The following is a 72,089-nucleotide window of genomic DNA, read 5'->3' on the forward strand; positions in this document are numbered from 1 at the left end:
TAGCCATCTAGTTGTCTTCTTTGAAAAATATCCATTCATGTCTTCTGCTCATTTCTTAACTGGATTATTTGTTCTATGAATGTTGCATTGTATCAGTTCTTTATATATTTTGGATACTAACCCTTTATCAGATAGCTTATTTTCAGATATCTTTTTCCATTTCATAGGTTACCTTTTAACTCTGCTAGTGGTTTTCTTTTCTTTGCAGACGCTTTTCCTCTTGGTGCAGTTCCAATAATTCATGTTTGCTTCTATTTCCACTGACTCTGTAGACGTGTTTAGTAAGAAGTTTCTATGGCCAATGTCAAAGTGATTGTTGCCTGTGTTCTCCTCCAGGATTTTGATGGTTTATACTCTCACATTTAAGTCTTTCATCCATTTTGAATTTGTTTTGTGTATGGTGTAAGGAGTGGCCCAGTTTTCCCATTGGATATTCTTTCCTGCTTTGTTGAAGATCAGTTGACCATAGAGTTGGTTGTGGGCCCATTTACAGGTTTTCCATTCTGGTCCACTGGTCTATGTATCTGTTTTTGTGCCAGTACCATACTCTCTTGATGACTACAGTTTTGTTATATAGATTCAGGTCTGGAATTGTAATGCCTCCAGCTTTTGCTTTCCTTTTCCTTTTCAAGATTGCTTTGGCTATTCAGAGTCTTTTGTGGTTCCATACACATTTTAGGATTGTTATTTCTAGCTCTGTAAAAATGGTGTTGGTATATTGATAGAGGTTGCATTAAATGTGTAGATTGCTTTGGGTAGTACACACATTTTAACAATATTTGTTCTTTCAATCCATGAGTATTGAACATCTTTCCATTTCTTTGTATCATCTTCAATTTCTTTCATAAGTGTTCTATAGTTTTCATAGTACAGATCTTTTACCTCATTGGTGAGTTTTATTCCTAGGTATCTTATGGTTTTTGGTGCATATTTAGATGGCATTGATTCCTTGATTTTTCTTTGTGCTGCTTCATTACTGATGTATAGAAATGCAACAAAATTCTGTACATTTTATATCCTACAACATTGCTGAATTTGTGTATCAGATCTAGCCATTCTTTTTTTGGTGGAATCTTTTGAGTTTTCTATAAAGAGTAGCCTATCATCTACAGATAGAAATTTTGACTTCTTCCTTCCCAGTTTTAGTGCCTTTCATTTCTTTTTGTTGTCTTTCATTTCATTGTTAAATAGCAATGGAGAAAGTGGACATCCTGGTCTTATTCCTGACCATAGAGGAAAAGATCTAATTTTCCCCCATTGAGGATGATATCAGCTGTGGGTCTTTCATATATGACATTTATGATGTTGAGGTATGTTCCATCTATCCCTACTTTTTGAGGAATTTTATCAAGAATGGATGCTATATTTTATCAAATGCTTTTTCTGCATCTGTTGAGATCATATGGATTCTTTCATTTATATAGAGTATCACTTTGATTTAGAAATATTGAACCATCCTTGCAGCCCAGCAATAAATTTCACTTAATTACGGTTAATAATCCTTTTAACATACTGTTGGATTCAACTTGATAGTATCTTGTTGAAAATTTTTGCATCCATGTTCATTAGTGATATTGGCCTGTAATTCTCTTTTCTAGTGGGGTCTTGTCTGGTTCTGGAATCAAAGTAATGCTTGCTTCATAGAATGAGTTTGGAAGTTTTTCCTCCATTTCTATTTTTTGGGAACCAGTTTGACAATAGGTGGTAACTCTTCTTTAAATGTTTGGTAGAATTTCCCTGGGAAGCCATCGATTTCTGGACTTTCATTTTTGTCTGTGAGGTTTTTGATTACCAATTCATTTTTTTTTTTTTTTGCTGGTTATGGGTCTGTTCAAATTTTCTGTTTATTCCTTTTTTAGTTTTTGTAGTTTATATATTTTTAAGTATTTCTTCCAGTTTTTTTCATATAATTTTCATTAATATTCTAATTGTATTTCTACAGTGTTGGTTGTGATCTCTCCTTTCTCAGTAATGATTTTATTTATTTGGATCTTTTTTCTTTTTGATAGCTCTGGCTAGACGTTTATTGATTTTATTAATTCTATTGAAGAACCAGCTCCTAGTTTCATTGATCTGTTCTTTTTTGTATGTTTCTATATCATTTATGTCTGCTCTAATATTTATTATTCCCCTTCTTCAGCAAGCTTTAGGCTTCATTTGCTGTTCTTTTTCTAGCTCCTTTAGGTGTAAGGTTAGGTTATGTATTTGATGCTTCTTGATATAGTCCTGTATTCCTCTATAATTCCCTCTTTTGACCACTTCCACTGCATTCCAAAGGTTTTTGTACTATCGTGTTTTCATTTGGATTTGTTTCCATGTATTTTTAAAATGTCTTCTTTAATTTCCTGGTTAATCCATTCATTCTTTAACTTCCATATATTTGTGAATTTTCCAAATTTTTTCTTGTGGTTGACTTCAAGTTTCATAGCATTGTGGTCTGAAAATATGCATGGTAGGATATCAGTCTTTTTGTATTTGTTAAGCCCTGATACGTGACATTATATTATCTATTCTGAAGAATGTCCCACGTACACTTAAAAAGAAGTATATTCTGCCTTAAGATGAAATGTTCTGAAATTGTTAAGTTCATCTGGTCCAGTGTGTCATTCAAAGCCATTGCTTCTTGTTGACTTTCTGTTTAGAGGATTTGTCCGTTGCTATAATTGGGGTGTTGAAGTCCCTGCTATTGTTGTATTATTATCAATGAGTTTCTTTAAGTTTGTTAATTTTTTTATGTATTGGGATGCTTCCAAGTTGGAGCATAAATGTTTACACTTGTTAAATCGTCATGTTGGATAGACCCCTTTTATAGTGCTCTTCTTCATCTCTTATTACAGTCTTTGGTTGAAAATCTTGTTTGTCTAATAGAAGTATGGCTTCTCTGGCTCTCTTTCAATGTCTATTAGCATGATAAATTGTTCTCCATTTCCTCACTTTCAATGTGCAGGTGTCTTTAGGTCTAAAATTAGTCTCTTGTAGGCAAAATATAGATGGATTTTTTTAATCCATTCTGATACCCTGTATATTTTGATTAGGGCATTTAGTCTATTTACATTAAGAGTGATATTAATAGATAGGAATTTAATCCCTTTGTGCTACCTACAAAGTTGGTGTTTCTGCTAACATTCTCTGTTCCTTTCTAGTTGTTGATTTTGGTTCTTTTTTCCCCAAAGAGTCCCCTTTAATATTTCTTGTGGGGCTTGTTTAGTGGTTACAAACTCCTTTAGTTTTTGTCTGAGAAACTTTCTGTCTATTCTGAATGACATCCTTGCTGGATTAAGTATTGTTGGCCACATAGTTTTCCCACTCAGGACATTGAATATATCATGCCACTCCCTTCTGGCCTGCCAAGTTTCTGTTGACTTATCTCCTGCTAATGTTATTTGCCTACTGCTGTAGGTTAGGGATTTCTTTTCCCTTGCTACTTTCAGGATTCTTTATCTCTGTATTTTGCAAATGTCGCTATAGTAGGTCTTGGTGTTAGTTTGCTTTTGTTGATTTTGATGGTAGTTCTCAGTGCCTCCTGGATTTGGATTCCTTCCTCATCTTAGGGAAGTTTTCAGCTATAACTCAAATAAAACTTCTGCTCCATTTTCCCTCTTCTTCTTCTTCTGGGAGTCCTTTGCTACAAATGCTGTTATACTTTATAGTGTCACTGAGTTCCCTACATCTGCATTCATGAACAAATGATTTTCTTTCCCCCTTCTTATCTTCATTATTTTCCATAATTTTATCTTCTATATCACTTACCTGTTCGTATGTGTCTTCCATCCCTGTTGTCATTACATCCAGTCAGGTTTGCAACTCAGTTATAGCATTTTTAATTTCAACCTGACTAGTTTTTAGGTCTTTTAAGCTCTGTGGTAAGGAACTGCCTGGTATCTCCTATGCTTTTCTCAATAGTATATTCTCATAGTATTCTTATGGTTGTTGTTTTAAATTCTGGATGACACAGTTTACCTTCATCTGTTCCAATTAGATCCCTGGCTGTGACCTTTTATTTTTCTTCCTTTTGGGATGAATTCCTCCATCTTGGCATTTTGTCTAGGTCTCTGTCTTCTCTTCTATGTTAGGAGCAGGAAATATAGATGGCTTTCCTAAGAGTAATGGCTTTCCTAAGAGTAATGGCTTTATTAAGAAGAAATCATATACTGTCAAGGGCCTGGCACTTCAAGAAGTGCTTCTGGTGTATGCTGTGCACACTCTGCTGCTGTGTTTAGTTGCTCTTTCCCTCAGGTCAGTTCTCTTGGGAGTTTCTCCTTGCCTATAGTGGGGAGTGTTTGGATCTTGTCCAGAGTGTGGGAGTTTTAACTAGGTATGCTCTGAGCTGCTTGTTAAAAGAGAACTGATCACAGCTCCCCTAGAACAGAAGCTTTGCAGTGTTCTATGGTCAGTAGACTTCATAGTGTGCAGGGGTTTGTGCTGGTCTTCTGAGAGAGAAGCCTACTCCCCAGGTTCTCAGGCATACTTGTTCAAGTAAGGAAGCAGCTGCAGAGCATAGTGGTTGGTGTGAGCAGCTTAGGTCTTCACTGTGGGTACTGTTCCGTAAAATGAAGTCTGTCTGTGCTGATGGGCAGAGGAGAAAAATGGTGCCAGCCCTCTCCCTTTTCCCTGGAGAGGGGAGTTCTCATGTGCCATTGTTTAGGAAGCCTTCCTGCAATAGCACACAATCTCCCCTCATGTGTCCTAGGGATACCTCATATTCCTGTTTTCACCCTATACCTGGGCCATCTGCCCTCTGCACACTGCAATGGCACCTATGGACTGTTTTGTCCCCCAAGTGGCAATATCATCTCTCTTAGATGCACTCCAAGAAGGGGGAACCTTCTCTCCTAGTGCATCCTAGGGGGTCCTCAGATCATTATGTCTGCTCTTAGGCCTCTGCCCTCCTTCTCACAGGAGGACCACAGTGCCTGCCAGGCTCCATACCCACCATGGCACAGACTGCTAAAACTCCAATCTCTGAGCTCTACATGTTGTCAAATCTCAGGATAATCAGCTCCTCTCTCTTTGCTCAGTTAATGGCTTTGGAGAAGTGTTTTTCTTCTGTAATTCCATGTGTGCTGTTACTTCTTTTTCTCTTTCACACCTCTATCCCTCTCCCCTCGCCCCCCAACAAACTCTCCCTCTCCCCACCCCACACCCCAGGCCTCCTTTCTCTTCCCTTAATTATATTATAAAAAAGAGGGTGAGGACTTAATATATTTTATATTTAAAGATCTGACAGAGTCAATGTCTAAATAAAACTAATTGAAAACTATAATTTAGCACCATGTTTCTTAGTTATCTCTGTAGTTAACTACAAAGAAAATATCAAGAAATTCTGTTAAAGCCATCAAGCAACTTTCAAATAACAACTTTGTCCATACAAATTAAATACATATTTAAGCAATCTAATTAGAGTGTTGCCTGTGCCTCTATTGATTTGAACAATTTTAGTTGTATGTTTTTGTCAGTTATTGCTGTTTAAAGATATTGCAATAATCTTTAGAAAAATCTTAGCATATCATAAATGCCTAGAATAACATTTAAATAGATAAATACATACATCCTAAAAATATATAAATCATTCCAGGTTGAACTAGGAACTGCATATATTTTTTCAGAATATTTACATTAATTAATTTTTCACCCAACAATTGTCAATAAGACATTAGAATGATGGGTGAGGTCATTATAGTAATTTTATACCACATTTGTACTAAAAAGCCAATATTTCCTGCTCATTTGAACTGGTTAAAAATGACAATCATGATCCCCAAAGATAAAAAGACCGTGCTGATTTAGCACACAAATGGTAAGTAAGGCAAAAATATTTTCAACATCTGTTTTTAAATATGGTTTTATAGGGGCACCTGGGGGGGTCCGTTGGCTAGGCGACCGACTTCAACTCAGGTCATGATCACGGGTGGTGGGATGGAGCCCAGAGTCGAGCTCTGTGCTGATGGCTCAGAGCCTGGAGCCTGCTTTAAATCCTGTGTCTCCCTCTCTCTCTGTCCCTCCCCCTCTCATGCTCTCTCTCTCTCTCTCTCTCTCACTCTCTCTCTCTCTCACTCTCTCTCTCTCTCACTCTCTCTCTCACTCACTCTCTCTCTCACTCTCTCTCTCTCTCACACACACACACACACAAATAAATAATTTTTAATAAATATGGTTTTATATAGAACAAAGTTGAGACCACATAAAGTCATTCATAGAACACATTCAATACCATATGTAAGTTAATGCCATGGTTAACAATAAAGATGATAGCAAAGAAATATACAAATAAATGATTTGAAGAGTACACCTGAAATTAAAATAATTAGTTCCATAAAGTTAATGGCAAGATGTTTGTTGATTTTTTGTAGACTTTTGAAATGGTTTATATATTTTACCAAAATGCTTAAAGTTTTTATGTGGGGCATCAGGGTGGCTTAGTTGGTTAAGCAACCTACCCTTGGTTTCGGCTCAGGTCATGATCCCTTGGTTTCTTGAAATCAAACTCCCTGCCAGGCTGTACACTGACATCATGGAGCCTATGTAAGATTCTCTCACCCTCCCTCTTGGTCCCTCCCCTACTCCTGTGCTCTCTCTGTCTCTCAAAATAAGCATTTGAAAAAATTTAAAGTTTATGTGATGTAAATGTTTCCCCTATTATAATTATTGCTGTTAGAAGATAACAGAATTTATATTGTTCAGTTTCTTCTAACTCAGTTCATTGCCTTTGTTATCAAGAGACTGTCATTCTTCCTGTTACATACAGTTGCTTTCCAATCTATAAAGTCATTTAAACAACCTATTTACTGACTTGATGCATTAATATTTTAATAACAGTATTTTAGATGTATGTCATATTATTTTAGGTTGCCAAAGTTTCAGTAAAGGAAAAAGTATATACAATCAGGAAAAAAAATTGTGTCATTTTGAAAGGAAAATTAAGTTGATTGACAAAGAGAAAAGTATCTAAACCATTTTATAATACGTTTCATATTATACAGTTTATATACTTTCCTATTTTCCAGAAACAAAAATATGATTTTGGCCAAAATGTTTTTTTTTTTGTATCACAAGATCCTGCACTCTGGCTTAAAATGTTCTATATTGAGGAGTGCCTGGGTGACTCAGTTGGTTAGGCATCAGACTCTTGGTTTGACTCAGGTCATGACCTCAGTAGTCATGCTCTGCACTGACAGCCTAGAGGCAGCTTGGGATTCTCCTTCTCACTCTCCTCCCCTCCCCTGCTCATGCTCTTGCTCTCAAAAAAAAAAAAAAAATTAAATAAGTAAATAAATAAATAAAGTTTTCTATATGGAGCTTGGAAAACTATAATCTCTCACAATCTGTATTAAGTCTATAGATTATAATAGTTGTTAAAGAAATCCAGGAACTTCAATTTTAGTGACAATGTTAATGTCTCATTCTCAATTCCTTTGAATTCCTAAGTTATCTGTAGCTATTTAAAACAAAACAAAAAGAATCCATGAATCTTAAATATTTTTTTTTATTTATTTCTAGGAGAGAGAGAGAGACAACATGAGCAGGGGAGGGTCAGAGAGAGAGGGAGATACAGACTCTGAAATAGGCTCCAGGCTCTGAGCTGGCAGTCAGCACAGAGCCCGACGCGGGGCTCGAACCCATGAACCACGAGATCATGACCTAAGCGAAAGTTGGACGCTTAACTGACTAAGCCACCCAGGCGCTGCTTGAATCTTTAAATCCAGTATGAAGTAAAAGGAACATATTTCAGTTCTTGTAAGAAATTAATGTTTTTCAAGGAATAGCATTTTAAAATAGTAAAAACACTATTCTTTTGCTATTCTGGTAGTATGTATGTTAACCAGATAAAACTGAAACTATGCAACAATATGTATCTCGGTGCTAATCATGGTCCAGCCATTCTACTATGTTACTGGAGGTGGAAATGAGATTACTGTGAATTAAGAGGTTAACAAGTGGTAAGGAGACAAAAGTAGATAGATCTCTGAATAAGTTTGGCTATAATAGAAAAACACAAGCTATGGTTGTGGAGGCCAACATAAAGATAATAAAGTTATAAATGCATGTCTTGTTTATAAGGAGGAAGATGTAAGAGGGATTAATTTAATACATAAGATGCAAAGATATATTAAAAAGTGTAACTTTTATTAAAGAATTAGAAGAATGGTGGTATAAAGGAACATGACTCCAGAACAGAGGTCATCAGCAATTTAGAAGAAAATCAGGAGGAAACAGAAAAGAGTGAATTAAAATATAAATGTATTTGTCAGTTTAAATTGTTTTTTAATGTTTATTTATTGAGAGAGAGAGAGAGACAGAGAGAGAGAGAGAAAGATTGAGAGAGAGAGATCAATCCAGGGCTCAAACCCATGAACCAGGAGATTATAACCTGAGCCAAAACCAAGAGTTGGATGCTCAACTGAGTCACCCAGGTGCCCCTGTATTTGTCAGTTTAAGGGCAGGAAGTTGGATATTACAATTGACCCTTGAGCAAAGTGGGCATAAGGGGCACTGACTCAAGACGGTAAAAAAAAAAAAAAAAAAAAAAAAAAAAAAAATCTGCATGTAACTTCTGACTCTAAAAACTATTAACTGTCCTACTCTTGACCAGAAGCCTTACCAAGAACATAAAGTCAATTAACACATTTTGTATGTCATATGTATTACGTACTGTATTGGTACAATCATGTAAGCTAGAAAAAATGTTAAGAAAATCATAAAGAAGTTAATAGACACTTAGAGTACAGTGTTATAATTATTGGAAAACATCCATGCCTAAGTGAACATGTAATTCAAACCCATGTTGTGCAAGGGTCCACTGTATTTTCTCCGCAAAGAGACTGAGTTTTTCTGCTGCTAGAGGAGAATTTGTAGTGTGATGTTTACAGAAATTGGAAACTGTTTAAATAGCTATTATGAAGACTGTAAGTGAAACAGGTGATTGTCTTACAAAATTAAGGGCACAACTAGCAAAAATCTTTTAAGTTTTAGAACTTACTCAAGGAGTATACAGCAATCTTGAAGTAGGAAGAGAGAATGCATAACATACATTTGAAGTTTGCTTGGACAGGAGTTTTCCAGGCGACTTCAAAGGAAGAGAACAGAGGTTTAGGTCTTGTTAAGAGTGTGCTTAAGGAGGTCTACCATAGTACCAAAGCAGGAAAGCCAAGAGATCATATGAAACTGTTGATTGGACAATAGCAACAAAACAAAAACAAAACAAAACAAAAAACAAACAAAGAAAACAAGAGATAAAACAGAAAACTTAGAGGTCATAAGATTGGAGTTCCCCCAGTTAAGGAAGAGTTACGGCAGCAGTAACTGAAGGTAAACCAAAAAGGAACTAAAATATTACATGTTTGAACTTAACGTTTTAAAACCCTAGGCCCTCAACTTCTTGAAAGAAACTGAAAGGATCATGGAGAACGGACATTCAGAGAGAGTCAGGGGATACAACTATGTCAAGTACCTAAGAGGGTGAGTGAGGTTTGGTATTCTAGATAGATTTCGATCAGTGAGCCTCATGGTGAGTCTGAAAAAAGGGAGTAAGACAGGTTACATTCCCAAATCAACAAAGATGAAGGTAAGTTTACCTGAAAGCAAAAACATTCCTGTAGCTGAGTGGCCTTAGATAGGCTATTTTAGGAGAGGAGAGAAGAGGCCCAGAAGAAGCATGTCAGACAGGACCCTGTTCTCACTTTTCAAGAAGGGCAACAGTCAAAAGGCAGCATAACTAGTCTCAGTGACATTAAAAAAAATGAAAGAACTCAAGAAGAAGAATGTATTTTCCAAGGACCAGAAGTTCTAGAGGGTATAGGGAGATTACTTGGGTGTATCTGAGAAGGGGTTTGGACAACACAAAAGTAATTGCTGGCCAGTATGGGAACAAAACTTGGGAGAGAACATAGGATCAGAGAAGACCCCATCATGAATCATCAGCACAGATACCAGGAATAGAAAGTCTGGTAGCACAACTGGCCACAGCATTTCCCAGAATAATAGGACAGTACCAGGGTAGATTAGAGCACACGAGAACATTCAGAAAATTCCCCAGCAGTGACTAGATGAGCAGCACCTCAGTAATGGAGATTCCAGTCTTCTTGAAAGACAGAGGTTTGGATTCTCAGCTTATTCTAGGTGTGTAATGGAGCCCTTGTGGGAGCCTTCCCATTCACAGCCACTTATATTCAGGCTTGTAGGGCTAGGGCCCTTATTCTTTCACATTACATCTCTCTCTCCCTCTCCCCCTCCCCTCCCCTCCTCCCCTCCCCTCCTCCCCTCCTCCCTTCCTCCCCTCTCCCTCTCCCCCTCCCCTCCCCCTCCTCTCTCCCCCCCCCCCCCCCCCCCCCCCCCCTCCCCCCTCCCTCCTCCTCCTATGCACATTTCACTTTCCCTTTGCTATCTAAGTTAACTAATTGCAAGGTGCTCAAAGTTTCTGTTCAGCCATGATTCTTATGTGCATGCTGTTACTGTGGCTTTTTAGCCTCATTTCTGTGAACGTCATTTATATACTTCAATTCTTGCTACTAATTGGCACATTCTGCCCATATTTCTTTGTTTGGATGCCTAAAAGAGGCTGATAAGCTCAGCTCCACCACTCCCCCTCCTCCTTAGCCACGAAGGTCACTGGCAGTCCATGGTAACCCTCAGATCTATTCAAGTGAACTGTGTATAAATCATTGCTTTATTTCACACAACGTCTGAAATACAGTACACAGTTCACGATCGACATAGTTGGATCGAAGAGAAAAGGATTCATATTTTAAAATTATATCGATCTTGTGTCACACAAATTGAGAATTTACCTTTTTTTCATTGAAAAATAGCAAAAAATAATTCTAGGCCTAAGAGTGCTCCGAGGCTTGCAAAATCTTGAATTATACAGCCGTTTTTCTGAGAACAGTACAATGAACTGAAAAAAATAGTGCATATTACCAGGCTCCCTGCAGAGGCAAGGAGAATAATGTTTTTGGACCAAAAGTTGTTTGTCCATCTGACTTTTCTGGTGGGCCATCAACACTATCCAAGCCTGACAAAAATTTGTAGCTCTCTTGTTATTTGCCAACAGAAAAGCTATATCCGAGATCTTTTTTAGAGCATACGTTCTTAACATTACTTTGCCTTGCACTTATTAGAAGCTTATTTTTTGAGAACTATTGTCTGAATAATTTGCCATTTATTTTAAAAAATAATCCACATATCTTATTTTAAGGACTACCACAAGAGAACTATATACCTGAATTGCATCTGGCTGGCTCCATACAAATACATTTAGTGAAATATATTTTATTATGTTAATAGCTTTCTACAAAGTATTATGAGAAAAACCCTGTGATTAAAAATCTGTTTCTATAATAAGGATGGTATTGAAAAAAATCATCCAGTCCATTGAACAGAATATTCCTGATGAGAACACAAAACAAACATTCCTCCAAGGTATTTTTAAAAATTTTATGTACACTGAAAATCATGCAACAGATATTATGAAAAATAAAGCTGCCTACAAGGATTTAAATTAAGGCTTTGTTTTCTAAGAACCAAATTCTATAGAAAACAAAAACAAGAGTGTGGGGCTAAATGAATGCATCTTCAACACCTTCTGCTTCTAAACAGTCTTTTTTATACAATGCTTCATAGGAGATTCCTGAGGCAGAGACTCCTAACTGACCAGCAGCAGCCTCTTATGGACACAGAGCTCATTTAGTTTCCTGGCCGCCTGCCCCTGCTGGGCATTGTGCCCATGTGACTAGATCTCAGCAAGGAGATACTTGTGAAAGTCATGTGTAGCTCTTCCAAGTCAAAGATTTTAGGAAGCAAATAGGTCTCTCAATACTCCTTCTTCATTGGGTCTATAGGGTACAGACGAAGATGAGACCTAAAGGGATGGCAGAAGTATAAACAGGAAGGACCTATAGGGCTCAAATCATCTCTCCACATGTCTTTCCATTAACACACCAGGCCTTGGACTGTCATGTGAATGTAAGATAAGCTATGTTGATATTCCCTGAAAGGTTAGAGTTGTTTTGCCTAACTAATACATTTTGAAATAATTATTTTTTAAAAGTTATTTATTTTGAGAGAGAGAAAGCATGCATGCATGAGTGGAAGAGGGGCAGAGAGAGGGAGGGAGAGAATCCCAAGCAGGCTCTGCACTGTCAGCAGAGTCTAACATGGGGCTTAATCCCACAAATCATGAGACCATGACCTAAGCCAAGATCAAGAGTCAGACCCAGGCACTGAGCCACCCAGGCACCGGGAGATTATTTTCTGATCAGTAGGGAGATGAGAGCTGGTGATAATAAGAAAAGGAAACCTTATTACATATAGCCTTTTTTTTTTTCTAAATAAGATGTGATTCTTTACTGACCCAGTTTCTCTTCATGTGTCTACTAGGAAAGACCTAAGTAAACAGATGATGAATATGGAATGTTTGATCAAGTTTAATGCCACAAATACGTAAGTTATTAATACTAACTGCTGGTAAGATTAGTGTTATTACTTTTGTTTTAATCATTATAGCCCAAGTAAAAGGCCACACCTACACCTAGTTTTGGTTTACTGTATTAAATCTTTCCTCTCATGTTGACTTTCTGACCACTTTTCCATTTGTTTCACAAACATCATGATTTTTGTCTCTTTTTTGAGCAGCTGCTTTTATACAAGATAATGAGAAATAAAGCATTTGGTTTCTTTTGGTGTTTGCAGCTTCTATATAATAGGAAGTTATTATGGCAGAGGAAGGAGTTATTACGGCAGAGGATCTTATCAGAATATATCACAGAGGATGACATGGTGTTTGGCCATCCTGCACAGGGGATGGCCTCTGTGAGTAGGCTTGAATACAGTGGGCCACATAGTAAGATCCATGAGGAACATTTCAAGGAAATAAGGAGAATGACTATAGAGAGATTGAAATCTGATAGAAAATAGGATTATAATATTGAGAATCGATAAATGACTCAAAATTCATTCTGTGAACATTCTTCTGTGAATGGCAGAGATCATAACACTGACCAAAGCAATCCTAACAGAAAAATGGTCTCTGAAGTAAATCAATCATATTTTAAATATCACAGTAATTAGGTGACATTCACCAATTTTTACTATCAATTTTGAGAACAAGCTTGGAATATTTTACAACTGCTAGAAGTTTGACAAAATAAAATTAGAATTACAGAGGGGAGGGCCTATGAGTATGAAGGGATGAAGGGGGAGAGAAGGATCACTTCACAATGAGAGAAGTACCATCTGTGGCACATAGAACAACAGGGTTTTAATTATATCATTTGAAGATGAGGTAACCAAAACTGTAAATATAATCATTTGAGTTGAGAAAGTTGTTAAAGAAAGGTGGAGAGAAGGCTAAGATTCAGCCAAATTTTATATAGGTGTATTTAAAAAGTTATATTTCAAATAAGTAAATATTACAAAACTAAGAAATGGCAAAAGTACACACCCTTGGGGAGAAGGTCAGTGGATGGCAAGGATGAACAGTGTCTTGATTCTTATTGTTGCTCTATTTTACTATTTGCTTTTTATGATTGGAAATGAATGTGTTGCTTTGATAATTCTTTTGGGGATAAAAAAATAGATTGGAAAAAGAACTCCATGGACCTAAGTTTTATTTTCTAGTTGAAGAATAAACTTTGAGAGATATCTAGGAAGGCCCAGAGTTGGTTCCAATGCCTGCTCAACCCCTGAACACATTACATTCACCTAAGAGAATGCTTTTTCTTCAAGAGCAACCTCGGCCTTTAATCGGTGGTAGATAATGCACTGCCATATAACTTCACATAGAAAGATGGGTCATATTTTGTGTAAGTATGATAAGCCCAATATTATTTTCAAAACTTACAAATTATAACCATGCCATCAAAATAAATCAACTTTCATTTAAAACTCATTAAAATGCACATTCTAGACAAAATGTAGTGCCACAATAGTTCAATTCTGTATTTTTTCCATCTGTAAGCTCTATTTCTATTCCTGAGAACTATTCCCTCAAAAAGCCACACTAAGTTAATCTGATGAAAAGCAAACTAACAATTTGAATATAATTGAAAGAAAAGTGAAAAAATAATAGTTAACTAGGGTTATAGAGAGATAGACCTTTTAACTTAATTGAAAAAGACCAAGAGACTTTGAGAAGCTCTGTGCTTCCATTGAATAGATTTATGTGTGCTATTGTTGATTAAATCAAGACTCTCATTAAACAATAACCCTCTTTATTATAGTCATTGTGAGGTTCAAGGAAAAATGCTTTCCTTAATTTTAAAAATCATACACATTTCATATTTGATTAACTGGCTTATTGAATAATTGATGGAGTTTTTTTTTTTAATTTATTGGAGTTCATTATTTCAGAAGCTGGTGGAGATTCCAACAAGAGAGATGGCTCATTTGCCTTTGCCAGCTCACTCGATGTGTACCAGAACCCTCTCCATTTTAGAGAATTTACTGTTAAACACTAAAAAGAAATTGTGTCCAACTAAAATATTTGGAACTGAGCCAACTAATAGATCTGTAATATCTAAGTATATTATCAACACACATAGTTATGAATACAAAGTAGTAATATTTTCCTCAGTAAGGGCACTGGAAGAAGTCCCGCTCCCATTAGCTCAACACTACATTAGGATCTTCTAAGTTTAGCTAGTGCCTGACTGGTGTAGCTCACAAGATAAAAAGTAACTTTATCTTACATCTCTAAGAGATTCTGTGGTCGACTTTGCTCTAAATTAGGCATGAAATAAATGTATTACTGAAAAGCAGAGAAGCAAAATCTATTATGAACTTGAAATGAATCTTGAAATAGCCAATCATTTTCTACGATGCAGTATTTTCAATGCTATTGTTTTGCTTTATTCATTTTTAAAGCTTTGCTGAAAGGCAATTATGTTATACTTTCTCTTTTATTTCATTACTTATGAATTCAATATCAACTTTTACTTCATCATCATTTGGTTTTGTTTTAGAAGGACCATAAGAGTTACACGAAATTTAAAGGTTCTAATGACAACAGTGTTATGCATTATTTTTCAACTGTATTCACACAGATTTCTCTAACATAAAAGGAATGTACAATTTACATTTTTCCAGAGTTCTTAATTATATCCATTCTAAATTCATTTTTGTCTTAGTGGTGTAATTAACTTATTGAAAAGCTGCAGGTCAATGCATTAATTGCCATTAGGTGAATTTGTGCAAAGTCAATGTATTTGTAATTTCAATTTTTGTTGTTGATGAAAAAAAATCAGTTTGGAGATCAATGTAGATCTCCTAAAAAGGAGTTAAAATGTTTTAAAAGCTAAGGACACACTTGTGATTATGTCAGAAGGTCGACTGTTCTGAATTTTTAAAATCAGACTCATTACTAATCACAGAAATATTGTAGTTTCTGCTCTAATGTTACAAAAGTACTTTGGGAAAAATGTTTCTGTGGAAGTAATCAAGTCAGGTGAAAATTAAAACCAAAGGTACTTTGGAACCAGAGCACTAATAAAATCATAATCAAAGTAATAATGTGCTAAAATTCCTGATAACTGAAGATTATCCTATTCTTCACTTTAAAAATAGGATGTGACTATGTTTGACAGGCAGAGATCTGAGGCAGGGATGCAGCTGCCAGAGGAGAAAAACAAGAGCAGAGAAAGTAGGAGCAGGTGAAGTAGTTTGTATCTTTTGCATTCAGAAAGCACCATGAAACACACACGTACACAGTGGACTATAAAGTAAAATGGACCCAAGGAGATGTGTGAGTATGAACCATACCATACAATGCTATTTCAGCTGGGCTTGCTGCCTCCCAGATATGTGAGGGAACCTGCCTTTCAGCTGCTGACTTTTTGTCATAAAAGCTATCATGTGCTGGGAAAAATATATATAAGTCACAGTGATTTCTGAACTATAAGGATATCATTTATATATTTCTCAGTTACGATTACTAGTTATTTGCTTATGAAGTTATGCACTATTGAAAAACAATGCATTGTTCTTAGGAATTAAGTTGCATTTTCCCATTTATTCAATATAAAAAGTTATTTATGAATTTTAAACTATTTTCAAATGGGGAGTAGAGTCCCACATTTATGCTGTCACAGTAGCACTCCAGTGATAATACTCTTACATTTGTTTAGAAAAGGTTACCTTATTAGTATTCTAAAATTCCTAATAAAATCTCTATTCAGACAATTCCATAATGTATACCAATTGTTTTACTATTTTTAGATTCTTTGTAAAGCATCTGATGCAGTCTGTTACAGTCCAGTGGACAATAGGATTAAAATTCCATACCGCAGCAAAATGGTGATCAGCACAGGTAATATGGGAAACCACTCAATTTTTTATTCATTGATGAATGAATTCTCTATGTAAAACATTTACTCTGAAATGGAGATGCAAATGGGTATAAGCCACATTTAGAGCAAAGGAATACCACGCAAACACGAATTGTAAGACAACTTTTGCGTCTATTAAGATCTCAAAGTACATGTCAAGATGAGGCTAGAGTATTATGCTAAATGAAATAAGTTAGTCAGAAAAAGACAAATACCATATGATTTTACTCATATGTGGAATTTAGGAAACAAAACTAATGAGCAATGGGAAAAATAAGAAGAAAGAGAGGCAAACCAAGAAACAGACCATCTTAACTGTAGAGAAGTGATGGTTGCCAGAGGGTGGGTGGAGAATGGGTTAAATAGATAATGGGGCTGAAGAAGTGCACTTGTAATGAGCATCCCGTGGTGTATGGAAGTGTTGAATCACTATATTATACACCTGAAACTAATATTACACTATGTTGACTAACTGGAATTTAAATAAAAACTTAGAAAAAAAAGATCATGAGAATTACTAGAGATAAAGAGAGTCATTTCAGAATTTTAAAAAAGCGGTCATCTGCTTCAACAGACATAAAACCTAAATATTTGTGCAATAGGTTTTCAAAAATAAAGGGATAAGATATAAAACCATTACCATAGCTCTTTTAATACTCCTCCTTCAATAATTGATAGAACAAGTAAGCCATCTTTAACAACACAGAATACTTGAAAAGCACTGTCAACTGTTGACTTAATTGGTATTTATTAAACATTATACCCACAAAACGCACTTAAATATAGAAAGAATTTCACCAAAAAATCATATGCTGAACCATAAGATAAATCTCCAATTTCAAACCATACTGAAACACAGAACTGAAATCATACAGAATATGTTCTGACTACAGAAATATAAAATTAGAATTCAGTATCTAAAAGCCGTTTAGAAAATCCCTAAGTGTTTGGAAACTATAATGCACAAATTCTGTGAACACAGAAGTAAACACACACACACACACACACACACACACACGCACGCACAGGAAAACTCAAGGTAAATTAAAACATTCTTTGAACTAAGTGAAAATGAAAACAATAAATAAAAACTTGTGTCTCCAGCTAAATCAGTATCTAGAGGGAAACTGAGTCCTTTCCTGGCTTATAAAAGTGAGCACGTTAGTTTTCTATAGTGCTGTAACAAATTAGCACAAACTTGATGACTTGACACAACACACACTTATTCCCTTACAGTTCTGGAGCTCAGAAATCCAAACCCAGTTTCACTGGGAGAAATCATGATGTAGGCAAGGCTGCACTTTCTGCAGAGGCTTTAAGGCAGAACTTATGTCTTACTTTTTTTAAATTTCTAGGGCTGTGTTACTTATATCTCTTGGCTCTTGGCTTCTTTCATCTCTGAAACTAGAAAGCATAATGTCCTGCTTCCCTCATCGCAGGGCTTCCCCCCCCCCCCCCATTCTGTGGCAGTAGCATCCCCTTGCCTCCCTCTTATAAAGCCTGTGATTATATCATTGGATCCACCTGGATGATCTAAGCTCCTCCTCCCACCTTAAAATCCTTAACTCTGTCACACCTACAGGGTCCTTTTTTCATATAAAATACCATTCATAGGTCCACAATGTCATTGGACATTTTAAATTGTGGGGTACCATTATTTAGCCTACCACAGGAGGCAAAAATGTTTAAAATTAGTTATCTAAGATTCCATCATACCAAAATAAGAGAGAAAAAATAAAGAAGACAAATTAAAGCCGAAGAGAGAAGTCATAATGAAGGTAGCAACAGATGTGCTTGAATAAAAGCAGTCATAAAATAATAAAAATAAAATTTGTTTCTTTAAAAGAGCTTCTTAAAATTTATAAACCATGACAGATTATCAAAGAATTAGAAAAGAACAACTTGTGGCTATCAGGAATGGAAACAAGGGTGTCACCACAGATCTTTAAAATAAAAGAAAATGATGGGGCACCTGGGTGGCTTAGTCGGTTAAGCGTCCGACTTTCGCTTGGGTCATGATCTCGCGGTTCGTGGGTTCGAGCCCCGCGTCGGGCTCTGTGCTGACTGCCAGCTCAGAGCCTGGAGCCAATTTCAGAGTCTGTGTCTCCCTCTCTCTCTGACCCTCCCCTGCTCACGCTGTCTCTCTCTCTCTCTCCTAGAAATAAATAAAAATATTAAAAAAAATAAAAGAAAATGATATATATTATAAACAAACTTCATATCAATAAATTTGACACATAGAGAAATCATTTGTTTCTGTATGCTTTGTTATTTTGGTACATGTGTTTGCGTTTAGATGTTTCTAATAAGGACGATCTGTTGTAAAAGAGGTAGAAAGAAGAAAGTGAGAGGAAAGAAAGTTCAGAGCTATTAATGTCTGTCTAAAGACCATCAGGGTTGCCAGAGGGGAGGAAGTGGGAGCTGGGCAAACTGGGTGAAGGGGAGTGGGAGGTACAGGCTTCCAGCTACAAATGATTAAATCATATGCATAAAAGGCACAGCACAGGGAATATTGTCAGTGAGATTGTAATAATTGTAATTCTAATATTGTAATAGATGGTAGCTATGCTATGGTGAGCAGAGCATAACATAAAGTTGCGGAATCACTATGCTGCACACCTGACACTAATGCAACACTGTGTGTCAACTGTACTTAAATTAAAAAAAAAAAATGACACAGGCGCCCACCTGTAATTTAAAAAGTTGCAACAAGAGCAGTCACACACCACGGGGAGCCATGCGTCATCTCAGTAAAGGAGCATCAGGTGAGTCGTACTGTTAGGTTTGGGTTTGTGCTGGGTTTGAGGGGAAGGTCAAAGAAGCAAGGGTTTCCTCTGTAGTGGGTGATGTCAGAAATCGGGGGTATTCTATGATTGAGTTTGTTGATAGTTTTCACCTAAGAGGTGAAACATAGTGGGGCTAACTTAATAGGTAAAGAGGCACGTTCACTAAGAATAGCCAAGTGGAAGAAAATATTTGGTCATTTCTGTGGTTCACCCACTTTTCCTGCTTTTGTCGTTTTTGTCTGGGCTTGGAGGTGATTAAGGAGTGATCTTGTTTTTGTCTGCTCCAGCACATTCATCGTGACATTGTCTAATGATGGCTTGTGGAACTAGCAATGTTACGAAGGGAGCATCATGGCACAGCTGTTAGTGCCAGGCCAAGGACAAGCTGGCAGCTGGCAGGGATCCCTTTTTTCCCACCTCTCAGAGGACTAAAGTGCTCAGAAGGAATGAGGGAATTTCTGCCAAAACTTGAGAAACAGTCTCATACCCTAGAGAAAAGAGAAATCCTGAGAAGTTTAGAACATGTTTAATGCTTAATGGAATGGCTCCTACATGGACCATCAAGGAAGGGAGATCTCAAACACCAGTACTTTAATTTCCTGAAAGATCTTCATGTCCAAACTGGAGATGTTAGCTATTGTATAAAAGGGGCTGTGAAGACAGTAATAGGGGGTCTCTTAGCAGCCAAATGTATGAACAAATGATGAATTTCCAATGATATTAAGCTGCCTTTAAAAAATTAACATTTATTTATTTTTGAGAGAAAGAAAGAGAGAGCGAGAGCAAGAGAGAGAGAGAGAGGAGAGAGAGAGAGAGAGAGAGAGAATGAGCAGGGGAGGAGCAGAGAGAGAGCGAGACACAGAATCCGAAGCAGGCTCCAAGCTCTGAGCTGTCAGTGCAGAGCCCAGCGTGAGGCCCAAACTCTCAAACTGTGAGATCATGACCTGAGCTAAAGTCAGAGGTTTAACTGACTGAGTCACCCAGGCGCCCCGCCAGCCGCCTTTTTTACTTCATTAAAATATGGGTACTTCTAAATCCCATAAACCTTGACAGAAACACATGCTTGAGCAGCTAGGGGTAATCCTTAAGAATTACTAATATTAGGGTCTCCTTTATCTTGAGAAGTTTGATAGATTTGCAATCAGAAATTAACTGGTTTCCCAAATATATATTACTTTGTATAATAAAGGAAGACAATGTGATTTTTCAAAATTTTCAAATTGTGACTTTGAAGTCTAACCAGATATGTTCACACATTTATACATTCATATTAGATTATTGACTAAAATAAAAGTCTCTATAATTATGGCTATTTTCTATAATTATGAATATGATACTACATGCCAATTTTATATCCATTTATAGTTTATGTAACAGACCTTCACTGTATTGTGAAGTCATTTTGGGAAACTCATCACACCTCTATGGGCTTTAATTATCACATGTCTAAAATAAGGAAGCATGGACTTGTATGTCCTCTATTCTTTTGTTCAAATATATGGAAATTAGCATTTGTGTTTAATATTCTATCCATACCTATTTGGAAGAACCCTAGAAGACCAGAACTCAGCTTCTAAAAATGTTAAGATATAATATTGTGAAGATGTCTAGAGGGAGCAAAACAATTTTTCCACCTAAGGATTCTGCTAAAATGTTTTAGCCAATAAATATATTTCCATAAATATTTTTCCATTAATATTCCATAAATATATTTCCATACATAACTCAGTATCTTTTTTCCCCAGTTGCAGCTTTCTATCTCTCTCCACATTAAACTTATCCTTATTATTTAATTTCAGAACTATTGAAATATGGGTCAGCAACATAACCAGGAAACGCATCACAAGCATTAGCAAACCTCAGTATACACTTGTGGCTATCTTAAGGCTCATTTTTTATACACATTATCTGTATGAATTTATAGCACCATTGTGCCATCATATTCCATTTATCTTCTCAATCTACTTATACTATAAGGTAAAAGACAACTGAATATGAAAGTAAAATGTTCTATTAATTATTCATTTGAAAATAATTTATCAAAAAGTCTGTCATTAAATTAAAAACTATTTTGTATATTATCTTTTCTTAAACCAATTTTATTTTAGATTTAGTTCTTATTTATTGTGGGGGTGCTGTTGTAGTTGTATGAAAAGATTATTTATTTTTGAACCCCAAGTACTGGATTTAGTCTTGGGATTCAATCTTACATTTGTTCAGCGTAGGAACTTATGTGAATTATTTAACGTCTTTGGAGCATCAAATGTTTCCACTATAGTGTGAGGATAATAGTATCTGCCATACATAGTTATGAAATCAAAGATGTCAACATATTGAAAATTTTATTTAGTATAAAATGAAAATATGATATTGTATGAATAAGGGAAACTCTTATCTCATGAAATTATAGAGAAGACTCATGAAGATATTGACAGCATATGAATTAACTAGCTTTGTGGCTGATGATAGTAAGTTGTGAGGGAGGTTGCAGATGGATTAACTGCTTTGCGGCTACAGCATCTTTTGCTGGTCTCTACCACCCATCAAGCTGGTGACTGGGAAAGTTATTTTACTAATTTCCTCACCTGAAAAATAGATATGACAATACATACACAAAAATATTGTGATTTTCTTATTTAAAAGTACATGCGAAGTAATTAAAATAATCTGGCGCATAAGAAGTGCTCCGTACATGTCAGCTATTAGATTGTTCCTACCCCACTCATGGCCTTTATGAAATTCTTTCTTTACATTTGTCCTTTCAGTGTTTGTTTGTGTCCTTTTTTGCCTAAACACCTTAGCTCTTTGACACTGTTTTCACCTATAACAAATTTCTAATATAATACGAACACTTAAAGAATTAATATTTTGGGGCCAAAGGGAAAAGAGACCAATGGGATGATCTATTCATTCTCTATGGAGAACTATTTTTGAATCCAATAATATCAGCAGAACTGTCCATAACATCATTCACATGCCTCTTCCCATACCATAAAATACGATTCTCTCTGCTATACCTTTCTTCTAATCATCTAAACAAAGTGAATTTTATATATATATCCATATTATAAATGTTAAGTGGTGGATATCAGTACAATTTGCCAATATTTATGGTTCTCTTTCTTCTAGGCACACAAACTCTTTGCATGTCCCATCTTCCTGAGGTTATCTCTGGAATGGGTAAGAAAATGGTTGCTGTTGCAGGGAGACACATCTAATGTCAGGTGCCCCGCTCTTCAGACCCTGCATTCTCTGCTTTGGTGATTGTAGAAGACACAGTGTTTTCACTATCAGGTGAAGTTGCTTAGACCATGAAGTCTACACACAGACAACAACTGCCCTGAGTTTTTCCCACATGCACAGCATATTTCGAGTGAGTTTGGTATATTTTCCCCGTGGTAAGCCACTGAAATTTGAGAGTTGTTACCACAGAAAAGACTAGCCTGTTATGAATTTATATTATGTAAATTAAACATTTTTATATTAAGATTAAAATTCCAACTAAGTTCCAGGATTTTGTTTTAATGTTTATTTATTTTGGAGAGAGAGGGAGAGACAGAGTGAGAGCAGGGGAGGACCAGAGAGAAAAGGAGACACAGAATCTGAAGCAGGCTCCGGAAGCAGGCTCCAGGTTCTGAGCTGTCAGAATAGAGCCTGATTTGAGGCTCGAATTTACAAAACGGTGAGATCATAACCTGAGCCGAGGTCAGACGACCAACCAACTGTGCCACTCAGGTGCCCCGTTACAGGAATTTTAAAAGTATATTATCTGTGTACTAATTATTTAAAAAATTCTTTTTAATGCTTTTTGTTAATTTGAGAGAGAGAGAGAGAGAGAACACACAAACGGGAGTGGCAGAGAGAGAGAGGGAGATACAGAATCTGAAGCAGACTCCAGGCTCAGAACTGTTAGCACAGAGCCCAATGCGGGGCTCAAACCCATGAACCGCGAGATCATGACCTAAGCGAAAGTCGGACGCTTAACCAACTAAGCCATCCAGGCGCCCTGTCGATCTTTTAACTTTATAGACAGTGATAGTGTTTCATTCTGGAAAGCTACTAGGAATATATTCAGAGAAAAGTTTGTTGACTGTCACCCAGAAACTTACCCAGATGTCAATTTTATTTAATTTTCTATTCTCACTTAGCTGTCAACCTAACAACCTTGAAGACAGTGGATTCAGAACATACAAAACGAGTCCATATGTTAGGTCTTTTAAAAAATTTTAATGCTTATTTATTTATTTTGAGGGAGAGATCAAATAGGGGAGGAGCAGAGAGAGAAGGAGACAGAGAGAGAGCATCCCAAGCAGGCTCCACACCGTCAGCACAAAACCTAACTAACTTAGGGCTGGGTCTCACTATTGTGAGATCATGACCTGAGCTAAAATCAAAAGTTGGATGCTTAACCAACTAAGCCACTCAGGAACCCCCTAGGTCAGTTATTAAACTTAACGTATCTCATGTGACTAACTTGGACTTCATCTTCTTGCTAATTGAAAGTGATATTCCAAGTGTTGGTTAGTATACTTTGTTTTATTATTAATGTTTTCTTAATATATGTTAATAATGTATACACCTTAACATAATATTCATGTGGACCATATTACTTGAATCTGCAAGATTAGATACCATCTCTCTTCATTCAGATCTACCTGGAAGCCAAATTTGGATTATAAATTTCCTTGACAAAAAGTGACCAAAGTGACAGAAAATCCAAACCAACCTCGGTTTAAACAAAATTAAAAAAAAAAATTCTCTCTTATGTTAAGTGAATCAGGGACTTCAGGGATGGAAAAGTGGACCACTGTGTGAGGACACAGGCTTTTCTTTTACCTGGTTGTTGTTGAGAATCCCCCTATCCCAGCATGCTCCTTGTTTAGAATTGCTGTATTAGCACCTGCTATCATATCTACATTCCAACCAATGAAAAGGAAGAAAAACAAGTAATGGTCATGCTCCCTTTAATATATTTTTTTTTCTGAAAATTGCACACACATTGAATTTATCGTCCATTGACCATGACTTAGTCACATGACCATTACTACCCGCTAGGACACTAGAAAATAAAACTTACATTCTACAGGGCTACTGGTACAGCCACATTCTGAAGGAGATGGTTTTTAGGGGACAATCTTCATGGTTTGAAAATAAAGATTTCATTATTTAAATCATTTATAGATTATAGGTACAGTGCCTAATGTCTATAATGGGGATGAACTGGTCAATTAGATTGAAATATACTGGATCTTTGGTCAAAATTGCTTACATCTTAGAGATTACTCAGATGGACACTGTCAACACACATCCCTATTCAGAGCTTTTATGGGGAACCAGGCTTCCTTGACAAATATATATTTACTCTACACCAAGACTTCTTCCTTCCTTCCTTCCTTCCTTCCTTCCTTCCTTCCTTCCTTCCTTCCTTCTTTCTTTCTTTCTTTCTTTCTTTCTTTCTTTCTTTCTTTCTTTCTTTCTTCTCTCTCTTTTCTGGTTAGTTAACACATCCTTTACCTCACATAATTATTTTGTTGTTGTTTTAGTGAGAACATTAAAGCTCTACTCTTATAGCAACTTTTGGTATATATCCAAAGACAATGAAACCATTATCTCAGGGTGCCTTGGTGGCTCAGTTGGTTAAGCATCTGATTTCGGCTCAGGTGATGATCTCATGGTTCATGTGTTCAAGCCCCGTATCAGGCTCTCTGCTGTTACCACTGAGCCCACTTTGTATCCTCTGTACCCTTATCTGCCACTCTTCTGCTCATACACATACATTGTATCTCTCAAAAATAAATAAACATGAAAAAAATTATCTCAAAGAAATATCTTAATTCTCATGTTCATTGCAGCATTAACCACAATAGGCAAACCATGGAAACAACTTAATGATCCACTGATGGGTGAATGGACAAAGATATTATGTGTGTGTGTGTGTGTATAATGAAATATACATAAAATAGAATATTATTCAACCATAAGAAAGAAGGACATACTGACATTTGTGACAACATGGTTGGATCTTATGGGGATTATGCTAAGGGAATAAGGTAGGCAAAGAAAGATAAATGTGATATGATTTCACTTATATGTGGAAGCTAAAAACAACAAACCAACACACCAAGGTTTTTGTGGTTGTTTGCTTTCATTTCCCAAATATGACTCATGGGAACACCAATACTAGAATCACAAATTGTACATTTAGGGGAATCTGGGTGCCTCAGTCGGTTAGGTATCTGACTTTGGCTCAGGTCATGATCTTGTGGCTTGTGAGTCTGAGCCCTGCATCAGGGTCTGTGCTGACAGCTCGGAGCCTGGAGCCTGCTTAGGATTCTGTGTCTCCCTCCCTCTCTGCCCCTCCCCTGCTCACCTCTGTCTCTCTCTCAAAAACAAAAACAAAACAAAAACAAAAACAAAGAAAAGTTGTGTATTTAATAATGAAGAAATTAGGGCTTTCCCTTTGGCTTATTAAGTCAACACTTAGCTTCAATGTTTGATATTAATATTTTATTTACAAACTACATTTTTATAGTTGTTTTATTTTTTAATTTTGAAGATAAATTTCATATACTTTTAATTTTAACCTATATTTCTGTTGTTTGGCTGCCTGATAGGTAAGAGATATATAATGATGTGATTGTGTGTTTAGAAAATTACTTATACACATGCATATATACACATTCACATACAAGGGTCTTCACAGTAATAAAATTAACATACAAATTACAATAATATGTGCATAACTTAGTGTTTGTTATTACTGGTAGAAACATAGTAGAAAAAGGTAAAGAGTAAAAGCACATTTCCTAATATTTTCAAAAATCAAATGTTTTATTAAATATTTCCAAGAATGCTAAGTATGATTTAAAACACACACACACCTTTTTTTTTTTCTCTTCTCAATCTGGCCTGACTCTCCTGTATAAACTGGGGAAAAGGACAAATATATATACCTACCGAGAGAAATATGTACCTAGTGAGAGAAAAATAATAGAAAAATGCTTACCCAGCATTGCATTAGGGAAAAACATTTCCCTAGGCATTGAGGCACATCACAAAAGAGTAAGACATGATTCTTTCATTCAAAGAGTCCACACTTTCAAGAGAAATACACACTAGTAAGTGAGCGAGTATAGTATAAAGCAATAGCTGTGAAGGTCAAAAAAATCTGAATAGGATTTAGAGGATGATACCATAGATGCGGCTTCATTTTGAATGGGGGAGAAAGTAGAGAGCCCATTTTATGCAGGAAGAATAATCTGCACAAAAGCACAGTGAAATGAATATAAGACAAGAATAAGTTTTAAGTGGCTGTGGTCATTTATGAAGCAATTCATAAGGAGATGGAGGAGACCTGCAAAGGTCAGATCAGAGATAAAAGTTGAGATCAGATTTTAAAACTGTTTTGTATGTTTTCTTATGTAATTTACACTTTGAGTATTGCAAAGTTTACAGCATGATTCATTGAAGGAAATTTAATTTTGGTTTAATGTTTTAGAAAAAAATAATTCTGGCAGTATTATAGAATCATGATTTTAGGGGCGCCTGGGTGGCTTAGTCGGTTAAGCGTCCGACTTTCGCTTAGGTCATGATCTCGCGGTTCGTGGGTTTGAGCCCCGCATTGGGCTCTGTGCTGACTGCCAGCTCAGAGACTGGAGCCTGTTTCAGTCTGTGACTCCCTCTCTCTCTGACCCTCCCCTGCTCACGCTGTCTCTCTCTCTCCTAGAAATAAATAAAACATTAAAAAAAATTTAGAATCATGATTTTAATAATGGAGAGGTATGCAAAGGGAGAAGCACTATAAAGCTATAATGGGTGTAAAATCAGAGCAGCTCACTCACATGGGACTTTCCAAGACACTGTGTGGATTAAAAACATATTCACACAATGATAAGATTTTATAAAATTTGGCAAATTAATCTCCAATAAGTTGAAACCACTGCTACTTCCCACACTGATTTTTATCCCATCTCTCTTCCACTAGTCAGATTGTGATGAAGTTTCCTTAGGCTTTTTACACATTAGTTCAAATTCTTGGAAGATATGAAGAAATTTAGGTTGCATTAATGTCAGGACAGAATGTACGGACAGCTAGCCTGTGGTTGTGGTCAGGTTTAGCACTTAGAGTTTAACCACAGAAGTGGTGAGAAAAAAGTGAAGAATCCTGGTGGACAATTTTTAGTCCCCCAGGGACTTCCACAATCATTTGAAACATTGTAATATGAAGATCTGTGTTTGTTAAGATTAACAAGCTGTGAGCTTGCTTCCTCATGTCTCAAGAGAAGGAGAGAGAGAGAGAGACTATAGCAAGACAGTGCTACTTTTGTGTAATCATGTACACGTTAGTACATAAATCACATCACCTTTGCTGCATTCTACTGGAAGTAAGACCCTGGTTCTCAAAGTTATGAATACCAGGAAGCTGAATCATAGGGTCTCCTTAAAGTCTGTTGGCCAGAGGCTTCTCCCCTGTCTGTATAAACTGAATTGTGAATGCATTCAGTCAGGCAAATGACTCTTTAAAAAAAAGTGGGCCCAGTGAAAGAGGGTAGTATGATAATGAGTGAGTAATTTGGAATTCTAGCTAATTATAGGGTCAGACAAGTAGGACTGTTAGGAAATTTAAAAGGAAGAATCCAAAATATGAAAACAGAGAAACAGGCACAATTTCTCTTTCAATTTCAATCTCTGCAACACTGAATTAAACACCTTAGAAAATTTTACTAAATGGAATAATAAAGTTTGTGAATATCTTTTGTTAATCTTTCTTAATAGAGATGAAAATAAACATCTGATACTTTGAAAATACTTCTCTCAATATATTAAATTGACTTAATATTAAAAATCAATACAATGACAACTTAATGTGCATTTCTTTGTCACTAAATCCTACTGGAGGCTGCATAGAAAAACATTGCAGAGAATAGAAGAGTCAAGTGTTTGGGGAAAGTACAGTATGAAAGATTTGCTATCTAGTCGCAGAATGTTCAGATATTGCTAGAATATCTCAGTTTATGGCTTTTTCTGGATTTACTTACTGTAATAAAATATTGTAAGATTGCTTTTCAATGACCTATCAGAGGAAAGAAGTACTGGAGAAGAATACAGGTAAAGACTTCTTTAACAAAATCAATGCTCGGGTAAAATCTGTGGGGATAACCATCGATGAAGTGGTTCCTTTAACTTGAAAAAAGAAGGTTATGAACTCTTCTTCACAGAGTGAGCACTAAACCACTATGTGAAAAATTTCAATGAATTATTCATAACCTAGTTAATGCAGCAAAGTGCACAAAGTGCTGAAGGACATCATCACAGGGGATTCAAAAGATTGGACAAGCCTAACTCTAAGTGTCATAGTTGACAAAAATAATCTGTTCCAAATCAGTTGGCTTTTCTGGGATAAAAGTAAAACTAAAAAATATGGCACAAACATAATTTTCAAAGAATATATGCATACATTTTACCTTGAAGGTAAAAGTAACTGTCTTTCAGCAGAATTTTGTAGAGCACTTGGGAAACAGTTGATTGGTAGACTTTCCATCAGCTTAAAGAGACCTCAGAAAGGTGTCAAGTTTCCACTTGCTCAAGGGCTGCCAGGAAATTAGCCTGAATTCACCCTGTTTTACGTAAACATGAAAGAAACATGTAGGGATGTCTCATGTTGTTTCCAGTTATTTTCTCTTACACGTATGCAAAGGATGAGGCCAGAATCTCTAGGACAGTTGGGAAAGGAGATGGGGGAGGAAAAATATCATTGCAGTTGAACTTCAAGAAAAAAACGAATCTCTTCTCTATCAGGACCCTATGCGTCATTGGGGTCACATGTAGGGCCAACAACAATTTTCCCTCAGCCCATCAGTAGTCTGATCTGATGGCCATCATCAATATTGCTATGTTTCTGTATTTTTTACCTGAAGAAACTTGTATTATTTTCTTCCTTTTGCATTTCTCTATCAACCACACACTAATTTTGATGCCAAAAATAACATGAATGTGTCATCCACAAAAATATTTCATAATGGGAAACTGCAGAAATAATTGGTAAAGAAATTTTCTAAAGTCCTTTAATTGTTTTGTGTAAAATATTTCAGTGAGGTTTAAATTCATCTGCTAAAATTATTAAAATACAATGCATTAGAATTAGTTATTAAGGACTGACATCATGGGAGATGGTAATTTATGGGCTTAACTTCAAAAGTGTCCAAACAAAAATTTCCATATTTGGTGAGTAGAACAAAATGAATTATTACAACAGTAAAATGAATTATTACAACAAAGCCAATGAGGCACTTATTCTATCCGGATCAATATATTTTGATATCTTTCTCATGTACAACAGTTATTAAAACCATGTATGATATAAAATATATTTCAATTCAATTATTAAAAGGATTGTCTCAGAGTTTTCAGATAAAATTAAACAGCATAGAGGTGCCTGGGTGATTAAGTGTCTGACTTTGGCTCAGGTCATGATCTCATGGTTTGTGAGTTCAAGCCCACATTGAGCTCTGCACTAACAGTGTGGAGCCTGATGGTGATTCTCTCTCTCTTCTCTCTCTCTGCCCCTCCCCCACATGTGCTCTCTCTCTGTCTGTCTCTCAAAATAAATTCATAAATATAAAAAAATTAAAATTATAAACAGCATATTGATCACTGTGATTTTTATACTGTAAAATGAAATAAATTTTATTTAAGTTTACTGATTACTTCATCATTTTTTCAATTAATTTATACTTATCTTTGCAACATAGTGATATTTCCATAATAGTACACAAATATAAATCATTTATATAGTAAAACCTTGGATTGTGAGGACTTGTTCTGCACATGTTCCACAAGACAAGCAAACACTCCTAATAAATTTTAATTTGGTAAACAAGCTGCATCTTGCAATATGAGTAGTACTTGATGCCAAATGTCACATGATCAAAAGTGAGCCAATGGTTCTTGAAATTTGCTTTGATATATGAGTGCTTTGGATTACAAGCATGTTTCCCGAATGAATTTTGTTTGCAAATCAAGGTTTTACTGTATATGCATATATTTGTATATGCACATGAATATGGTGTATGTAGTTCACGTATAAAAATAGTAATTATATAGTTGTATGATCCAAAGCATTTGGAGACAACTGGTAGAAAATTAGACTGGATATCGAAGTAAAAATGGTAGGTCAATCAGAACAATAAGGAGGTCTTTTCACCAGAAATACATTAATACTGCACTGATGGAAAGAAACTAATAATGATCAAGGTGTGGGGCCAAAATTTAGAATAATTTTTCTAATGGCACTGATATGTAATAATATACATTTCAGTTATAGCTCTAAGATTTTTAGCTTTTTGGTGCCATTAACTAATATGTAAAATATAGGAAGTGAGTCAGATGAAAAGTACTGAATATAGACAGTATATTTAAAAATATGGTCAGTTCTGCTTTGATAGGACACACATTCCTAAAAATAACCACCTTGCAAAAGCATATGCAAAACAATCACAGATTTAGTGGGGAAAAAGTGATTAGGGGCACAACACTTAAAAATGTCATCAAAGACTCATTTATAAAAAAGATAGAAAACTAAAAAATAGTAGCAGTTACAATAAATGTCACAATATACATGGTACTTTATTTTGAAAAACACCTAAGCTTTGCTTGTGGCAGTGGGCATTGGAAGAATTGCCAGCTGCTGTGTGTGAATTATTGTAGAATGATTAGGAAGATTAGTAACTGGAGGGGAGCTTATAAAACCGGATGTGAATGGGTATAGTTCATATGATGTTAATTGAGATAACATTAAGTGTTTGAGGTGTGTGTGTGTGTGTGTGTGTGTGTGTGTGTGTGTGTGTGTGCTTGTGTGCATGCATGTGCATCTATGTGTGTTTTGTATATTCCTACATGCCTTTGTTCATATGAATGCAGTTCTCTGTATTCATCAAATACTTATGTCAGAGGGAATCGCGAATAAGTAAATGCAAAGTCAAGTAACATTCAAGTTATTTCTTATACATAACAATCACATTGAAACAAGAATTTTGCAAAACAGATTGTATAGAAAAATAGAATTTATGTGGCAGAGGTTTAGAGGTAAATGGTACAAAGATACAGGCACAAAAAGAGACACATAGATCAATAGAACAGAATAGAGAACACAGATATGGACCCACAAGTGCATGGCAAACTAATCTCCAGCAAAGCAGGAAAGAATATCCAATGAGGGGAAAAAAAACAAACAGTCTCTTAAATGGTGTTGAGACAACTGAGCAGCAACATGCAGAGGAATGAACTTGGACTACTTTCTTACACCATATGCAAAAATAAACTCAAAATGGATGAAAGACCTAAATGTGAGATAGGAAACCATCAAAATCCAAGAGAAAGAAAACAGCAATAACCTCTTTGATGCTAGTTAAAGGAGTAGCAACTTATTATCGACATGTCTCCAGAGGCAAGGGAAACAAAAACAAAAATGAAATACTAGAAACTCATCAAGATAAAAAGCTTCTGCATAGTGAAGGAAACAATCAACAAAGCTAAAAGGCATGAGAAAAGATATTTGCAAATGACATCAGATAGAGGGTTAGTACCCAAAATCTATAAAAAACTTATCAAACTCAACATCCCAAAACCAAATAATCCAGTGATAAAATGGGCAAAAGACATGAATACACATTTCTCCAAAGAACATATCCAGATGGCTGACAGGTATGTGAAAAGATGCTCAATATCACTCATCATCAGGGAAATACAAATCAAATACCCCCTCACACCTGTCCAAATGACTAACATTAACAACTCAGAAAACAACAAATGTTGATGAAGATGCCAAGAAAGGGGGACCCTTTTGCACTGTTGGTGGGAATGCAAACTGGTGCAGCCACTCTGCAGAATAGTATGGAAGTTCCTCATTAATTAAAAATAGAACTACCCTATGACATAGCTACTACTAGGTATTTATTCAATGTATACAACAATGCTGATTCGAAGGGGCACATGCATCCCAATGTTTATAGCAGCACTATCAATAATAGTCAAATTATGGAAAGAGCCCATATGTCCATTGACTGATGAGTGGATAAAGAAGATGAGGTATATATATCATGGAATATTACTCAGCCATAAAAAGAGTGAAATCTTGCCATTTTCAATAATGTGGAAGGAACTAGAATGTATTATGCTAAGTGAAATACATCAGTCAGAAAAAGACAAATGTCATATGATTTCACTCATATGTGGAATTTAAGAAACATATGAACATAGGGGAAGGGAAGTTAAAAATAAGATAAAAACAGAGAGGGAGGTGAACCGTAAGAGGCTCTTAAAGACTGAGAACAAACTGAGTGTTGTTGGAGGGGAGGGAGGTGGGGTGAAGGGTTAAATGGGTGATGGGTATTAAGAAGGGCACTTGTTTGGATGAGCACTGAGTGTAATATGGAAGTGATGAATCACTAAATTCTACTCCTGAAACCATTACTACACTATATGTTAACTGGCTTGAATTTAAATAAAATTTAAAAAATAGAAGTAAATGAGATCATCCAATGAAGATATTTAAAACTTAACAAAACCCATAATTTAAACTGGAGTCATTGCCATGTGCATCCAAACAATTATTTTTCTATTAAATTAAATGTAACTAACAAATACAAAAGTGGGAACTACAGGCAATGGAAACAGACATGAATATCTATTGTTCCCGGGATAATATACTATATTGCTTTGGTGAAAAGTGTTGGAATCAGAGACTTGTATTCCAAATAATTAGCTTTCCCACTTGCCTTGGCAACCAGAAGATTGTTTAAACTCACTAATGGCTCTGGTTTTCTTGTATGCAAAATAGGAATATAAATATTACCTTGTGAGTATAAATTAAGGCATGGTACACTTAACGTTGTAGGAGACACTGCCCATCACGTGCCTATTTCTCATGCTTCCATTTCAATATACCTGCATCTTTTGCCCACCCTCACAGTGGGCCAGAGGTTCTGGGGAATGATTTACCTGGTAAGAAGACATAATCAGTGACATACCGGAGGAGATGTTAGGAAACCTCAGTGTTCTCACCTCTCAGTTGGGATAATTCTGAGTGTTGCATCCCACCCTGGCTACCAGACATTTCCTAACAGATAAAGCTCCAGGTCACCCCAGTAGATACTGGCTTGATAAACTGCCTTCTTCCCCCACTGTCCTACCAGTATTTCTTTCCAAATAAACATCTGAACCCTTTTCTTAGGGACAGTTTCTGTGAAACCTAAAATAAGAGATTAATGACCAACTTCTTCTAATTATTTTTTAGATTGCTATTATTAGCAAGAGTTATTTTATGTATTGATTTATTAATTGTATTTACAACTCCAGTCAGGTTGGCTTTTAAATCCCATTAATGTTCTATATTTATGCTAATCTTTTTGTATCTCCTTACCTGTTTTATACACAAATGAAATCACTACTTTTTCTTTAGGTCACACTTCAAGTTCTATGCCCATCATAAAATCTTTGGTGATGTTAGCCCTCTTCTAGACTTCATAATATACTGTACTGAATCTTACTTCCTCCCGCTCAACTATACTTCCCTCTCACTTTTCAGATTAGAATTATAGTCTTTCATATTTCTTTAAGTGTGAAACTCAGATTACAGTTTAATCAGAACTTTCTGGATAGAGTAAGACAAATATTTAAAGAGAATTTCGGGATGTTCAACAGATCCATAGTTATGTGGCTCAATGATCTATGATCAGGGTTCTAGCAAGATGATTTGAATGTTTGCACAGGTCTTGCACCTGACTGCAGATATAGCCTTGTGGGGATCAATGCCTCCACCTGCTACCTTAGGTGACTTACGTAGTGGAAATCTCCTTGCATCAAACATGCCAGGAGTGTCTCACCCTGGCAATAGCATAAAAAGCTGAGGACACCTGAGTGTTTAAGTTATACAGATTATCTGCCCTAAAACAGACACAGGATGCTTTGAATAAAATTCCCTAGGAGATTACCGGGATTCCCCACAATAAATTTAAGTAAAATTCAACCTACTAAATTGTTGATTCTGTTGAAAATTATTAGGCATTCTTTAATAAAATAATGAAAACTATGTATCTGTCTATGGTATCTGTGTATTTTCTTTTTACTGTGGCTTCCAGGGAGTGCACAAGGTATTATTTACATAGTCACACCATAGTTTTACTAGATGCTTGTTGATTTTGCTTATTTCTTCTTTACACATAATTCATTTTTTATTTTAATGTTTTTCACATATGTGTTATAATCACATTCACTGAAGTTTCATTTTGAAGCATGGTATATGAAAGTTGGAAAGAGAGGAAGAAAGTAGATAGAAAAAAGAGAAAAGGAGCAACTACCCAGCTTACTATTTTTAGGTTTTCTCTCGGGTCTTGGGAATCTTTGTATGTAAAACAAAGTCTTTCTATTTATAAACTGAAATGAGGGGCACCTGGGTGGCTCAGTCAGTTAAGCCTCTGATTTTGGCTCAGGTCATGATCTCACAGTTTTGTGGGTTCGAGCCCCATATTGGGCTCTGTGCTGACAGCTTCAGAGCTTTGAGCCTGCTTCAGATTCTGTGTCTCCCTCTCTCTTTCTGCACCTCCCCCACCTGCACTCTGTCTCTCTCTCAAAAATAAACATTAAAATTTTTTTAAAACTTTAATGAAAATTTTCTAAGTTTTAAACTGAAAATAAATCAATAGGTAGTATTTTTAAACTTAAGCTTTTATGTACATTGTACATTATATATTTATCTGTGTGTGTGTGTGTGTGTGTGTGTGTGTGTGTGTGTACAAAATCAGAGAGGAAGGGGATACACACAAAATCATAGAGGAAAGGTTTTATTTACCACCTTTTCCATTGCTAACTACCTTGTGTCAAGAATCTGGGTGAACTAGCTTAGGTGATGTTTCCGCCATTTCGACCAGTCATTGTGCTGTGGGAGAGAAAAAATATCATGAAACTCCTGTCCATTGTTGGGGCACAGGCTAAAATACTCTTTTGGAAATTAGAAAGGAGTGTTATAAAAAAAAGATGACAATTATCTCCAGAAAAAAGCATAGAGAAAGAAGTACCACGCAGACAAAAACAATGGATCAAAGTCTGTCAATATTTGATTGTAAAGGGGCAGATAGTAAGTATTTTAAGGTTTATAGGCCATAAGGCTTCCATCATAACTATTCATCTCTGCATCTAGGGTAAAATATGTAAACAAATAGAATTTATCTTCCAACAAAATTTGATTTATAAAAACAGATGATTACCTAAATTTGGTCCACTGGCTATAGTTTTCTGACCCCACCCAGATATAGGTCTTCATAATCTGTACATAAACACAATATGGCATGACAAGTACTGGAGCTTAATCTAAACAGAATACTCCAAAGGTAAAAGGAAAAAAAAATAAAATCTTCGTGAGTGAGGAGAGTGCTACAGTAAGAGTGAACTTTGCATTCAATGACAAAGTTGATGGTGTGTTCCAGACAAATAAATGGAAAGAGCTATTCCAAACAGGAAAAAAAAAAAAAAAACAGTTGAAGAGATACAAAGTCAGAAAGAGTATCAACATATCTGTGGAATAGGAAATGCTTTATGGTAGAAAAAATATATTGGGATCGTAGCTTGGACAGTTGTGACTGGAGAGAAGTTGTGGCCAGATCATCGTGGCATTTTATGCTGCCAGGGTAACAAGATTAAAATAATCTTTTGGCCAAAAGAGAACCAGGGGAAATCAAAAACTAGTATTTTGCAGTTTTTCTCCCATCTCCCAATTAGAAGTACCATCAAATAACATTTATTACTCAAATTATATTGCTGAGAGTCCTCACATTATTTGATCATCGGAAAAATGGGAACTCAAAAGCCTACTCCTTCTTTCTCATTTAATTCCATAATTTAAGGCTTTTGTTTTGTGTCATGAAATAAAATTTGTCAAAGGAGATAAAATTAATATCCTTGTCTATCATGAAATGCATATCACACTTCAATCATTTAAAACATCCTTTCTTTTAAATGATTTTTAGAAATATAAAAATATTTTTGAATAAAAATTCTTTCAATAACAGAACTTTCAACATGTAATATCTATTGAATAAAAAGTATAGCTACATGCCAAACAGTATTTTGGACACACTAGAAGACTTGTCCTCTTGACTCTGTGGAGCCAACGTAAGGATACAAGGCTATCAGACAGAAAACGATATTGGAGTAACAAATAACAGTAGATGGTCCCATATTGAGTGGTGTGTGATAGATTAGAAATCCTAGGGGAAGCAGTGTTGCCAGCTAAGGTATTAAATGTTTTGAAAATATGTCATCTCTGTCAGGTATGTCAGGTAGATATTTATTCATTAAAAAAATGAATACTTACAATGTGACTGGAGGTTTTTGAGGCACCACACCTAGGAATTCAGTGGTAAACAAGGAAGAAGAGTTCCTTTCTATCTTGGTGCTTATATTCTATTTTGGACACAGTTGCTAAACAAGTAAACATGCTATATAATTTAAGAAAGTGATACAGGCTTTAAAGGAAACAGAAATGAAAGTCTGTGCTGAAGGCAAGTTTTCATTGGCTATTCCAGAAAGAAGTCTCTGGAGAGATTATATTCAAGGGAGACAGACTATAGGGGAGCAAATGTTTCAGATAGTGGAAAAGCAAGACCATAGCATCTCAGATAGAGAGACCGTCTTGTGTAAAAAAAAAAAAAAAAAAAAAATTGACTCGTCTTTGTCATTCATTCCCACAAAGAAATTTCTACATCCTTGAAATTTCTTATGTTAGGAATGTTTTATTCATGGTGAATCCCTGAGCTTATGATAATGAGCTAACTCAGGTGGAATCTAACCACTCCAGAAAAACCAACCATGTGATTAAAGGATTGGAGCTTTGACCCAGATGATATCAGATTTCCTGGAAGAGGAAGAGAACTGGAAGTTGAACTTAATCATTAGCCAGTGAGTCAATCAATCATGCCTATGTAATAAAATACCAATAAAAACTGAACAAAAACAGCAATGCTTGTGTGCGGCTTCCTGGTTGTTGATACACAGCGATGTGCTAGAAGAATGATGATCCTGAGGAAGGGAAGTTCCATGTTTGACATTCTCCCTTCCTCACTCTATGTGTCTCATCATTTGGCTCATCTTGATTTGCATCCTTTAGAGTAGAATTACATTTATAATTAACAGTACTTTCCTGAGTTTGTTGAGTCATTCTAGCAAATTACCAAACCTCTGTGAGGACAATGGGAACCACTGGATTTGTAGCCAATCAATCACTGTGCAGGTGGCTGGTGAACCCCAGAGCTTACAGTTGGTGTCTGAAGTGAGGGAAGTCTTGTAGAGATCTAGCCCTCCACCTGAGAGGTCCACTAAGTTCAGGTAGTTAGTATCTGAATTACAATGAAGAATTTAGGATGAAGGACGAATAGAAAGAAGCCAAATTTGTGTTTGGAAAACAGCAAGTGAGTAAGAGATAAGCATATGCCAAATCTTGGGACAGAAATGCAAAAGAGGAAGTTTGGATATTATTTCTAAGTGCAGTGGAAGCTTGTAAAATATTTGCAGCAGATGAATAGCCGAAATAGAATTATGGATAAACATTACACTGGATGCTACGTGGAAAACTGGGAGACTGGTTGGAGACTACAGTGATCCTAGTGAAGTTAATCCAGGCATGGTCACAGTAGAAGTGGAGATATTATGATTTATTTTGATGTTAGAGCCTACAGGGCTTGCAGCTTCATTGGATATGGAGGAGAGGGATTGTGAAAAACCAAGGAATTATACTTAGGTATTGGGCCTTCAAGTAGCAATTAGTCAAATGAAGAATGATGGGGGAGGAACTGATCTACTGAGAGGGATGGAGAGAAATGTATCTTAATTGCTTATGGTAGCAGAATAATGAATCATCCAAAGATGTCTATATCCTAGTCCCTGACACCTATATATATTTTACTTGAGATAGAAGAGGGGAATTAGGTTTGCAGATGAAATAAAGGATGCTAATCAGCTGACCTTAAAATAAGAAGATTAACCTGTATTAACTGGATGGGTCAGTGTAATTACAAGTTGTTTTAAAAATAAGAGAAGGCAGCAGAAGGGAAAGAACTAGGAAGATGACAGAATGAGAAGGACTCATCCTGTTGGTACTGATTTTGAAAATGGAGGAAGGGAACCATAAATCTAGAAACACAGGTAGATTCTAGAAGCTGGAAGGACAAGCAAGTGGATTCTTTCATGGCCTCCCCAGAAAGGAACTCTGTCCTTCTGACACCTTGATTTTAGCCCCAGAGATACCTCTGATACAGTTTTAATCTACAGAAATGTATTATAATAAATTTTTGTGGTTAGAAGCAAGTAAATTTGTGGCAATTTGTTACAATACCAATAAGAAACTAATATACCTATTAATCATCCAGGTGGAGGGTTTTAGAAAGAAGGAAATTCATAAATCTTTAGTTCAGAAAAGAGGTTGAATATAGAGATGTAGGTAAAAGGGTCAAGGACACATTAACAAAAGGCAGATAAGCAAAAAGGAGGCCAGGTTCAATCATAAATGTGTTGTAATAGATACAACTTGCATTGTAGATGTCTAATATTAAACAATTACTTTGGAGTACAATGGATAAATTACCTGGGTGGGTGTCAAGGGATATGTATAAAACTTTATTTAATTCCTGATGTATCTTTTATATTTTGAATAATTTTGTTCAAAAGCATTCAAAACCATACTTACACATATTTTATATTTTTTTGGCATATTTTTAACATTTCCAAACCTAGTGTTAAAAATTAATGTATGCACAGATGCAACAAGTTTTAGTCTGCATTTGAAAGATTAGAGGGCTTTTTGTTTGTTTTCTTTCTCCTCTTCCATATAACTTCATGCTTCTTGACAACTACTGAGGAAATTCCAAAATAGCACTGATTAAGTGCAAGAATAAGCTATGTTCTCTTTGCCAAACAATAACTACTATCTCTCAGAGGATCAAAAAATGAATTATTAATCCATCTTTTTTTTTACCAGTTCTAGAGAACTGCCATGTCAGTTGTTTTGAGAAATAATAAAAGTTATTCCACATAAATTGTCAGTAATTAGAGGTTTTTTCCCTTTGTTTAACACATATATATCAGGCTATCTTAGAGTAACATTATATTTAGCTAGTCAAATTGTTTGAGTGTTATTTCCCCTGGCATCGGTAGTATTTCTTTGAGAAAATAATGAATTCTGTGAAACCTATATTATTCTCTCGAATTGAAAAGACTTTGCTATTTATCATGAGTAGAAAAGGGCTATTTTTTTTCCTTGAAAAAGTAAATGAAAGTGAAGTTAAAAAAATAACATTCCTGGAGTATACATCTTGAAAAAGATGCTTCATGAGAAAAAAGCAAGCTGTGAGGAGAAGCTGGCCTTTATAGTCAGGTGATGGCTTTCACTGGCATCAGTTAAATTTAAAGACACCATGAAATTGTGTGACATTGCATTGAAAAGCTTTTAGGCCTCTCTTTGGATACAAAATGCAGGTTTCATGTAACTTTTATCTCTCCAAGTTAGTGGAGAGGAGAGCAATGATGTTTGTACTTTAGAGCACACGGAGTTACTGTTACAGAATCCAAATGCAGCCACAGGAATTGGTTACCATTTATTTTCTATTGTATTTTTTTAAACTGTAGTGACTGAAAGATTGATGTTTCTTTATATTAAGAATTGGCTGCTATATAAACCCAGTTGCGTTATTTATATCCTATATATATATTTAAATTATGGATTAAAGTCCTTTCAGAATTTGCAAAATATCTTGCAACTTTCAATCATGGGAGGTTTGGCCAAAACATGAGTGTAACGCTGATAACACTTGTTTGTAATAAGAGGTCTGCTTTGATGAAAAATGAACTCTCATTTCACTTTGTTCAGGGTTCTGGAATGTCTTCAAGCATTGAGAAAGTAAACCACACTTCTCACATTCCTGAGGAAGTAAGGAGTTTTCCTTCACTTCTCTTCTAGGCAGAGGTCATATCCTGTTTTATTTTTGTTTGATGACAATATGAAATTTGAAGTACACATTTAAAGTGTAGAATTTGAAAACTTGGATATATGTATATATTTCTTGACCCATCACCACATTCAAGATGATGAGCATATCCATTATTACCCCAAGTTTCCTTATGCCTCTTTGCAATGCCTCCCTCCTACCCCTACATCCCATCCCCAGGCAGCTACCAATCTGCTTCATCAAAGTAGGTCTCTCTGCATGATTTTGAATTTTATATAAAATAAATCTCATATAATATATGCTTTATCTTAGTCTCACGTTTTTCACTCAAAATAGTTATTCTTGAGATCCATTATACTGTAGCATGAATCAATACTTAATTTATTTTTACTGCCATGTAATATTCTATCATATGGAAACACTACAATTTGTGTGTTTATTTACATGTTGATGGATGTCATAAATAAGGTTATTCTGTGGTTACACCTTGCATTTGCCCAGTGATAATGATGTCGGACATGTTTTCAAAGGTTTGTTGGTTATCTATCTTCTTTGGGATGTGTCCAAATATTTTGCCCCTTTAAAAAACATTCGACAGTATGATTTATAACAGGTTTCATTAAGAGTTTGCATTTTTAGAGTTTTTTTCCTAAAGAACATATTTTGGATGCAAGCCTTTATGAGACACATGATGTGCAAATATTTTCTCCTAGGCTGTGGCCTGCCTTTTCATTCAGCCATGAGGGGAGAAGAAAGTGTCAAATATCTTTTTCTTGTTCGGCCAAGAAATTATACAAGAATCCATGCTTCAAAGAAATACTCAGGAATTAGTTACAGCATTATTACATTAAGCAACAACTATAATTATAAAATTTGGATTGTTAGAAGCCATAGACTGTGTAACAATGGAGCATACTTCAAACTCTGAAATTCAGGTATCTTAAAAGATACCTTCCAAAGAGAATTTTGCACTATTAAAAAATAGAACAGAATTGTACCTTTTTATTTTTATTTTTTTTAATTTTATTAAAAAAATTTTTAATGTTTTATTTATTTCTAGGAGAGAGAGAGAGACAGCGTGAGCAGGGGAGGGTCAGATAGAGAGGGAGTTACAGACTCTGAAACAGGCTCCAGGCTCTTAGCTGGCAGTCAGCACAGAGCCCGACGCGAGGCTCGAACCCACGAACCGTGAGATCCCGACCTAAGTGAAAGTCGGACGCTTAACCGACTAAGCCACCCAGGCGCCCCAGAATTGTACCTTTTTAATACAGGCCTCCACATTCAGTAAGAAATAAGACTAGTATTTTGGGAATCTTCTCAATACTTTAGCAGCTCTAAATTTATGAATTTGAATTGTATTTGTACCTGAATAGTTGTGAGAAATAAGACATTCTTTTTTTGAGGTTATTTTCATTATTATCATTCTCAAGGCTAAGCATATAATTCCACAGTTAACACCGAAGAAAGTATGTCTAAAATATTTAAACTTACATTGTAGGAAAATAAAATGGCAGAAAAGACCCTGTTACCAAATGGAAGATAGGACATTTAATGTCTGACTTCTATATCAGGAATAATTTGTGTGAAAGAAATGGAAATCTATCCAAATGAACCTAAGTAAAATATTATAAGTAAGTTGAGACATATTTTGGAACTTCTGGGCAAAACCATAGCAAGGCCTTATAAGAAACAGAAAGTGCACATCTGCAGAAAAATTAATGCATCTATTTCTTCTTTTCTCCTGCTCACTAGGCTCAAATGATGTATTTCCTATCTCAACTGAATGTTGTTCATTCATTTCTTGTTTCTGCTAATAAGCTCCCTCTTCATAATTTGACCAGTATGGCCAAATATATTGTGACTCCAATATAGCAACCTTAGAACCTGGGTCAGCATATCTTATAGGATTTGATCTTTTATGTAACTAAAACAAGTATCTACATATCCCAACTCTTATTTCCTGAGAGTGAATGATTATATCTTTGGTCAAATCTTAGCAACTATGCATCTTGATGTTACTGAAGAAAAAGAAGGCAGAAGGTGACGTTGGAGTTGGAGGGGATTTGGACATGCTGTTCTGTCTGTGCATCTGCTATTGTGAGAGCTGACTAGACATAGATGAGAGAGGAGTGAGTATTCTTCAGATCAGTGACAAGTTCAGTGTGAGACTCCAATGAGTTTCAGAAATTTTCAAATGTACTGAAGTAATTCCCAGATTGAATTTATAAAAATTGTTTACATTTCTGTTATTTCCCATTCTCTTAATCTTTTTTATCTCTCAGTAGCAAGCTCAACTGGGATGGTAAAGAATATGTTATATAAAGGGTTGCATTTTGGGAAAATCAAAGAAACCTATCCTGGGAATAAAAGCATGAATCAGAAAAAGAAAATCATGAGTAACCTGTATATGTCAGCTTGCTATATCATGCTAATTGGCTAAAATTATATCAAAAAATTAATATGATCACAACATCTTTGCATTCTCTATTTTTCTTTTGTTATTATTTTTAAAAGTTTATTTATTTATTTTGAGAGAGAAAGAGCATGAGCAGAGAACGGGCAGAGAGAGAACCGAACTGTGAAATCATGACCTGAGCTGAAATAAGAGTCTGATGCTTAACTGACTGAGCCACATAGGCACACATCTATTTAAAAAAAAATAAATCTCCAAATGTTTTCATTTTCTATGGCATACTAGTATTTCTTCATTGCATCTGCCAATAAATTAAAAAAATTATATATAAATAAACAAATTAAATGATATTGAACAGTATTTTCTTCTATTTATTTATTTATATTTATTAAAAGGTGAAAAATATTTTATAAAAGCAGAAAAATGCCTTGTTAAGTGAAATTGTGACTGTTTCAGATTCTGTAATTTTCACTGAAATGTAAAATCTTCAGAAAAGCAGCTAAAGTAAAATAAGGAAATGCATACTGATCAATGTCAAGAAACAAAGATATTCTTGATACATACATTGTTAGCAATCTATATCACTTAAAGTGAATGTAGAAATTGTCAAGAATTTACAGATAAGAGAGTAAGTACACACTAATTTATAAAGAGTAGCTATAGTCTATTTCTATTATTATTATATTTTTGGTAGTTTTACTTTCTTGAAAGTGCCTTTCTAGTCTCATAGTTTCCTATAATCCTATTTCTTTATATTGCAAACATAACCTTATTTTTAAAGGTGGAACACATTTAGAATGGATTTCAGGTAAGCATGGATTAAACAAGCGATTCATATTTTATAAATCATTGCTTCTTTCTGCTGCCTTTTTATGCTTTAAAATAAAGTATGATATGTACAGTAATAAAAATATCAGAAAATTCTTATTACTATTATTGTATTACTAGATATGGCATAAAGAATCTCTTTCAATTTACTGACTCAAAAAATTGAATTATCCAAATTATATATCTTCAGAATATATTTAAAAAAATATATATATATATATATTTGGAACTATATGAATTATACGACTATATGGATATATATATGGATTATATGAATATAATCCAAATTATATATTCAGAATATATTTATTAAATCTCATGATTTTTCAAATGCCACAAAGAGTACAAGCTGGTTACTAACTGAATAGTAAGATTAAAATACTTTATCATTTAAAAATTAAAATTATCATTTAAAATTTAAAATCATTTAAAAATTAAAATCATTATATTTAATTAAAAATTAAAAATTTATCATAAAAAATAAAAAAACTCTAAAAACTGGCAGTATGGCATGGTGAAATGTCTCTGCCTTAAAAGCTTGATCTGTGTTCAATATTTTCTTCATCAATTTCTTGCTCCCATGACTCTGAACAAAAGACATTTAGATCTTGAAATCTTAGTTTGTTCATCTCTAATTTAGGGTTAACCATTTTTCTTCACTTCAAATCTATGTCTCTGATATTGGGATGAAAAATACATAATCACAAGATCAACTTGTTGCAAGGTTGTCATCTTTCTGTAATTAACTGAGTCATGAATTGTTGTTATCTCTTTTATTGTTAATTGAATTTATTTAGTTACATCAGTTTGAGTAGAAATTTCCAGGTCTTATGGAATAGATCAAAGCTTGAAGAAATATGTAAGAGTGACTTCAAAGAAATATTACTGAGGTCTCAAATTATGTGTCAAAACTTACCAGCTGTGTTAAAAAGAAATTGATATTGAATGAAAATAAAACCCAAAATTAAAGCGTTAACAAATTTCAAATATCAAGTGCAAATAAGCTGCGGATATTCCTCAAACCATCTGTTAATATAGATACTGTAAGTGAAGTGATACTATGTGCACAAATATATAAAATTGCTTTAAGTATTAAAGAAAACTGCTTATTTCTCATAGGAATGTAAAAAACACAAACTATTTTGTTTTACTGAGTTGTCAATCCCAAAAATATTAAAGAAAGTGAGAAAATATAAGGGAGAGACATACATTTTTTTAAAAAAATAACATTTATTCAGTTCTGAGAGACAGAGTGAGAGTGGGGGAGGGGCAGAGATAGAGGGAGACACTGAATCTTAAGCAGGCTGTCAGCACAGATCTCGATGTGGGCTCGAACCCACAAGCAGTGAACATGACCTGAGCCAAAGCTTAACCAACTGAGCCACCCAGGCGCCCCAGATTTTAAATATTATAAAACAACGGTAGGATCTTCTACTTTTGGTCTAGATGGCATAGTAATACACTGATGCCTAAAAACAAAATCAAACTAAAACTAGACAAAATATTTGAAACAACAGCACTCAAGACATTGTGCATCAAGAAATGACAGACAAGGGATGGAAAATAAGAAGGTGGTCTGCTTTCCAGGGCACAGCACAGGGAGAAGTCCAGACAGCATCTGGCAGTCTCTCCAGATAAAAGTGGTAAAGCTAGAAGTCTTGGAAAGCCCAGATAGGTTCAGTTTCCAGGACAGAGAACTACCCAGAGAAAGAAGCTCAAATATATTCAGAAAGACCCCTGGAATACTCAGTTGATTATTGATCAGAGGATGAAGTAAGGACACCACCTGGTGCCAGAGAAAGAACCACTCTAAATTATTAGAGATAGCAGTACTTGGAATTTAAAGGAGTGTAGTAATGCCTGTTCTCAACAACCTAAGTAGAAAACTTTATAAGTTATAATGGTGTGGGAGGAGCAGCAGCTTGCTGCAAAAGTGAGAGAAAAATGAACTCTAGACTAAACACAGCTCTAGAACTGCCTAACAAAGCTTAAGAGCAAGATTCAAAAGGATTATGTTATTCCCAAAAATCTTAACCATGTCCCAGAATGAAGCTCAAGAATATAGTGATATAAAAATATTCTGTAACCATTAAGCTAAAATTCAGTGTGTGGTACTCACACAGTTACTGGGTATGCAAAGATGGAGGAAAATAGAAACTCTAATAAAAAACCAAAACTGACCCAGAAATTACACAAATGATAGAAATTAAAAGTTAAATCCTAAAAAAAGACCTTAAAACAGCAATAATGATAATATACCTTATGCACACCTTGGTTAGTGAGTCATCTTATAGGTACGTCTCCTAGAAAGTTACTAATTTTCTCTTTATTAAAATAGCATGTTGATGTATCTTATTGATATATATTTATAATATGTTTTAAATTATGGATAAATTGTCATAATTTTTAACATTCTATTGCCTGGGTGGCTCAGTCAGTTAGGCATCTGACTTCGGCTTAGGTCATGATCTCACAGTTTGCAGGTTCAAGTCCCACATAGGGCTCTTTGCTGACAGCCAGCTCAGAGCCTAGAGCCTGTTTCGGATTCTTTATTTCCCTCTCTCCCTGACCCTCCCTTACTCATTCTCTCTTTCTGTCTCTCTCAGAAATAAATAAAAACACTAGATTTTTTTAAAAAAATAAATGAAAAATCATATTTCCAGAGCCTTGATGTTTATTTGACTTCTAAGTGTAGTTACTTAGTTATTCATGCTTTCAAGCACAGCTTTGTTTGGAAATGAAGGGAAACAATCTTTCCTTTTGTTCCTTTGATTTCCAGACTCTGATTTAGAGGACAAAAATCTCCTGCTTTTGATTATCTGCATAATAGAAACTACTTGATTCTGCCCATTGCTTTGTTTTATTAGTTGAGTAATAATCCTATATTTGAAATGCACTAAACATTACGAGGGAATCAGAGCCAGTTTGGTGTAGTGGTAAAGAATGTGGGCTTAGGGTTTAGGTTTCCTCTGAATCACAGCTCTTTTTCTTTACTGTTCTTTGGAGTTAAGAAAACAATATAATCTTTCTGAGATACTTTACCTTTAAAGGGGAAATCATAATACTTAGTTGCTAAAGAGAAAATATAAAAATGCCTAACACATAATAGATACTCATTAAACAACAGCTTTTAGGGATGGTGATGATGAAGAACAGAACTGAATATGAATACTTAGAGAAATGAACTTGAAAATTGTGTGTGTGTGTGTGTGAGTGTGTGTGTATAATATATTATACTGTCCTTTTAGTTTTACAGTACAGGCTGTTGGATGAATGTCTTAACATGGAGATTTTACTATTTGACCCTGTCTTTGGAAGGAGTACAGTAAATCTTAACACTGTAAAATTTGCTATTTGGTCCATTGTTAGGAAATTCAATGATATATGAGTTAAAACACTATATAATCTATAAAGCATTATATAAATATAAGCAGCTTGAACAGTACTTATTAATATATTCCACCAATTTTAATTGAAATGAAAACAAATCAAATTTTGTTTTACTGTGAACCTTTATGACTCAACAAACCAAGAAACTCCCCAATGTAAAAGCTCTACATTAACACACAATTGGTTTCCTTTCCTACTCAATGTGCCATTAGATCAATACAGTCAGAATTAACAGGTGGGTATTAAAACCCCAAACTTGAGAGGAAATAGAGGTTAAATAGTAAATAAAATATTCACTAACATTGACCTCACAGTCACACTGAGAATTTCTAAAAATAATTAGGATCAATGAATAAATTACACTAATGTGACCTAGTTACGTTACCAAATAATGGGTTTGATTATTTTGCTTATAAAGTTTACTTCCTTTATTCTTGCAAGGATTTACCAATTCATAAAGGATTAAATGAAACATTCTCTTTAGCTATCTCTATAGATATCTTGGGTGATTATCTTGTTCTAATCAGATTATGTGAATGAATATTTTGGCCTTTACATTAGGTAAACCTGAAATTTAAACAATTTACTGCATACTTGGGACATTGGTAATATAACACTGTTGGTGGGTAGAATATATTTAATTTGGAAGATAGGTTATGGAGACATAAACATTTCTTACAACCTTTACTTAAAAGCATCTGCTGAATAAAAAAGATTGATTTCCTCACATAGACTTATAATTTTATCAAATTATTGACTATAATTTGATTTTATATGACTGTGTTAATTCAGATAGAGATATTTAGTCAACTAGTATCATAATTTATACTATAAAGATCTTAAGTATTCACACTTTGAAATCAATGTCATTGCCTAAGAATTCAACAATTGACTCAAAATTTCCAATTTTGTTTGTATGTATACTTTAATAATGCCTTAAACAGTTTCCTTATAATCAAATATTCATACTTGATTTCCAATGTATAAATATCTAAATAGAAAAATATATTAATAAATCACTCTAAGATAAAGAACACATCTAATAACTAACAAATTCAATTTGCTACCAAAGGATAGAATCCTTTGATTTGAGTTGATTTGAGTTGAAGGGTTTATAGCATACTGAAAGATTATAACTGGCATAGCATGGACTGAGGTGGATTATTTGGCACTGTGGTTTAAACACAGTCTCTCGTAAAATAAGGGATTATTGCTTATTGTTATTCTTTTGTGAAGATTAATAATACTCATTTTTTTGTATATGTGGTGTATTCTGAAGTCGACTATAAAGCTAAGTGAATTTTTATTTAAGCAGAAAAACAAGTTTATTTTGATATAAATTAAAAATTCCTTTCTGTGGTAAAACTACATCAAGTTATTATAAAGATGCATTGAGTTCCAGAACACAGAAAATATCAGTAGAAATTTATAGCTATTCATTTGTATAAAAAGGCTCATATTTTGGAATAAGAAATTTTTCAAAGTTTCCGTGGGCTCATATATATTTAAATATACAGGGATGCCTGGGTGGCTCAGTCGGTTGGGCATCGGCTTCAGCTCAGGTCATGATCTCGCGGTTCATGGGTTCCAGCCCCACGTCGGGCTCTATGCTGACAGCTCAGGGCCTGGAGCCTGTTTCAGATTCTGTATCTCCCTCTCTCTGACCCTCCCCTGCTCACGCTGTCTCTCTGTCTCACTCAGAGAAAAAAAATTAAAAAAAAAAAATTAAATATACAATTAAAATATAAATGGTAACATTATAAAATATTCTGATTGTTTTTATAAAGCTAAATGTGTACTATACTAGTTTCCTAGGGCTACCCTAGGAAACAACAGAAATGTGTTCTCTCATAATTCTGGAGGCTAGAAGCTCTAAACGAAGATTTTGGCAGTGCCACAGTCTCTAGACTTTGTTGACTCTTTTAACTTCCAAGGATTTCTGTCAATTGTTGGCATTCACTGGCTTGTAGGTGTGTCATTCCTCCATTGTCATTTGGTGTTACCCATGTGTGTCTGTGCCTCTGTGTCCAAATTTCTCTCTTACATGGTTTCAGGTGGTTCCAGGTGGACACGACACAAATTTTTAGGGGAGACCATTCAAGCCGGTACATTTACATACTGAGATCCAAATTATAATGCTAACACAGAAGCTCAGTCTTCGAGGATTCTGCTGATTTTGTTGACTGATGGTCTTATGTGAGTTTGCAGGGTTTTATCAGATCAGAGATAAAATTTGTTGTATCCTCCTTCCACCTTGATGATGCACAGGGGAGCAGAGCCTGGGTCCACAGCCTGCCTGCCGCCTCAGTAAACCTAAAATGCTCTAGAGCACAGAAAAAACCCTTTGGTTTAAAGAGCAACTAGAATATAAAGTATCCAGCTCTAGAACTCTGCCAAATGGTGGGGTTTGCTGCTGGACACTTATATGTTCAACAGTGATGAATGTATCAATAGGATGGGGGAAAACATACATGAATATAAGAACAAAGAGGAGAGGGCTAAAATATTGAAACTTGCATAATTGTGTTTCCAACCTAATAAACTAGTATCCTGGAATCAGGAAAAAATAAGACAAATTAATGGAACGATATTTCATTGTCTTTTCTAATCTTGGGAACTGATTATAATAACAATAGAAAATTTTTTTCAAGTTTCAAGTAAGACTTGTGAGGTGTTTCTAAATTATATAAACATAATGTATAATTTAGACAACCCACCATGTAATTACTCTTTTCCATACAGTTGGCATTTTGAAGGTCATTTAATCAAAATGGGACTGGTCAGACTTTAAAATATACATTGCACAGTGTCACTGACTGACCTGAGATATTTCATATTCATGAGCTTATCGGAAGATGCTTGTTGTAATTAGTGTTTTTAAGACAGAATTACTCCTGTCAATTAAATGTCAGCTATAACACATGCAGCTCTGAGATAGCTAGATGAAAGTTATTTATAAGCCTTGTAAAATACAGGAATAAAATCACTTCATATCTGAGTGATTGGTATATGCCACTGGCAGATTTCTTTTCCTCCTCAGAGCATTTCTTTTCTGATAAATTAAAAATGTGGTAGTTAATATATTCACATGAATAGCAGGTCTCTGTGAAATTTTAAGGTGTTTAATACCATTTTTTTTAACCATGGGGGTTGAGGGGAATATGTTTGAAGTTGGAAGAATAATTTTGCTCCAAATGTCAAAGTAAAAACGGAAGAGAAAAAATTAAAAAACAACAACAAACACACACACACAAATCACGTTTTAAAATGTCTAAAAAATGACATTAGGGATTTATATTATTTTATACAATTTTTAGTTTACATCTAGTGTCAAATAATTTCAAAAGCAAAATTTAGAAAATTCTTTCAAAATTTTATAGCAAAGTTTAATGTGAATATAGGCACTCTCATTTAATGGTTGTTCTCCCCCTCAGGAAAGTTTGTCAATCTTGAAAATACAGGAAAAAAGTTATCAGGTCAAGGATTGTGGAAGCTTAAGACAGTAAAGAATTATGGACTAGATAAGGAAAATCAGAGATGTTACCAAAAAAAGAAAAAAAAAAAAGAAGAAAGAAAGAAAAGAAAAGAAAAGAAAAGAAAAGAAAATCAGAGATTTAAGTATAGCATTTGGAGACACTTTTCCCCTGTATTCTTCTGCTAATTCAAAAAGAAGCAATTAAGAAGCTGCAAAGCTTGAGGAACCTGGGTGGCTCAGTTGGTTAAGCATCCAACTCAGGTTTCAGCTCAGGTCATGATCTCTTGGGTGGTGAGTTTGAGCCCAGAGGCAGGCCCTGTGCTGCTAGTGCAGAGCCTGCTTGGGATTCTCTCTCTGCCCCTCCCCCATCTCTCTCTCTCTCTCTCTCTCTCTCTCTGTGTCTCAAAATAAATAATCTTAACCACCACCACCACCACCACCACCCTTGCCCAAAGAAAAAACAAAACAAAACAAGAAGCTGTGAAGCTGAATGGGACTTTTCATAGTCTCCAAGGGCTAGGCAGTATGAAAACCTTGCACTAGATGATGTTTTGCTGTGGGGCTGTTCTGTGCAATTTAGAATGTTTAATAGCATCCCTGGTCTCTACCCACTAGATACTACTACCAACACCCTTCTTCTACCAACTTGTGACAATGAAATTATCTTCAGTAAATGCCAAATATCCCCCTGGGGACAAAATTGCACCCGATCAACAACAAATGGGACAAACTGAAGGAAAGAAAATTTTAGTTTAGAGATTCTGAAGAAGGGTTTCCTAGAAAGTGTTCCAGGCTTTTAATAGATACTGCAAAAGGTATTCTTATACTGCTGGATACTGTAAGAATAAACTTGAAAGAAATTGGCCTTGGCAAGGTCTAAAGCCCAAATTCAAAACTTTGGATCCCTTATGTATTATTAAGTGGTCTGAAACTGCTAGTATACCCAATGTCCACAAGAAGCACATGTAATGTTAGTATCATCCTAGACCACACATCATGTTTACAAATTTTCATGTTCACCAAATACTGTTTAATCGATCACTCAAAGAAAACAGACATCCTGATCAGAATTCAAGAGACACTATAAAACTAGGGCCTCACATAATGGAGTTATCACACAGACTTTAAAATATATATATGCTTAATATATTTGAGCAAATAAAGGGGAGATCACAAACTTTCTCAGGTAAGTAGGAAACATAAAAATGAAATGAATAAAAGTCTAGAAATGGATATAAAATCTAAAATGAGAGAGGTAGAAGTTATGGCCTAAAAAACTCTCCCAGAGGCATCAAAAATAGCCCAGCTGTGGGAAATAAAAAAGACTTTCAGAAGAGATGGAGGAAGGAGGACTCTGCTTTGGGTAAGGAGGGAGTTACAAGAAATGGATTTACCTATCCCCCTCCCTGCCTGAAATGGCAGGAAAAAAAAATAAAATAAAGAAAACATAAACCAAATATCTTAAACACACTGAAAATCAGGCAGTGAGAAGCATTGGTCCTTGAGAGATAGGAGACAAATGAAGCACACCCTAGAACTACCCTTAGTGTCTTGAGAGGGTGTCCAGGCTCTGGTGCAGGGGAGGAGAATTGAGGTGGAATCTTGGGACTCCTAGAGTTGAGGAGACAGACCACAAAATCTAGGGAAACAAAGCAGCTAGTTTACATGGCAAATTCTACAGAGAAAAGAGCTACATGGCGAGAGCTTTGCAGCACCCCCACTTGAGTATCTAGGAGATTATTTATCAGTGAATGCCTGTAAGGAAACTACTCAAGGTCAAGGGAAGCACCAGCGAAAGGATTTGAAGTAACATTGCCTGTACTACCACCCTCAAGTCAAACTAGAAAAATGCACAATCCATGAGGTCCTGAGAAGAATATTGAGGAAGGTCTTACCTCAGTAGCGGGAAATAGTTAGTTGTATACAGGCATTGCTCTAAACCAGCCTAACAAAAAGAAGTGCAAAACTCAGAAGGATCAAATTGCTTTCAAGCCCTTTCATGGTTTGCACCCCAGAACAAAGCACAAGGATGGTTATAAAAACAAAAATAGCCACCACTCAACAATGTAAACTTCATGATGTTTACCATCCAACCAAAGTTTTTCTAGCATTCAAAAATCAGATTAATATCATCATAATGAGGAGAATTATCATTCAATAAAAACTAAAACATAACATGGATGGATGTTAGAATTAGCAGATAAGGATAGTAAAACCATTTTTACTATTATTCCATATGTTCACGTAGAGCCATGGAGAATATAAGGAAGACTCAATTTAAACTTTTAAAGATGAATTTTGGGGTACCTGGGTGGCTCAGTTGGTTAAGCATCCGTCTTCAGCTCAGGTCATGATCTCACAGTTCAAGCCTCACATAGGGCTCTGTGTTGACAGCTCAGAGCCTGGAGCCTGTCTTCCAATTCTGTGTCTCTTTCTCTCTCTGACCCTCCCCTGATCATGCTCACTCTCTCTCTTCCTCTCTTTCTCTCAGAAACAAATAAAAACATTTAAAAATTAAAAAAAAAGATGAATTTTATAGGGATGCCTAGGAAGCTCAGTCGGTTAACTGTCTGACTCTTGACTTTGGCTCAGGTCCTGATCTCACAGTTCATGGGATTGAGCACCACATTGGGCTCTGAGCTGACAGCATGGAACCTGCTAGGGATTCTCTGTCCCTCCTTTTCTCCTCCTCCATCACTGTCTCTCTCTCGTTCTGTGTCTCTGTCTCTCTCTCAAATAAATAAACTTTTAAAAAGGTTAATTCGATAGTGTTTAAGAGGAAAACTACACTGGATACAATAAACTGGATTATTTGGATTTGGATAACTTGGATTATTTGGATATGGATAATTTGTTTAATGGCAAATTACACATTGTAGGAGTGAAAAGTACTTTTTAAACAAACTTAAAAAGGCATAGCAATAGAAAAGATACAAAATGAAACAACTAGGGAGAAAAATTTTTTTAAAATAAAAGGAGTACATTTGACTTGTGAATAGGCACCACATCTACAAATTGCAAAGAAGATTGTTCCTCAGGGAATAGGTTCCATTTGATCTTCCCTGTCACAGCACTGCCATTTCCATCTCTGGGCAAATGAAGCAGTTCTTATGGATGACACAGTAGAAAAAATCTGTTGGAAAATGTATTGGAAGGGTTTCCTTTGTCTGAGGGAGACTTGCCAGACTCCCTACCCTTTTGTTTTATGAAAGTGCTGTCACAAATTGATGTTAAGAGGCTATGAATGTAAAGGCAGCTATGCTGAGGATAAAGCTGACAACCAAGGATTATGGAGAAATCCAAACAGAAAGAATCAGAGCATTTTGTGTCTTTATTGAGTCATTGAATTAGCCAAACATCATCCTTTGGGACATAGACAGAGTGATAGCAATTTTCCTCATTGTTTAAGCCACTTTGAGTCGGGTTCTTTGCTACTTGTGGCTGAAAATATGTTGACGTGATTGTCCAAGTCCATAAACCAGAAACTCATATCCACAAATGAATCAAACCCCTCTGAAAACTTCAAGAAGTATTCAAAGTATCTTTTAAATAGTAAAGATCCTCCTCACCAGCATCTGTACTACTGCCTAGGTAAAAGAAGTAGCTTCCAAAGTCCTTAGACCTAATCCTGGTGAGTCTATCCCACCATCTTTTCCCAAAACATTTCTTTTCTTTCTTTCTTTTTTTGTTTGTAAACTTTTTTTTAAATTTTGATTTAATTTTTGAAAGAGTATTAGAGAGCACACAGGGGAGGGGCAGAGAAAGAGGGAGACAGAAACTGAAGTAGGTTCCACAATGTCAGTGCAGAGCCTGATGTGGGGCTCAAACTCACGAGTGAGATCATGACCTAAGCTCAAGTCAAGAGAATCGGATGCTTAACTGAGTCACTCAGGTGCCCCTCTGAAAATTTTCTAAACACAGCCCTAGAATAATATGTATAAAACACCAATGTTATCAAATCACTCCCTTAAATAAAATTTTCCAATGGTTTTGTGATAACAAAAGGTTTTCCTCAGCATTTATGCAGGAAATATCATGAGCCAACATGCCTCTCTACCTACTGTCATTTTTCTTTTTTTGTGTGTGTGTTTGTTTTATTTATTTACTTATTTTAAGAGAAAGACAGAGAGAGCTGGCCCAAGGTGGCGGGGGGGCAGAGAGAGAGAGGGAGAGAGAGAGAGAACCCCAAGCAGGCTCCCAGCTGTCAGTGTGGAAGCTGATGTGGGGCTTAAACTCGCAAACTGTGAGATCATGACCTGAGCTGAAACCGAGTCAGATGCTTAGCCAACTGAGCCACCCAGGCACCCCTCTACTGTCATTTTTCTATTATCCTTTATCAAAATGCCTTATTTTTAAGTTACTAACTTCTGATAATTTAATTAGTGCCTTCACTTTTTTATAAGTATTTACAGTTATGAACATTTCAAAGATTTCTTGACTCAGCACTAGTAAATGCTGTACTATATCCCTAAAATTCAACATTTTAGCCTGATATTCTTTATTGATCCTTCATGAAAATCTTTCCACATGATCATCAAACTACTTTCCACTCAGCATAAACTTTTTCTTTCCATAGTGTGGTATTAATTGTCCTAGTCCATTGATTCACTCTGTCTAGGTAAAAGCTCTTTTCTCTACTGAGGAAGATTTTACTGGGAGTCAGTGGTAGTAAACCATTCACCTTTTTATGTCCAAACACTAGATTAGCATTGCAAGCTAATAATTGTCTACTTGCTTGTTGAATGAATGAATGACCTACGCATATATTTATGTAAAGTTCTATGATAAAATGTTATTTCAATCTCTTTGCTTTCATGAGAATGAAGTAACAAGCAAAACTTTTTTCCTCTTTTGCAAATAGTGTAGAATACAAGAAATGTATTTCAATATATCTAATTTTCTTATAGCAAAGAATGATTTAAGTCAATAAAATGAACAAAGCTATTAAAAGAAATGGCTAACATAATTAAAATATATAAAGCAATTTGGATTTGCAAAGAGTACTGTTTGATAATCTTCATATTGCATATATAATCTTCATGCAATTACTTACACTACCTGAACCTCAGTTTCCATATGCAAAGATAAAATTATGATTACATATTTTGGTGGGAATAAAATGACATCTGTCAAACTCCTCTGTAAATGATTACCAGCTCTATCTAGGTTAGCTCTAAATTTAACAAATCTTAATTAACATAGCAAAACAATTTGTCATAAGCTGCTCCATTGTGTTAGTATATGGCAAAAACTGATATATTCATTTGAGCTAATCTGTTATATTTACATAGAAGTAAATATAGAAAATTTATAGAAGAAGTAAATATAGAAGAAAACAATTTTCATTGACCAGATGCACACAACTTTTAAAAACCATCTGTATCCATACTGTTGTCTTCCTCTCTTTCTCTCTAAACCAAATTAACTCAGAGCTTTTATAATTGCTAAATTATAAAGAGGTTATTCACTCTTCTCTGAATTTATATTAATATCAGATCAGAGGAACTTATATTATCTTTTCTCCCGGGGCTTGGTGAACTCACTGCTGCAGAAAACAGCAAATTGTTATTTAAGGATAGGACAACTCATGAATCATATATGATGCAGCACTGAAACGAGTAGCCTTAATAACAGCATTGCATGATAATTTCATTAAGAAATGTAGTTGAAACATAAGTAGCCTTTGTGAATTTGCACTAGGGCAGAGCTGCCAACAGAACTTTTTGCAGAGATGGAAAGGTACTGTATTTGTGCTGTCCTGAGCAACTGGAACAAGGCCAGTGTGACTGAAGGACTAATGTTTTAATTTAATTTAATGCATTTATGTTAGTGTAACTTTAGCTACTGCTTTTAGTAGCTACTGTATTGTAGAGCAGAGATCTAGGAAATCAATTTAGAGAAAGAAAAACAAGTCCTCTCAACTTGAAAATCAGTAAGAAATCTATCTTACATGCTCCACTAAGCTCTCTCTCAATGGAGAGAATTTGAAAGTCACACAAACAAGCCACAGGCTCTGCACTGTCTCCGAGCTGCTAGCAACAAGTAGAAATATGATGAATAGACTGGCTTTTAAAAATATCTTCCATGTGAATGTTTGAAAACTAAAAAATTAGTTTTGACAATAGAGCATGTGCTAAAATAAAGAAAAAGCTCAGTTAAATGAAGGAAAAAGGGAAGCAGACAGAATAAAACAATAGGAATGCTGAAGCAAAATTAATTTAAACTGATTGAAGAGCTCTGATAACCATATCCACAAAGTCTTGAAATGAAAAGATGAAAATATAGAGTGATAACTCAGAAGTCGGGGGAAAAGGTACTCCATGGTAATGACAGCTATGTGATAGTAGTAAGCTTGAAGAATAACAATAGGAATGGGAACGAAGGCCCATATGAAGCAGGAATGCCGTGCACAGTTGTCCAAGTTGTGTCTTGCACAAGGTAACTGGATGAGGGCAAGTATGGGCTAAAATTCAGTTGACCCTGTAGGTACTATCCAATGAACAGCATTTGTTGGAAGGAAAAGATGTCTTTTCTAATTTTTCCATTCTGAAGCAGTCTCTTTTTTTAATCCTTTGACATAGAGGTCCGATTTTGTAGTCCCCCAAAGACGTAGTGTCCATTTAAGCAGACTCTCCAACATTTATATTCCATAATTCAATACAGAGGTAACATACACAGAGGGTGATATCCGTGCAAGGGACTGTATGTAAGAAACAAGGAGAGAAAGCTAGGACAGATTATTATAGTCTTTGTATCAAGGTGATTTGAAGTATCTTAGTTATATTCATTTAAAAAGAAAACAAATATATAAGAACAAGCTAGGAGTGGAAAAGTTTATAATTATGATTGTGGTTTAATATCTATCTCTGTTGTGTCCTGTAGGTATTCTCCACAAGTATTCAAGTTACAATTGTCCCTTAAATGTGAGGTAGTTATGTCTGTGCTATGAAAACCAGTTACCTTTTATCCATTTGCATGCACCTAGAGATATATTTATTCTCTTTTACAGGAATAGATGTAAAAGAAGAATAATCACCATGATTCACAACTGAAAAGATAATACTCAAGTGCACTAAATTTTACAAACATTTATATACTACTTTTTACAAGGTATCTTGCTATCTTTTATAGGTCATAAACACTCTCAGTGTAATGCTAATAAATATTTATAATCCAAAATAAAATGAGAGTACCATTAAAAGGTTAAAATGAATAAAATGGCATAGGAAAGATTGGCACACGTCTTAAAAACTTCAAGGAGAAAGAATAATTCAGGGAAACTATAAAAAGTTTTAATAAGTAAGCAATATTTGAGGTCAGTATTGAAAAATTGTCAGGGCAAATTCTGATTTCTTGGGATGGATGGATTGTCAAATCCCAGAAGAGGTATGAGTTAAATGCCTGGAGACCAAACAAACAAAGCCCAAAACAGGGTTGGGACAGATGTCTTAGCCCTTTTTTGACTGGATAATAAGGCATATTAGGAAAAAGGAAGAAAATGCTGAAAAGATATGTTGTCTCATTGTCATAAAGGGCCTTGAAGAAAAACAAAATAAAACAAACAAAAAAGAATGCATCATTTAATCAGTGATGAGGTTATGGAAAATCTGATGAAACAGCTTTGGGGAAAAAAGCACTTGCAGTGTTGTGTGGTATTGGGCGGCAGGTGGGTAGAAAATTGCTGAATAAGAGGATCTTTGTACATTGTGTTAGGAGAATTGAATTTCATATTTGGAATAACTGTCTTCATATCAAAGGCGAAATCCAAAGGATAAATTTGGAATGTATCTGTATGGATTTGCAGTCTATGTGTAAACACAAGCCTGATGAAATGGATGATATAATTGAGGGTTTTTTTTTTTCATTCTTTCCTTTATTTGATTTAACTTTCTTGAGAAACTAGCACACACTAGAAATGTGAAGATATGAGCCTGTGATGCCATAGAGAAGGGCTTTTAAGATAGGAGATGTTACAAATAATAACATTGCATTTTCACATGATGTATGTTTGGTCTTAATACATGAATATTTATGAAAATCAAAATTAATATTTATCAACATTATTTAGAAATGGTGGTAAATTAAAATTAGTATGTTCTTAAAATTACTATGCATTACATTTATTCAAGCCTAAAAGGTATTCATTTGGATATGCCTCAAACTTTCTTAATATTTTCAGGGCTTCTAAGGGAAAATGTAACTCTAAGTTTGAAAATATATCTCATGGATTGGTATTGGATTTCAATTAATTTTCATAACCCAAGAACTGCCTCAATGACTTTATTTTTTTAATGTTTATTTATTTATTCTTGAGGGAGAGCAATAGAGAGCGAGCTGGGAATAACAGAAAGAGAGGGAGACAGAGAAACCCACGTAGGCTTCGTGCTGTCAGTGGAGAGCCTGACTACAGACTCGAACTCAACAGACTGTGAGATCGTGACCTGAGCAGAACTCGAGTCAGATGTTTAATCAACTAAACGACCCAGTCACCCCCTCAATGACTTTAGAACTTTAGACTTTAGAAGAATGGAACTCTCTTGGCAAATGTATAACAGTATAGGGCAGCAGTAATCAGCTACTGCATATATTTCTATATGAAGGGAATTTTAAGGGAATGTGCAATTAAGCTGATTTATATTTTTATACTTAGTTTTACATTCTTTTAGTTCATCATTGGAAAATTGAGTTTATCAAATATAAGACATTTACTGGTTGATGCCATGATCAAAAATATTCACAAACTTTAGTGATCATGTTATAATGTTTTTCACATAACCATATAGGAAAAAAAAAGAGAAAAAACCTTTATGTTTTTCTTTCTTTTAACATGGCAGCATGAGATAGCAGCAAAGTTTAAGAATATTTTTCTTTAAAGAGATCACTTAATACTCAGATTTGCATTAAGGTGTTTTCTAGCTAATAATATGCCTATGATATACTTTTTACTTAAAAGGAAGTTATCTAAATTTCACATCAGTCCTACTGGCAGTTTACTTACCTCTTTTAAGTTTTAACTAAATATTCATAGACTTGTAGTAAATTATAAATTGGGTTTCTTCACAGCATTCATAAGCTGTGTCACAAATATATTTTTACAAGTGTTCATTGAAACATATTGAAAGATACAGTCTCCAGATACTAGATTTGGGGAGGTTATGATTCTACATTGATTTTATATAAGTTTTTAACTTTTTGTTTGTCTCAGTGAACCAAGATTTATCTTTCTGATTTTTATTGAATTGGGTTAATTTCTGAAATGTCTATCATGTGGAAACAACCTCTAAATTTATGGATCAAGCTTTCTTTTTCCTACCCTAGGTAGGATTATATTATGGTTGTTGTTGAAGAATAGGTGACACACAATGTAATATTAGATTCAGGTGTACAGCATAGTGACTCCATAATTCTATACACGACACTACGCTCACCGTACGTGCAGTCACCATACACAATTACGACAATAACATTGACTACATTCTCTATGCTGTACTTTTCATCCCTGTGAGCTATTTATCTTATAACTGGAGGTTTGTACCTAATCCCCTTCACCTCTTTTGCCCATCCTCCCAACCCCCTTCCTCTAGGGCAACAGCCAGTTCATTCTCTGCATTAAGTCTTTCTGCTTGGTTTTGCTGTTCTTGCGTTCTGTGCTGGTTTTAAATTGCTGGCAACCTGAGCTCATATTAACATTATGTGACCTTCAACTAACACTGGGAAATCTAAAATTCTGCCTTTTACCCATTTAAAGATTGCCAAATTGAAACTTTCAAGTGAATAGTAAAGAATGGGTCAGAACTGTACACATTCTTTAAAAAGTATTTGATTATATTACGTATGAGATGATGTTTAATCTTTAGATTAAGAATACATATTGACAGAGTCAATTTATTTTATAATCTTTCATCATCTAAGTAAACTATGCTGAACATGTGATGAAGAAAACTAGCTAGTTTACTGTGAAGCTGAATAAGTTTAACTTGTATTATTCATATGATTGATCATCTTTGGGGGTAAAATTGTTAATAATGTTTAATTTCTTGCATGCATCAGTCAGAAAAATGTTGCTAATGGTCTCGCCTGGGTGCCGCACAGCAGCCCATGATTCACCAGCAAATAGTCCCTTCTGCGGGGTCAGCCTGCACATCCATCTACCAGCGCCAGAGGGGGAAAATGGCTCTTTTCTTCCCGCCTTACACAGCACGTGGCAGTATCTCTCTTTGACAGCAATTTGACTAGAAACCAGCTGTAGCAAATATCATTCCCACATTTTCAAGAGTGAGGGGAAATGTAGAAAAGGTCAGAATGGTGCTGGACTGACAAGCAGGCACACTGATTGTCACGAGATGAAAGGAGAGACAGGAAAAGGCATTTGGATTTTATCACTGATAATCACATTTAGGAGAGAAGGAAAATATTTAAATGCTAACTTACCAAATGGCACGAACATACGAAATGTCGTGCTGGAATACTGAAAACGAGGTTGAGGCTACAGTCCAGTTGAAAACTGTGTCTGACGTGAGCATCCTGGTCTCCAGCTCACTCCTCTACTCCATTTCCACGTCTCTCAGTTTATTTAGTGTGGTTTCCTTTCGAAGAGAAGCTGTGACTAACATGAAAACAGTGCATCCTACACAAGAAAAAGGGAAGGAAGAGAGGATTATAATAAAGAATAGGCAAAGGATTATACTTCAGAAGACTTTTGCCAGAAAAAAAAAAATGTGCACATTAAGAAAATATCAACGGGGCACGCGTGGGTTGCTCAGTTCAGAGACAGATTTTGGTTCAGGTTTGGATCCCACAGTTGGTGGGTTCAAACCCTGCTTTGGGCTCTGTACTGACAGCTTAGAGCCTGGAGCCTGCTTGGGATTCTCTCTCCTCTCTCTGTTCCTCTCCCACTCGCACTCTGTCTCTGTCTCTCTCAAAAATAAACATTAAAAAAGAAAGAAAGAACATATCAAGTATTTTTTTTTTTTTAATTTTTATTTATTTCTAGGAGACAGAGAGAGAGACAGCGTGATCAGGGGAGGGTCAGAGAGAGAGGGAGTCACAGACTGAAACAGGCTCCAGGCTCTGAGCTGGCAGTCAGCACAGAGCCCGATGCGGGGCTCGAACCCACGAACCGCGAGATCATGACCTAAGCGGAAGTCGGAGGCTTAACCGACTAAGCAACCCAGGCGCCCCAGAACATATCAAGTATTTCAAATCAAACAAACATCATGCAGTCTGTTCCTGCACAGGATCAGACTGAACTCAGTTGAACCTGGGACGACATTGACTCCAGAGGGACTGAAGGAAGCTTGCCAGTGGAGGGATGGCTCCTTGAGCACCAGCTGTGGCTCCACCTGAAGGAGGGGAGGGGTTGCGGCACCCGCAGAGCAGTAGCCTGGGTGTGAGATCTTCAGCATGGCATTGATTAATTGCAGTGCAGCTGAGTTAGCTTCCTTTAGTTCTTTCTCACTTTCTAAATCAGATTGTTAAAATTTCCTCTTGATTCTGGGTCATCTACTTTCTTCCCAGGAAACTCATTTCTTAATTAAGTTAAAAGAGTCTAGGTTTCTGGCTAACATGAACATTGGCCCCCTGGGGTGGATCTCAGGCCAGAGACTCTGAGGGCCCCTGGCTGGGTTAATCAGAAATGAGTCATCAGCACCCTTGGGGCTGATGGCAGTGCAAATGCAGCTGTTTTCAGAGTAAAGGCCATGGCAGTTCATGGTATGTAATGATGAAAAGGCTCATTGGTTTAGCACCTATTGATACCTGGAATGAGAGCCCTTTGAAAGGAAGGTCTTAAGGGAGCTGAGAACCTTGGTTTCTGGCCAGCCTCCAGGGTGCAGAGCTGGCATTCCAGACTCTTAACTACAGAGAACAAACTGACTATTGCTGGAGGGGAGGTTGGTGGGGGATGGGTTAAATGGGTGATGGGTATGAAGGCAGGCAATTGTGATGAGCACTGGGTGTTTTAAGTAAGTGATGAATCACTAAATTCTATTCCTGAAACCAATATTACACTCTATGTTAACTAACTAGAATTTAAATAAAAACTTGCAATAAACAAGCAAAACCCATCTACTAAAGTGGTTCTAAACATCAATTTTAACATTCTGTAGTAGGTTGGATGACCCCTCAAAGATCTCCATGCAATCCTTGCAGTGTATGAATGTGTAATACTAAAAGGCAAAAAAATTTGTATTTAGGGTTATCTGCCTTAAAATTTAGAGATTGTCTTGCATTATCAAATATGGTACAATCTTATCATCTGAGGTCTTAAAAGCAGAGAATTTTCCCCAGCTGGAGGTAGAAGAAAAACGGAAGCAGAGAAAGGAGAGATGAGAGGTTACACTAGTTTTGTTGCTGGTTTGAAGTCGGAGGGATAAAGTGACAAGGAAAGCATGTGACCAAAAATAGCTGAAAGAGGCCTACAGCCCTGCTGGCAATCAGCAAGGAAATGGGGACCTCAGTACTACAGCCACAGGAATACTTAAAGTCTAACTACAACCTGCACAAGCCAGAAAACTGTCCCAGAACCTCCAGATAAGATCCCTGGCCACGGACCCCTTGACTTTGGCCTTGTGAGTCCAAGTAGAGGGGCCAGCCCCATCTTGACAGAATTCTAACTCTATGGAATTGTAAGACAATGCATTTTTTGTGTGCGGTTTTAAACTGCTGAGTTTGTGGTAATTTGTTATGGCAGAGTGGAAAACCAATACACATCCTTAGCTTAAATGTTTACCTCTATATGCTAAAGTAATAACAGAATTACATAGTGACAAGCTACTCAGTGAAAATAAATATTGTTCTGACAACTATTTTCAGTCTTTACAGTATTCCAAAAACAAGTCAGACTTTGCTATAAGTAATCAATGGGGTTATATGGAAATGCTAATATTTTGTGCTTGACATTTTAAAAGTGATAAATGGTGAAATATTTACTCCTTGGTGATTTCTTCCTTTGATGAGTGTGTGAAATGTTTTCCACTTTAAAAAATCACCAATCTGGAAACATTGATTTCTTTTAAAATTAATTATTTTTGAGATATTTCTCAATGCTGGGCAAGCACTGAAGAAAAGATCATCTATGATGAAGAGTAAGCACACAAAATAGTTTTTTAATTACCTCTGAGTCATTTATTTTAAGGTTGCATTAGATAATAAGAGCAAAGAAGAAAAGTTTGCAGTGGCTTTTGTTAAATATGTGCTTTGACCTTAAAAATTTTAATACCATGCTTTCTGACATAATAGGAAATTTATAAATATATATCTTATTTTCTGGCCCAGTTCACATTCTCTTTCCTATCATAAATAAACATCACTTTCTTTTTCCTTGTTAATGTGCTTAAAATTAAAGAACTAGCATTTAAATGAGCTTTTTAATAATAGCTCTAAACATTATGAAGAACTTACTGTAACTCTTACTTATGTCCTTATTGAGCACAAAGTACAGAAATATCCTTAATTTTGTTCCTCTGAGTTCTAAACCTTCATATTTGTTATGATCCTTCATGTTCAGCATTCATTCTTTTGTTTTATACAGATAGAAAAGAGAAACACGTGTATGAGTGCACGCACATGTGCACAAACACATACTTCAAAAGACTAAATTATTATTATTTTGAGAAAAGGAAAAATTTCCTTTGGACTTCATGACAGAAACAGGTGAAAATTGGATACAGTGCAGCCCTGGGGAGAGGCAGACCGGGAGGCCTCGCTACACGGTTGGGAGCTGGGTTTAAAGCGAGCTGAGCCGGACAGATCCTTCAGCTCTATGTTTTTGTGACATTGTTGAAATATCTGCCTCGTTTTTCAAAAGAAATAGAAATTCTTGTCTGAGAAACAGGTCAAACTAATTTGGGAAAGTGAGAAATTGTTTAGCATTTCCTCCCACACTAAGCTACTGCCTGGAGTCCCAGGATTCAGAAAATATTCCTTTAAATTGTGTAAGTGGATTGAAGCTAGGTATATCACCCTTTATTTTATGTTTTTTAATTTTTTTAATGTTTATTTTTACTTTTTTATTTTTGAGAGAGGGAGAAAGAGAATGATCAGGGGAGGGGCAGAGAGAGAGGAGACACAGAATCTGAAGCCCACTCCAGGCTCTGAGCTGTCAGCACAGAGTCTGATGTGGGATTTGAATTCATGAACCATAAGATTATGACCAGAGCCAAAGTCAGACGCTTAATCAACTGAGTCACTAGGTGCCCCAATCACTCTTCTAAATATTATACAAGGGTTAAAAAGAATGAACTTTTCTTAGTTTTGTGGTTATTTTGACAATGTATGCCAAAATTTTAATCCACAAAACTTATTTAAGGTGCTTTCCTTCATATTTAGTCTGAGACTTATTTTTTCCCTTTCTATATCCTTCACTTCTTGTTTTCATATTTAAAAGATCTACCTTAGAGTTTATCAATATTTTGGAGCTAGTAAATGTTATGTGTAAGTAATATGCATGTAACAATAAAGTCACATACAATTTGGAGCATATGGTAGGTTTTTTTATGTTTAAAAACTTTGCTATATTCAAGTAAAACAATTTCCTCTTTCTAAAATCAATAAAAAATAAAGAAAATGGAAATGCAATGCTTGCATGTAAAACACTTATAAATATAAGAAATGGGTAACAAAAAGAAAAGCATAATTAGCACAAACAATAAATGATGTACACTCCAAAACCACTCTGTTGAATGACTAAGGGAGAGAAAAAGTTATTACTTCTCATGACAATGTATTGTTAAAGGCAAGGCTGTTAGAAAGACTGAAACCACAGGGGGCATAATGTCAAGAAATGAGTGTGTCTAAACCCAAGCATCATTTCTTGAAGGCTGATAGTTATGGGCACAAGGGTCAGTGCATGAATGCATTGTCCTCCAGTCATCCTGCAAGAAGGCCAGCTTGGCCTAGGACTCAGATGCATACACGGTCAGGCTTGGTTCCTCGTACAGGACTTCATCTTCAGCTCTCCCATTTACATCAGAGGAGCTTAGTATTAACCCTGCCAGTAAAGAGCAGATTGTTTTCTTGATTCCAGCTGTTTACAGAGATGCTGGGAACCAGTTTCTGAGAAGAAGCTGGAGTTTTGTGTCCCCCTCCCCTGAGTTCTGTGGGAATCAGGGCAGCTGATCTTAATGGAATGGAATTCTCAGTTCCAATCTGAAGAGAACTGCCTGGAACATTCACCCTGTACAATCCTGCCTTCTCCATACTTCATACAATGTAAGTTTATTTTTTGCTTCTGTCAGGATCAGCCAGGAGGGACAAGGGTGTATGAAAAGGCTGACATGGTCAACCTGTGGTTTCTATTACAGTCTGGGAATCTATATCTACCTGGATATAAAGAGAACAGATAAAGACTTGCACAAGATTTTATATAAACAATGACACAAAGTATAGCACATCATTTCCACCTACATTTTGTTGGCTAAAAGTCACTCATATGCTTTCACTCAACAGCAAGGCAGGTGTAGCTAGTTTGCTTAGGAAAAGGTATGTGCTTCAGCGAAGAGCTAGACAGTCTCTGCCGCAGTGAAAGTAAGACACCCATTGCAAAGTTGTTTTATTTCCTCCTCAGATAATTCTCAGTTCAGATTGTCTTGTTGAGACATTTCCTTGAAGCAGAAGAGTCTTACTTACCTAACAGAATTTCCTTAACCTAAGTGTTGGAAAGAAAGTGGTAAATATGAGTGATGATGTTACCTGTTGGAAAGAAGTGTCTGCACATATAAACGTTTATTTGCATATGGTGTCCTTTGAAACTAAAATACTTAACATGAGAGCTTTTTATGCTCTAAGATTAGCATTTCCAGTTAAATTAAATTATGTAATGATTTGTATAATTACCTTCAAAATCAATAGTATAAAAAGCAAATACCAGTTGATAGTATGCTGGGCACACCCCACCTTAGATTTACTCTATATAAGAAATGACACACACACAATTTTATTTTAGAGCCTGAAACTTTTAGAAATACTTTTGTTTGTAAACAATGTGCTGAGCTTTTGAAATAATAAAAACCATACTGTAATTTTGTATAATGCAACTTAGGTAATAGCAACAAAAGTAAAATTTAAGAAGGAAAACATAAGAAATCTGTTAACGGCTAACAGTAATATATAAGAAATCAGGAAATAAGTTCATCTTAAATTTATACAGAGTGCTTGACAAAAAGTATAGTTTATAAACTACCAGCTATCTACTGACGCTTACATTATCATGTTGGTTAGTGATCAAAAACTGTTCCCCAAACTTATCACTTCTAGAAAGATGGGAATTTTAACTTTGATGAGTCAGATGGATACTTGTAGTTAAAAATAAATTTAAAGAGATATACACTTTAGTATACTAAAAATAAAAGGCATAATAAACTTTGCCACTTGATATCTCTGCTTTAAAAATATTGATAAGCTAATATCAAAAGTTTTTAAAATTCAAGATGCCTTTGAGAAATAGATTTTAGGGAAAAGAAAAGAAAAAAAAAAAAGGAGAGAGCCAGAATCACAGCATACCTGCAGTCCTCATTTAAAGATTTCTTTCAGTGGGGCGCTTGGTGGCTCAGTAGGTTGAGTGTCCGACTTCGGCTCAGGTTATGATCTATCTCGTGTTTCAAGGGTTTGAGCCCCAGGTTGGGCGCTGTGCTGACAGCTTAGAACCCGGAACCTACTTTGGTTTCTGCATCTCTCTCTCTGCTTCTCCCCCACTTGAGCTCTGTCTCTTTCTCTCAAAAAAAAAAACCATTAAAAAAATAAATATTTCTTTTTTTCCAGCAAAGAAGTTTCAACTTTTTCAAACATCCCAAGTAGAAGTCTAATGGGGGAGAGAAGATATTTGGAAACCTTAGCTGACTCCCATTATTTGGCAGGCATGAGTGGAGTATTATAAATTTAGTCATGTTGTTAAAAGCATTTGTCTAACAATGATTCTGCTCTACACAGTGCTCTGTATTTTTATTTGATTAAGCTTTACTGGTTCATAACCATATATCTGCACTGTATGTAGCTCCATGTACTCAGATGACAAATAATGGGCTGTCAAGGAAGTGCTTACTGTTATCAGTCTGACTTGAAAACCATGATTAACGGGATAATGAGTAGACTACTCAGAGGTTCATGCCTAAGTAGTGGGGAATAATTAGCACTCAAGAAAATGAGGGTCTAGTCTTGCCAAGCAAATATTAAGAGTGAGATCCAAAAATAATAAATAGTTTTTGTAATTTAACTGCTTACCTAAAATATTTCTTTAAAAAACATCGAAAATACTCACAAGAATTTTAAAATTATACAGTTCCCAACAACGTAACTTTCATGGTATCTAGCATGCAATAAAAATTACTAAATATGCAAAGAGTTAGGAAAATGTAATTCATGGTGAGGAAGAAATCAGTCAAATTAAAATTGATCCAGAATAACACAGATGTTGAAATTAGTGTAAAGGACAATAAAAATTATTATAATAGTATTCCATATGTTCCAAAAGTTAAATAGAGGCATATAGCTATAAAAACAAATTTATTCTCAGACCACACTTTTCTCCTTATACCAAACCTCGTACCTGAAATCTGTCTTGATGGTCAAGAAACATTTTATTCAAATTCCACGCTTACAGCACAATTACAGTGCCAGTATTTTTGCACTTCACCTAGAACAATCTAGAATGCGATTTGTGCAGAATATGATACACATATAGTTGCACTTTGATCCTCTAGTTATCTAATGAATTTCATTTTATTGTCTAATTCCTCATAAAGATTTAAAATAGAACATTTCACAACTTAATAAATGTGAACAATAAATGTTTGCATAAAATTAAATTATTCTTGGCATTATACCATGTTATTACTTCTGTGTCCCATGCGGTTTTCCCCATATTACATTTTATTGATTGCTTGTCAAATATTTTCAATTTTCAGAAAGTTTCTGTTCGCCCTTACTTTGCCATTATATATGGCTGAAGATAAATGGTCCTATTATAAAAGGTTTTTTTTTAAGTTATTTTTGAGAAAGAGAGACAGAGCATGAGCAGGAGAGAGGCAGGGAGACACGGAAACACAGTCTGAAGCAGGCTCAAGGCTCTGAACTGTCAGCACAGAGCCTGACGTGGGCTTGAACTCGTGAACGGTGAGATCGTGACCTGAAGCGAAGTGTGCTGCTTAACTGACTAAGCCTCCCAGGCTCCCCTAAATGGTGCTCTTATAAATGTGAGGTTCATTGCTGCAAGGAGGGAAAAACCTGTCTGTACTGTTAATAATCTCTAGTGATGGTTGCCTGATGAGTACTCCGACTCCTCTTATTATGCTGTAATACACTGAGTGTTAAGAAAACAACTTTAAAATATTCTGATTCCAAGAACACAGAGAGCTTCCAGAAATAGCTCATGTTTGAATTAACAACCAATCCAAATAAATCTTTGAGATAGCTGAAATACTCTTGAAGTTTTTTTCTTTTTAGTTTGAAAGTTCTAAAGTTCAAAAAATGTAATGATTCTTTTATTTTTAAATTTCATAGCTCTTTTTAGTTTCATAGATCAGTTTTGTTGATCCTTAAGAAAAGCAGTGAATGTCAGTGAATCATACTATTTCTTTTCTGTGAAGCTAAGTAATGGATGCTCAGGAAGATGAGGTAATTCCCATAGTTTTCAAAGTGTGCTTTGCCATCGTCTGGGAGGACCTGTTATAGATTCAGGTGTCTCCGTCTCCCAGCAGTCCTACTAAACCATCATCCCTGACTTGGAGTCCAGCATCAGTAATTTTATTTTTTTTTTTTAATTTTTAAAAAATTTTTAATGTTTTTTTTTTTGTGTGTGAACACGGTTTCTTTTCTTTCTTTCTTTCTTTCTTTCTTTCTTTCTTTCTTTCTTTCTTTCTTTCTTTTTTTTTTTCAAATAGTTTATTGTCAAATTAGTTTCCACATAACACTCAGTGCTCATCCCCACAAGTGTCCTCCTCTATGCCCATCCCCCCCCACATCCATCAGTCCTCAGTTTTTGTCAGCATTCAAGAGTCTCTCATGGTTTGCCTCTCTCCCTTTCCCCCACCATTTCCGCCCTTCTTCTCCCCCTTGTTCCTCCATCAAGTTCTTCCTAATCCTCCTATACGTGCAAACATATGATATTTGTCCTTCTCTGCCTGACTTATTTCGCTCAGCATAACACCCTCAAGGTCCATCCATGTTGCTACACATGGCCAGATTTCATTGTTTCTCACTGCCAGGTAGTATGCCATGGTATAGATAAACCACATCTTCTTGATCCATTCGTCCATTGATGAACACTTAGGCTCTTTCCATGTTTTAGCTATTGTTGAGAACAGCATTGGTAATTTTAACCAGCTTCTTAGGCAATTCTAAATTACTCAGACTGTATCACTAGCCTGGAGTTTTAAAATTTCACTTCTAGACCTCAGTCTGCATATACATCAAGCAAAATGTAAATCAATTGTGTTTAAAGAATGTCTCCAGATTTTGAATGTAAACACTCGAGTCTTGTGTAAACACTAGAAATAAATTTCCTAGAGTTCAACATACTTTTTCTGCTCAATACTGAGTTTTGTTAGAGTATTATGCTAAGCAAAGTATGTCGGAGAAAGAAAAACAAATACCATATGATTTCACTCATAGGCAGACATTAAGAAACAAAACAGATGATCATGGAGGGCGATGAAAAAGAGGCAAACCATAAAACAGGCTATTAACTATACAGAACAAACAGGTTTGCTGAAGAGGAAGTGGGCTGGAGATGGAATAAATGGGTGATGGGTATTAAGGACTGCACTTGGGAGCACCTGCGTGGCTCAGTCAGTTAAGCGTGTGACTTCCGCTCATGTCATGATCTTGGAGTTTGTGAGTTCAAGCCTGGTGTCAGGCTCTGAGTTGACAGCTCAGAGCCTGGAGCCTGCTTCAGATTCTTTGTCTCCCTCTTTCTCTCTGCTCCTCCTGTGCTCACACTGTATCTCTCACTCTCTCTCTCTCTCAAAAATAAATAAACATTAAAAAATTTTTTAAAAAGGAGTACATTTGTTGTGATAAGCATTGGGTACTGTATGGAAGTGTTTAATCATTAAATTCTAGTCTTGAAACTAGTATTACCCTGTATGCTAACTGGAATTAAAAAAAAAAAAAACTTGAAAAAGAAAACAGAATACTGAGCTCTGTTTATAAATGCAGAATGTGAATTTGGTTATGCAAACTGAAATGCTCTACTTTCAGGTATCATTGCACACATCTGGGGATTCTAGAGGCATCGTATGTTCTTTTCCTTCTTCAATCATGAAGGTAAAGACACTTAGGGAAAATGCATTTTCAAAATTATATGGCTGGCAAATGATATACTAAAGATTTACATTTACCATATTTGATTTTACTTGCAACACTTTCTCTAGTGTGACATCTTGTCACATCATAATCAGATGAGTAAAAACGAATTTTACTTTAGAGGTAACAAAAAATTCAAAGTAGAATTTTAGTTTTTAATTTTGGTGAGGACGGTAGGGGAGAGACCGTGTACTTTAGGATGTTATAGTTATCCATAACAGATTATTTGAGTCACTTACTACCTGAGTGAGAATTTATTTTACTTCTCTGTGCCCCAGTGTTGCTTAGAGTAACTTACCATTTAGAGGAATAAAAATAAACAGCAACTGGGGCACTTGGGTGGCTCAGTTGGTTATGTGGCTGACTTCGGCTCAGGTCATGATCTCGGGGTTTGTGAGTTCGAGCCCTGTGTCAGGCTCTGTGCTGACAGCTCTGAGCCTGGAGCCTGCTTCAGATTCTGTGTTCCCCTGTCTCTCTCTGCCCCTCTCCCACTTGTGCTCTGTCTCTCAAAAATAAATACACATTTAAAAAAATAAATAAATAAAATAAAATCTGTGGGGAAGATTTTAAAAAAATAATATATAAAAATAAACAGTAACTAAATATAAGCTTTAGAAATCTTCCAAGACAGAAAAAATGCATATAATTACATATCTGTTCCTGTTCAGTGTGCATTTCATTATTAATAATATAATTGCAATTTAGAAAACTTATGAGAATACATGACAATAAAATTAGTATAAATTGATAAGTAATACTCTAGGATAGTACTTCACATTGAGAATGTTATATAATGGAATTAACAATCAAGTTGTTTCTGTCTAAAAATAAAGAGGAAAAGACACCTGGGTGGCTCTGTTAGTTGAGTGTTGACTTGGCTCAGGTCATGATCTCATGGTTTGTGGGTTCAAACCCCATATTGGGCTGTGCTGACAGCTCAGAGCCTGGAGCCTGCTTCAGATTCTGTGTCTCCATCTTTCCCTGCCCCTCACTTACTAGCTCTTATTCTCTCTCTTATAATAATAAATAAACATTAAAAAATAAATTAAAAATAAAAAGGAATCATGTACTGTAAGAAACAAACCTGGTGAAACATTTGATGAAGCCACTCTGTGAATAAGATAGAAGGAAGAGCACACAGGGCCAGTTCCTCGGGGCCAGGAGGGGGGTAATAATAGATAGAGAAGTCATGAAAATGTCAGTGAAACTATTTACAGTTAATCAAGTTATATGGTAAAATCAAAGAAAATACTTGAGAGTATGTTTTGGTTTGCTGATGAGAAAGCCTTTCTCATGGACACTGTTATGCAATATAAACTTACTGGTAATATTTTCAAAATAATGTATTTGCTTTAGTTAATGCAAAGTTGAAGGGAAGTAAGAGTGTTGTCATTTTATGGCTGATTTAATGGCATTAATAACTTTATGTAAATTATTTTCAGGGCTCATTCCTTTGTATCCAAACATGAACAGAGATAACAAGCAAAATAGGTCTCTCTTCTATCTGGGGTGGATGTATATATCTGTGAAAATATGCATAAAGAATGTTTTTTGTTTTTTTTTTACTTAACAAATTCACAAAAAAGTTGT

The sequence above is a fragment of the Hyaena hyaena genome, unplaced genomic scaffold (genome assembly GCF_003009895.1).
Source record: "Hyaena hyaena isolate Hyena2069 unplaced genomic scaffold, ASM300989v1 scaffold_1454, whole genome shotgun sequence".
Classification (NCBI taxonomy): domain Eukaryota; kingdom Metazoa; phylum Chordata; class Mammalia; order Carnivora; family Hyaenidae; genus Hyaena; species Hyaena hyaena.